The sequence below is a fragment of the Littorina saxatilis genome, linkage group LG16 (genome assembly GCF_037325665.1).
Source record: "Littorina saxatilis isolate snail1 linkage group LG16, US_GU_Lsax_2.0, whole genome shotgun sequence".
Taxonomy (NCBI): Eukaryota; Metazoa; Mollusca; class Gastropoda; order Littorinimorpha; family Littorinidae; genus Littorina; species Littorina saxatilis.
The window spans coordinates 45,420,299-45,487,188 of NC_090260.1; the positions used below are offsets into that span (position 1 = coordinate 45,420,299).

The 66,890-nt window shown below is 42.5% G+C and overlaps 1 protein-coding gene across 1 annotated transcript; it reads left to right on the plus strand.

Moving 5' to 3' along the window:
- The first annotated feature begins 52,189 nt into the window (after nucleotides 1-52,189).
- LOC138951120 (zinc finger protein 268-like) lies at nucleotides 52,190-57,595 on the plus strand. The gene has a single exon (XM_070322768.1). The coding sequence runs from the start codon at nucleotides 52,234-52,236 to the stop codon at nucleotides 54,106-54,108; it is 1,875 nt and encodes a 624-aa protein (XP_070178869.1). The 5' UTR covers nucleotides 52,190-52,233; the 3' UTR covers nucleotides 54,109-57,595.
- The last annotated feature ends 9,295 nt before the right edge of the window (nucleotides 57,596-66,890 follow it).

Consider the following 66,890-nt stretch of genomic DNA (forward strand, 5'->3'; position numbering starts at 1 on the left):
TTCACGAGCAACAAACAACAAACTTGTCCACATGTCATAAATCACTTAAACAAACAGTACAACCAAATACAATAAAAAAAAAGGTTCACAATCCGATTTAAAAAAGAGGCCCTGCACAGGCAGGCACACACACACTGACTGACTGACACACACACACACACACACGTACACCAGGGTGTGCACACATACACAAACACACAATTACAAACACACCACACAGGGCACTCACACACACACACGTATACAGTTCCACCTTGCACAGCCAAGTCAATGCAGAGGCTTCCATGCTCTTTATTCTCCGCATTCAAGCAACCCGGATGTTTCATCATCGTGTCTTATTACCATAACGTACAGATACTACAATCCCTCCTTTTTTTTCCAAACAAACAACTGCTAACTCGAAACAAATTTCAGAACACCAATCTGCTAACTCAAAACAAATTCCAGAACACCAATCCCTCCTTTTTTTCCAAACAAACAACTGCTAACTCGAAACAAATTCCAGAACAACATAAGAAACTCTTCAAACAAAATCCTGAACTTTTGTAAAACGTAACCTAAAAGTAATAACTAAAACTTGTAGAAACGTGTCCTTTTTCCAATCCTTCTAAATACTTGTAACAACATTAAAACAACAAATCCACAGGAAATTGACACACATACATTCTCACACTCCACAGCATCATGTTCTATTTCTAAGAATCACATTCACTCATTCACACCAGCGCAATCTGGCACGATTTGAAGATCCTTAAATTACACAATGAGTGCTGACGAAGGTGATGATCCATGAAATACACTATTTCTAATATGATGATCCTTGAAAACAGCACACACATCAATTTAATTTGCCTCAAACTTTGACAGGGCAATTAAAATAACACTGGCTTTCACTTCCACCCAATAACATAGGGTGACAGCCTAACACATAGATCCATGAATCTCAACGCCGACGATGATTCACGAATTTACTGCTGTGACGATCCTTGAAAACAGCACACACATCAATTTAATTTGCCTCAAACTTTGACAGGGCAATTAAACATAACATTAACACTGGCTTTCACTTCCACCCAATAACATAGGGTGACAGCCTAACACATATGAAGATCCATGAATCTCAACGCCGATGATGATTCACGAATTTACTGCTGTGACGATCCTTGAAACAGCACTAATGAAGTTTACACATGTTACCAATTTACGCTGTTGCAAGACACTTTAGTCGACAACGTAATCCTTCAGATAGTCCGGTGGACGTTGCTGTCTCCCCGAGCGCCTCACTTCCACGGATGGGTTTTCAGCATCCTCCACTGTAGGTGTCGCTGGCTCCTCGACGCTTGGTTCAGGACGGAGATATGGGCGTGTAAAGCTGATGTTCCTCCTCACTCTCCGGCCATCAGGTGATTGGACTACCACCTGGTTTCCATTCCTTTCTACCACGCGGTAGGGGGAGGACTCGAAAGTCGTCGAGAACTTGTTTTGATGTTTCTGCTTCAAGAGAACTTCATCGCCAACATCTGTGTCACATTCTGTCGCATGACGCTTGGCATCTCCATACAGTTTCTCTTTCATCTTCCTTGTTGCGTCCCGGTCTCGTGTGCCTTCTGCCTCTGGTCTAGACATTGCTTTCAGCTGCGGAAGTTTTGTTCTTATTTGTCTGTTGAACAGCAGTTCTGCGGGGGAAACACCTGTGGTGCTGTGTGGCGTGCTTCTATACGCCAGTAGAAACTTGGGGAGTTCTTCTCTCCAGTCTTGTCCTTTCGAGTGGGCAATTTGCATGTTTTTCAAGAGCGTTCGGTTCTGTCTCTCAACTTCCCCGTTGGCTTGTGGCCACAATGGAGTAGTTTTCCTGTGTTCAATACCCTGTTCACTAAGGTAGTTTTCAAACTCATCAGAGACAAATTGTGGTCCGTTGTCTGATCTCAGCGAGTGTGGAAGTCCATGCCTAGCAAAGATCTGTTCAAGCCCTTTGATGATTTGCTCAGATGTAACAGTCTTCACAATCATGACTTCAAAATATCGAGTGAAGTAGTCGACAATGACCACCAAGTTGTGTCCAGTGGGAAGAGGCCCAAGTATGTCTAAGGACAGGTCTTCCCATGGGCCATCTGGGAACTTTGTCCTTGTCATTGGTTCTGGGACACATGGTTGGCTCACAATCTGACAGTCATGGCAGGTTCGGCACTTCCTTTCTGTATCACTGTCAACTCCAGGCCACCAGACTTTTGAGCGCAGCCTCTGCTTTGTTTTGACAATACCTTGGTGTCCTTCGTGTGCCAGATCCACCACACGCTGACGCAGGCTCAGAGGGATAACGAGCCTTGTTCCTCGGATAACAAGTTTACCCAAACATGTTAACTCGCTTTTGATCGCTCTGTACGCCAGCGGACATGTTTCCCAGTTGTCACTCTCTATGCAGCTCCGAACTGCCTCAAGCTCAATGTCGTCTGCAGATGCCTTCTCCACCTCCTGAGGAGATAACGCAGCCGGTACGGCCTCTTTTGCGATGAACCGGATGTACTCTTCTGCGACGTTCTCACCATTCCCACATTCATGACTGTTCTTCGGTACAAGTCGTGACAAGGAATCAGCGATATTTTGTGAGCCGGGTTTGTACTGTACTTTGAAGTTGTACGTCTGCAGTCGCAAAACCCATCTCTCAATCCTTGCTGATGGTTTTGATCGTTTGGAGTAAATAAACTCAAGTGGGCGATGATCAGTTTCTAATATGAAGTCCACGCCGAACACGTATTGGTGAAATCGTTCACATGCCCATACCAGTGCGAGAGCTTCTTTCTCTGTTTGAGAGTATCTTCTCTCTGTTTCAGACAGACTCCGGCTCGCGTAGCAAATCACGCGGTCTTCTCCTTTCTGTTTTTGTGTCAGAACAGCACCCAGTGCACAAGGGCCTGCATCTGCAACGATGCGAGTCTCAGCTTTGGAGTCAAAGTATGCCAGAGTTGCCGCTTCAGCGAGGTCATTTTTCAGTGTGTTGAATGCTTCTTCTTGTGCTTTTTCCCACTTGAACGGAGCATTCTTTCTTGTGAGTTTCCGTAAAGGTTCTGCTTTTGACGCCAAGCACTTGATGAACTTTGCGTTGAAATTTACAAGCCCGAGAAAACTCCTCACCTCTGCCGCTGTTTCTGGTCTTCTTGCGTCTCTCACATCCTGCACTTTGGATAGCGACGGACTGACGCCCTTCTCATTCAGGATGAACCCAAGGAACTCCAGCTGTTTCATTCTGAAGACGCATTTTTCTCTGTTCAATGTGAGCCCACTGTCTTCAAGTTTCTTCAAAACCTTCTCCAGTCGCACGTCATGCTCTTCAATGTCTCGACCATGGATGATTATGTCGTCGGACATGTTCTTGGCCCCTTCACAGTCCTGGAGCACTTGTTGAATGGTGTGTTGGTACAGCTCTGGAGCTGAGCTGATTCCAAACATGAGTCTGCGATACCGATATAGGCCGTTATGCGTAGCAAATGTTGTAATGCTTCTGGATTCCTCATCCAACTCCAGCTGGTGAAATCCCCATTTGAGGTCCAACTTTGAAAACACAGTGCTTCCATTCATTTCCAATAGTGTTTCCTCAACTGTGGGAATGGGATAACGTTGCCTTTCCACCGCCTCATTTGCTCTTCTCATGTCGACACATACACGGATGTCACCATTTGGCTTTGGAACAACCACCACAGGGCTCACCCATGGCGTTGGACCATCCACTTTTTCTATTATGTCTGCCGCTTCCAGTTCAGCAATCTTCTCTTCAAGCTTTTCTCTCAGTCCGAATGGAATTCTTCGCGGCGGTTGAGCAACTGGTTTCACGTCTTCTTTCAGGTACAGATGAGCTTGGAAATTCTTTAGTTTTCCCAGGCCTTCAAATAAGGTGTCATGACCCTCTTTCACCGTGTGAACGTTTATCTGCAGAACACCTAGGTCTTGAGCTGTTTTCAGCCCTATGAGGGATTCACCCTCACCATCCAACACAATGAACTCAGTCATAATGTTCTTTGGTCCAAAGCTAACTTCAGTCTGGAATTTTCCTTTAAGTTTCAGTGGAACAGCGGATCCGTAAACAAACAGCTTTTTGTCTGTTTTTCCTTTGGCTGTGTACCTGATCTGCTTTTCTTTCAACTTCTTCCATGTTGATTTGCCAATGATGTTGCAGCTTGCCCCAGAATCAATCATCACTTTCAGGTCAACGCCACCGCATGTGATGGACGTCATATTTTGTTTTACTGCATTGTGAACAGCAAACGTAGACTCGTCCGAATCACTTGAAGTTGAATCAGAGTCTTCAGCATGTCCTGCAACTCTGCGAACAGATGAGTTCTTTGGTTTGTCTTTTCTCTTTGTTTTACAACAGCGCGAGAAATGTCCAACAAGGGAGCAAGAGCGACATTTCTTCCCTCGGGCAGGGCACTGTTCATCGCTGGCAAAGTGCGAATCCATTCCACACCGAAAACACAGTCTTTGTTTTTCTCTTCGTTCTTTTGAATTTCTGTGTTTCATTGCACCATCTTGTCGTCCTTGGTGTTGTTTTCCACCAACAGCACCAACAAGTCCATCTCCACTTTGTTTAGAATGGATGTCCATCGCCTGTACCTGAGACACAGCAGCTTCGTGTACCCGAGCAATGGCCAATAGCTGGGTGAGGGTTAAGTCGCCCTTCTCGAGAAGCTTAGCTTTCAGGCGCCTGTCCGTAGTTTTCTCAATCGCATGATCTCTGATCTGCTGTTCCACAAGATCACCGAAACCACAATGTTCTGCTTGCTGCCGTAGACGCGTAACGAACTGAAGAGTAGATTCTCCTTCTTCTTTGTTCATTTGACGGAACAGATGTCGTTCGAACACTGGATTTTGTTTGGGTGTGAAATAGTCTGAAAATGCCTTCAAGGTGTGCGCACACGTGGTCCCTGCTTGTGCTTGGGAAAACGTGTGGAAAATGTCCTGCACTTCAGCCCCAACACAATGTAATAGCAATGCTCGTTTTTGCACATCCGTCGTGTCCCCAAGAGCAGTCAAGTAAATCTCGAATCCCCGTTGCCATTTCTGCCATCTCGCAGCAACTTGGCTTGGTTCCCCTTTTGGATCAAAAGTTCCAACACTTGGAATGTTCATCGCCATGCCGGTCGATTTATGGCCGTTGACGTCACGCGTTCGAAGAAAATTGGTCTAACAATTCATACCTTCACGTGACGTGCGTCTGACTTTTTCTCCGGTAATCTTGAACTTTTCTCCTCGTCGCCAAATGTAGTGTTCGCGCTCCCACAGACTTGCACACGCAGGTATTCCACCTTGCACAGCCAAGTCAATGCAGAGGCTTCCATGCTCTTTATTCTCCGCATTCAAGCAACCCGGATGTTTCATCATCGTGTCTTATTACCATAACGTACAGATACTACAGTGATTGTAAAGAAATTCATTTGGTTACAGAGGTCGGAAAAATCTAAGTGAGCGTGACAACATTCGATGCGTACGTAAGGCTGTTTTCAACTTCATTTTGGGGGGTCTCAAACACAAAGAAAATAACAACAATTACACAGGAATGAACCTTTATCGTTTCACAAAGTGACTTTTCAACAAATCATGCATAATAAATTTATCGTGGCAATGGACCGTAGCTTCCAATATATGTACCGAGCCTGTTCCCATTTTTCTGACGCCTTTTTTGTTGATTTACTGACATTATTACACCATATTTAATATCAAAATACAAATATGTTCATTCATTTTGCTGTGGGTGCTTCTTCAAACATACTGTATCCACATAAACAGGGGGAAAGGTCTAACCACATTTGCTTCTGTAAAAATTTCGTTTTAAGAATTCACCAGCTTTGGAGAATGACTCAAATGCAAGAAAAGACACATCCCAAAGGGTAGATGTGTATTCGAAATGTAGAGAAAAAGGAACATACATTTAAAAAGTACTTGTAAGTTGTAACTGCTATATATATAAGTTAATCAGATACACACAAAGGAACAGTACATACATGCTGGACACAAAAAACCTTCATAAACATGTATAAATGTACACATTTTGTGAAGGGCAAAGCAGGCTGCCGAGCTAAGGACATTCATATACAGCCTGTTCCAAAAGAAACGCAACCAACCTGTTGGCAAAATCAAAGTGCAAAATTTATTTTGCAAATAATATTTCATGAAGTTACATACGTGACGACATAGGGACAACTCAAACACACGACACACACAGACACACAACAAAAGTGCAAAATTTATTTTGCAAATAATATTTCATGGAGTTACATACGTGACGACATAGGGACAACTCAAACACACGACACACAACAAAGTAGACAGCTGTCTGCCGAGCGTTTTTAATTGGTCACCAGTTACTGCCCTCTAATGTGGAGAGGGTGAAATTGACATCGCACTGAACAGTGCCCACGTGTTTGTGAATGGATCAAGTTTCAACTGAGCTGGCAATACAGTAGAAAATAGCAGTGACTTCTTCAGCTGGACTGACGGCAGAATGCCTCGTTTGTCTAAAAATGAAAAAGAGCGTGCTCTTGGCATGCTTGCCGCTGGCCAAACGGCCCAAGCAGTCAGTCAGGTCATGAATGTTCACAAATCCACCATTTCTCGTCTAGTCATTCGGTTGAGGGTGACAGGTAGCACAGATGATACTCGGCCCAGGTCAGGACGGTCTTCCGCCCTCACTGCTCGACAAGAACGCTTCATTGTGCGAAGTTACCGCCAAAATCCCTTCCAAAGTGCAACATGTTGTGATTTGGAAATGTACCAAAAATGAAATATGTAACTTCATAAAATATTATTTGCGAAATAAATTTTGCACTTTGATTTTTGAAACAGGTTGGTTGCGTTTCTTTTGGAACAGGCTGTATACTTGTGTGTTTCATTTCTCTATGTCTCTTTCTCTCACACACATGCACATACGCACGCACGTTGAGACATACACACGGCATATTATACACACACCCACACTGACACACACACCAGGGTGTACACACATACACACACACACTGTGCCTGCCCCTGATCTGGCTGTCACGTTGCGTGTTTTTTGTGTGATGAAATCCCCATTGTTTGGTTTAGGCATACTGGTAACGTTCACACTGACTCATTGTGGTTGGTCTTGTTGTTCTTTAATCCAGTAGAGAGAAAGGTGAAAACTGTGGGCAAAACAAAAAAAACACATATAAGCCCTTACAGAATTTCAACTATTAACTTAAACACATATTTCTTGCTTATAAACTGAAGAGTAAACAGGGTAGAGCGAATGAAAAAAGAAAAGAAGAGAGAGAAACATGAAAGAGACACAGAGAATGAGAAAGAAGGCGAGAAAGAGCAGAGACGGAGAGAAGTAGAAGTAAACAAGGAAACAAAGAAGGAAGAGAGATAGAGAGAGAGAGAAAGAGAGAGAGAGAGAGAGAGAGAGAGAGAGAGAGAGAGAAACCGACAGACGGAGAGAGAGACAGACAAACCAATAAAAGAAGACAATGTCAGACAGACAAACAGAATGAAAAGAAAGAACGAAAAATGGAAGAATCCGTGAGCATACACAACATCAATTAAAACAATATTTCTCATACACAAGAGAAAAAGATAAAAAATAAAAAAGTAAGCATATACAACATCATCAGGTAATACAAGATTTCTTATACACACAAAATAACTGTCCCTTGCCGTATTCCAGGTTCACACAACACCATCACAACACAACCATCTCAGTGGAAGGACATAGGACGACAAATCTCAACACTCAAAACTGACTAACATCAACACCTCCGAACTCACAAAACTGAATAATAGCTCACCATATAAAAGTAAGAAACTGCAAGCACACGCAAAAACACGTTCTCCATGAAACACTAAACAAACAAACAACTTCACGAGACTGCTTGATCAAGGCTGACCTCGCAAAGCTGAGACGCAAAACACACACACACACACACACACACACGAAAATAAGGGACGTTTCACGAGCAACAAACAACAAACTTGTCCACATGTCATAAATCACTTAAACAAACAGTACAACCAAATACAATAAAAAAAAGGTTCACAATCCGATTTAAAAAAGAGGCCCTGCACAGGCAGGCACACACACACTGACTGACTGACACACACACACACACACACGTACACCAGGGTGTGCACACATACACAAACACACAATTACAAACACACCACACAGGGCACTCACACACACACACGTATACAGTTACGTCTCAGTCTAACTCTGTTTATTTTTCTTGAGATATTAAATATTAACTTAGCGTCAAATTTATACATAATTATGTATACCAAATAACCTATCAAACCTTAAAGTTATAGTTATAACAAGCTTACAACAATTAACATTCGCATTTTTGTGTGATAATTAAGGGCCCGGAGTAATTTTGTCAAAATGAATCATGTTGTTATGTAACAATTAAGTTACGCATGAGTGTTGTCAACGTTACTTAAATTGTGAGGGTAAACTTCACTAGTTCCAGTTAAAATGGCAAACTGAAGCGCTCGTTTGTTCAGAACGACGTCAAAAAGATCTCAGCCGGCCCGAGGTCAGTGTTTATTTTTCCAAGGTTCGTAAGTAAGAAAAATAGCCGTTGGTATGATTTTGTCTAATGCATCTGTTTTATTACAACCAACTATTGATATTTTAAACATACGCTGATCATTGTAGTCCATCAATTATCATTTAATCATCGCATTCTAAGAAAGAGCAAAATTCTCACTCTGCGCGCGGTTCATTTCCAGAATCGCGTAGCGCGAAATTGGAATTCCAACAATGGCGGCCATAGTTGGAATTCCAACAAAGCGCAGGTCATTTCCGGAAAAGCGCCGCTGGCTAGATGGGACGCAACACTAATAAATAATTAGGCCAAAAAAAAAAATTGTCTGTTTAGGGTAACCCGACCGACCCTATCGATTTGGCGCCGACCCAAAAACTTTTTTTTGATTTCAAAAAAAAAAAAAAAAAAAAGAGGTAAAAATGCTAAAAAGAGACATTTGGCGTTTCTTTCTCTCCCTTTCTCTCTGTTTTATTTATACGTTAGTTTTGAAACATGTATTCATCAAATATAAGAAGTGAATGTTCAGCCAACATAGCATTTACACCAAAAAAAAAAAACCAAAAAAAAAAAACCTACCTACCTACCGACCCTACTTTTTTTGGTCATGTTACCCTAAACAGACAATTTTTTTTTTTTGGCCTTATAACAAACATTTGTACTCACCCTGTCTTTGAGTACAGCGCACCAAATTCGTTTTGTAATCTTCATTTGTTTTGTCGATATCGTAAAACCATTTTGCACGAAATATGAAGGTTATTGTTAAGACTTAAAAGTCTACTCATCGCGTAATCTCCGTTCATAAACAGTTGGGAAGCATACCCATACTGGTTTGGTATCCGTATCCGATTTTGAAAACGAAAGTCACATTGCATGAGGGGAAAAAGAGCTGGCTACAAATTCAAGATGTATTATTTCTTGTCTCGTGCACAGGTCTGCAGTCGCCTTGTGATTTACAGGGCAGGTTCAGCCAATTTCCACTGCAATAAATATCTGGTGTTTTTTGGGGGGTATCCTCAAACGGGTATTTTATTCGCAACGGACTTGGGACTATTTATGGAACTGTTTGTGAGACAGCCGATGGGTGAGCGGGTACAGCACATTATTAATTAGTACAGGGACATAAACATGCACACCTTTATATCCTGTTTCTAAACTGCAAAAATAAACGTTAAAATTGTATCGATCTATCCCGAAAAGTATAAAAAGTTATTCTCATACAGTTTGCGCTTCAACAAGGGAAGTAACTCTTGAAATCAATATCCGGTAAATATTCCAGCAGAGCGAGTGTGGATTACCATGCACATTTCAGCACAGAGCTGAAGCAACTACGTATAGAAGCCAATCCAAATTTTATCAAAGCTCATGGAAGAAACGTACCGGTAGGTATCGACTCCCGACTCCCTCTGCAGATCCTGAGATTTAACTGCAAAATATCTTTTCAGTACCACTTTCAGTTTCACAACCAGCATCTCCACAACTTGAACTTTAATTACTTGATGTGGGAAAATGAGATAATAACTAAATAAGGGGTGATCTGAATTTAATTGTTGTAAATTCAAAGCTCACTATCCAGTGGCAGTACGTGCCATTATTGTAATGTATTTATTATATTTAATAGTCTATAATGCGCCAGTCACACATGCACAACGCAAGGCACGTGCACTGAAAAATTCGCAATTTTGGCCAATGCATTGTCGTTTGCTAGGTGTGCATCAACATTTGTTACTCGTTCGTCGAGCGCACTAGACCAACGCTATGCATTTGTTGTCAATGTCATATGCTGTGTGCGTTGGGATTTTTTGTGCTTGCGCAGAGCTCAACGCATGATTGTACACGACAGAAGAACGCCTGACAAGCGCAGAGCGCGCTGGACCGACACCAGACACATGCGGAGCACACACTGTGTATTCGTTGTCAACTCGCTAGGTGTGCGTCAATATTAGTTACTGACGCCAGACACATGCGGAGCACACACTGTGTACATTCGTTGTCAACTCACTGGCATCTACAGTGGAACCCCCCTTTTACGATTTCAAAAAATCTGAGAAAACCAGGTCTTAAAAAGAAGGGTTTCTGTAGCAAGTTGTTTTTTGCGGCCCTATGCTCCACAGGGAGTCTACAGGAATAAGTCAAGTCAAGTCAAAAAGGAGGGAGTCTTAAGCTTGGGGTAAATCTGAGAAAACCAGGTCTTAAAAGGGAGGAAGTCTTAAATTGGGAGGTCTTTAAACGGGGGTTGCACTGTACCAAACTGCGACGAAAGTTCGGCGCACAACGACACACTGATCTTATTTTCCATTTTTAATTCATGTTTAATGTGCGGGCCGTGCGTCATGTACGTGTGACCAAACCGCGACAAAAGTTGGGCCCACAAAGATGCACTTGATCTTATTTTCCATTTTTAATTTATGTTCAATGCCCAAGCCGTGTGTCACGTACGTGTGACCAAACCGCGACAAAAGTTGGGCCCACAAAGAATAAAGATGCACTTGATCTTATTTTCCATTTTTAATTAATTTTTAATGTGTGGGTCACGTACGTGTGACCAAACCGGGACCATACCAAATTACCATATTTCAAATGCGGCCTAATTAACAATTTATACAATTTAAAAAAAGAATCTTTATCCAATTAATCAAAACTCTTTCTTATCATATACATGTATTGATATAAATCATTTTAACAGCCTTATTAAGGTTGTCGAATACTCCTGCGAGTAGCCTCCCTTTTCAATATAGAACGCTTTGTGTGTCGTCACAGGTAATCCACACGTTAGCCATATCCATATATATGCAAAATAATGAAATAAACATTAGGAAATGCCAGATGTTGTCAAATATCACTTTTCTATCAGTTCAATCAAAAACAATCGCCAGAACCTGCATTTATGGGATACAGTATCCCTCAAAATAGACTTTCCTAGTTTTCACCCAACAGTCAGCTTGCCTTCTTAGCTTAGTCGTTAGTGAAATGCGCTAGAGATCACGAGGTCGCCGGTTCTAGCCTTGCCTTCTTAGCTTAGTCGTTAGTGAAATGCGCTAGAGATCACGAGGTCGCCGGTTCCAGCCTTGCCTTCTTAGCTTAGTCGTTAGTGAAATGCGCTAGAGATCACGAGGTCGCCGGTTCCAGCCTTGCCTTCTTAGCTTAGTCGTTAGTGAAATGCGCTAGAGATCATGAGGTCGCCGGTTTGAGCCTTGCCTTCTTAGCTTAGTCGTTAGTGAAATGCGCTAGAGATCACGAGGTCGCCGGTTTGAGCCTTGCCTTCTTAGCTTTGTCGTTAGTGAAATGCGCTAGAGATCATGAGGTCGCCGGTTCGAGCCTTGCCTTCTTAGCTTAGTCGTTAGTGAAATGCGCTAGAGATCATGAGGTCGCCGGTTCGAGCCTTGCCTTCTTAGCTTAGTCGTTAGTGAAATGCGCTGGAGATCACTAGGTCGCCGGTTCGAGCCTTGCCTTCTTAACTTAGTCGTTAGTGAAATGCGCTAGAGATCACGAGGTTGCCGGTTCGAGGCTTGCCATTGTCGGTACATTTTTATTTTTCTTCAAAAATGGGTTTATACCCCCCGCGGGTTAGGGGTAAGAATTTACCCGATGCTCCACATCATGTCGTAAGAGGCGACTAACGGATTCCCTTTCTCTTTTTACCCTTGTTAAGTGTTTCTTGTATAGAATATAGTCGATTTTTGTAAAGATTTTAGTCTAGCAGTATGTAAGAAATGTTAAGTCCTTTGTACTGGAAACTTGCATTCTCCCAGTAAGGTAATACATTGTACTACGTTGCAAACCCCTGGAGCAAATTTTTGATTTGTGCTTTTGTGAACAAGAAACAATTGACAAGTGGGTCTATCCCATCTCCCCCCTTTCCCCGTCGCGATATAACCTTCGTGGTTGAAAACGACATTAAACACCAAATAAAGTAAAGAAAAATGGGTTTATAGGTGTTATTTCTGAATTCACAAGTAAAATCACTGTGTTTTATGTTCTATTTTGTTTCCTAATTCAAGTGGACAGATGGTCGTATTCCATGCAAAGACCTGCCAAATCTGAGATGGTGAGCCGAGCTGTTTTCATGAAAAGGTGTGTACTTTTAAATGACATTTCTTTCTGTCTTTCTCTTCTTTTCTTTCAGGAAGAGAATCTTTCTGTTTTGGGGAGTTGTGAATTTCTATCTTTCAGGAATGCTGTCTTTCATACCTTCAGAAAAGGTATGTAATACGAAGGTGTCCGCCAGTTATCTCTTTGAGGTTTTGGGTGCTTACGGAGTACTGTGCCCCTTGCGGGGGCATCAAACATCGAGGTCACAAGCAGGGTCAAGGGGAAGGTCAGGAGACTACAATAGGAAGGTTTCCGCCAGTTATCTCTCTTTGAGGTTTTGGGTGCACTGTGCTTAGCGAGTACGTAGCCCCTTGCGGGGGCATCAAACATCGAGGTCACAAGCAGGGTCAAGGGGAAGGTCGGCTGGGCGGACAGGAGACTATTGTAAACATTGTATCACAAGATTTACAAAAAATTTATGCATTTTCTGTTTCAGCACCTGCAGGTGAAGATTTCAAGGCAGTGAGAATCCAGATGGAGCGTACATCAGAAATACCAACATCGTCCAGTGCTTACAGTATGGTGATGGAGACACCTCCAAGCAGTGAGTGTGTAACGTGATGTTGTGTGTGTGAACAGTGATGAGTGAGGCCTAAAAAAAAAATAGGTGTGGTTACGGTAACTCGACCTACCCTATTTTTAGGGGCCGACCCTATAACTTTTTATTACATTTGTATAAAAAAAAAAGAAAAAAAAAACTAGTGCAGAAAACGCAATGAAAGCGAAAGCGCCCGAGTCGCACACTTATTTCCCTGTCAAGTAGGTTTAATTTGTACACGTTAGAAAAAAAAGTTTAAAAAAAAAAGTGATTGCCTACCTTCCTTCCCTATTTTTTTTGGCTATGTTACCGTAACCACACCTATGTTGGTTTTTTTTTGCCTGATCATGTACATTCAGTTATTGATTACTTGATACGGGTTTTAGATTTCAAGGTTATATTCACTGCAGTAGCTAGGTTTTCAGGAGAACGACTGTTATATGACTTTTGACACGTAAAATATTTTAGTATGTTAAAAAAGAAGGGCCAGAAAGTTTCTTTTCTACCCCTAAACGATGAGTTAAAAGGACAATGTTTCTGGCATTTTCTTGCACAGGGCTCGTCGGGCTTAAGGTCGTCTGTTAAAGGCACAGTAAGCCTCCCGTAAACCATCACAGATACGGTCAGGCTTTTACACACAGTAAAAACACCCTTTCATTTAAACACTCACCGATTGAAAACATCCTAGGTGCCCTCCGTAAAGAGCGAACAATTTTCAAAGAATTTATTTTTGCGTGGTTTATCTCACCCCTGAGCCATCGTGAACCCGTGTGGTCCAGTTTCCCTTTTTCACAATGTAGTCGTCAGTTAGTCATTTGAATGCGACTCGATGTGAGCTTATCTACAATAGCACGTTTTTTATGCACGAAACAAACGGCTGTGGTTCACAAGAACTCTAGCGATGGCTTTTGACTGTTGAGAGGAACGGCGATATGCATAAACCGTCGTCTGCTACGACCCTTGCGTGATCCTGCTTCCGGGCTTTTCTTTTTCCAAACTTTCAATACTTCGAATTGTACTGATCTCGTCTTGATGAAAAAAGAATTCTTTTATGATTAAAGAATGTTTGTGTAACATGCTGTCAATTTATTATTTAGATTTTAAAAGTTAGGTCTAGCGCAAAAACGCACCACGGTCCAAAAACATTCTGATAATCATCGATCCAAGGCTATCGCCAGTTTACATCGATAGAATGAGACCCGAAGGGAAGTAACTCATTTTGGACAATCTGAAAAATTAATTCTTTAAAAATTGCTCGCTCTTTACGTAGGGCACCTAGGATGTTCCCGTTTGGTGAGCGTTCAAATGGAAGGGTGTTTGTACTGTGTGTAAAAGCCTGACAGTATCTGTGATGGTTTACGGGAGGCTTACTGATTTCCGGTAAGTTGAATATTCATAACAGCCGTCCAGCACCAGAACGAGGCGCCATTGTTGTAGAGCACCAAGTCCACGAAAATAAATTCTTTGAAAATTTCTCACGCTCGACAGAAAGCAGCCAGGATGTTCCCGTTCGGTGAGCGTTCAAATGGAAGTATGCTTGTACTGTATGTAGACGCTCTAGAGCTCTGTGATGGTTTACGGGAGGCTTACTGTGCCTTTAATGTAGAAAATTATCAAGTTTTATTGACTTTTTTTTTGCAAGGAGTTGAACACTGCAATTTTGCGAAAAATTTCAGGCATGGGAATTGTCCGTCGAAAAGGCAAATTTCCGCCGAATTGTTTATTTGCTCCACCAAAAAAGCAAAAGTGTCCACCAAAAAATAAATGGGGGAGGCAAAAACAACTGAATTTAATGGCAAACTCGGAGCTCAGATGACACCAAATTGCACCGGTTGGGTTCTTTGGGGAGAACAAAATTTGGTCGGGGTGGGGGGGGGGTGTTGGTGGGGGGCGGGCTTGCCACAACTTTATGCTGTTGCTTCGCGCCGTCAAATTGACGCTTCGCGTCTTCGATTGCTATTACTTCAAAATCTTCAGCTATTTTTACTGTTTTCAATTCCCATGCCTGTGTATATCACTATATGTCTCTTGGTCTTAATTTCACTTTAAGGCAAAGTATCTCAGCTGCTTTAAATCAAGCAGAAATATGAAAGTTGCAAACCATCCAAATATAGGTGTTATATTCACCACAGATTGTCAAAAATCATCAGAAGCATAATACATTTCAGTTTGTGTTTTGTAATGAAAAGAACAATTACACATGAAAATGCAGAATTTAATGCTGACAAAACCTGCAATTGTTTTTTTTTATGTTGTAATCCTAATTACAGTAGACTTCCACTATGTTGTGGTCCAAAGAATGAGATAGCGATATGCGCGTTTCTAGATGTGTGGGGGCCGTGTTGAGGCTGCGGCATCAACAAAAACATAAAAATTCAAGTTTCGCTCCAGGTCACTTTTAAAGGAAGCAACTGCCTTTTCTTCCTCTTGAGTTAGAGATAAAACGTGATTATTCCCCTTTGCACACGATTCCCTAACAACAAAGCCTTTGTTCCTGTGGTCGCAGGGTGTGTGTATGTAACTTGAGTAAACTCATCTGAAGTACTTTTGACAAGACAGCCATGCCCACATACATCATAATGCATGGGAAGATGACTTAAAAGGCTCACTCCTTTCTGTGAACATGGTTTGGATCAGCATCTCAGATCAGGCCAGGCTTTACATGGGATAAGACCATCCCTTCACGTGGTAACATACTAACAATTCCTCACTGCCCCTGGTCAGTTCAAATTGCTGTACAGTTGAAACTCAATTTTATCAGAATTTTGAAGGGTCTTAAAGGCCGAGGGTCGGGTATAAAAGCAGAGCGGCGCGTGCCACTTCAGTCTAATGTCCAACCCTTTTCAGGAAACGAGCTCTCACTTGAAATATTATTTTCAAAAATACTCTGTCTATACCAAACTCAAAAGCACCATTTTTGTCAGGCAAACATTTCAAGGTGTACACCATACATGCACCCCAAAAAGTGTGTCTAATTAGCCCTGGATAACGTACTTTCAGAAAAAAAATTCACTCATCAAATTTGAATTTAAAATCAAACGGCTGTCAGTCGTGGTGGACTGGGCGGAGCTAAAGACACGAGAAAGATAATGTCCACGCACCGCTCATTCCTTTTCGGCAACACACACCTGCAACACAACGTTTACCAGATGTTGCCTGACCCCAAAGTTCCGGTCACTCCGCGCTATTGCAGCCGCCATGGATGCTACATGACACCACTGGCTAATCTGCCTGAGCACTTTCAGTGATCGTTCTGTGATTAATAAATTATTTCAAAGATATAGTCTGCACTTTTCGAATGTTAGTTCTTTTTTTTTCTTTTTTTTAAGTGAAACATATCCATTCGAAAAAAAACGTGTTCTTCTTGGACTGAAAAAGTAAGCTGAAGCAAAGAATGTATGTCTCTAGCTGAAGTTATTTATAATTTAGTGGATGAATACGATCGTGAGTTAGGTACCAATGTCTTGAATTTATGGCAGACTTTTCCAGAGAAAATAATATTGTACGTGTTGCTTGATGTTTCCAGTAGAACACCGCGTATCACAGTCACGCACGTTGGAACCAGGCACTTATGAAAGACACTTTCTTCACTTTTTCACACACTAAAACACCACTCTTCAGGCGACTATGCGGCAAATGTCATAATCCCTGTCTGTCACAGATATCATATTCATAAACATCCAGCAATAGTGATGCTCTGCTATCTAATTAAAAATATATTAATCACAAAGCTATTCTCATCCGTCCACGACGCGAGACCATGCCTTGACTGACTAAATGAAAGTTTTCCCACCAAATTTCTCCTCTTCCCGCAAATTTTGGTGACCTAGTTAGTCTCAGACAAAACCAAACATGTGGGCTGGGGGAGCGAAATGCACGCTCACAGTGCCGTTATGTATCTGGACTTACTGGTCAACCTGAAACCAACGGTCACATTCGTAATTAACAACCGCAAACGATATCTTTTGTTCAAAATAAGGGTGTCTAACAAGTCAGTTTCAACTTGTTAGATTCACAGATTTTACATTTGGTTTATTATGGCAAAGACAATGGTCAATATATTTTCTCTAGAGAATGCAGTCAGTTTGTGTAACCAGGGTTCCACTGTTCCAAAAGCCGGCTAGACTGACAGACTCGTCTTGAAAACGGTAAAGGCCTTGATTCCTTGGGAACTGTAAAACCAAGACACAGAGCTACATAGTGGCGCCAGTATATTGGATAAAACATTAGAAAGCAGTGACAAATTGAACTCTGTAGGTGGTTCCTCAAGTTCTTGACATCCGATTGTTGGTGCGAGTTTCCACTCTGGTTCTGCACCAAGAGAGAGGGTATTTCTACTCTTCAGTCTACAACACGAAGTCAGGTTGACCGGTTGCGTCAGTGTATGGCACTGCATAACTTTGACCATGTGCTCAGTTGTATTACACAGTGTACAAATGCGCGCGCGCATACGACGGTGTGTGCGCGTGTGTATGTGAGTGTGCGTGTAATCTGCACTCAGCGGATTTATTGCTAGTGTCAATAAATCATTGCCACAAATAATGGTTCCAAACAACCGTCAGAAAAAAAGGTGAATATCACACACAAAACAACACACACACACACACACACACACACACACACACACACACACACACACACACACACACACACACACACATAACGGGAATTTACAGAGGTTCACAAGAAAGGCACACAGCAAGAAGAGGTATGCAGTCAGCTGTTGGCTTGTTTAATCAAGCGGAATGCCTTGGCCACTGCACCCACCAGACTAGGTAACCTGAGACCTGTCGGTCACTGAAAATAGGCTCCGCCAAGACCCATGGGTATTTTGGCCTGTTGGACCTCGGCCTTTAAAAGGAGGGGTTCCACTGAATAAAATGATTTCTTGAGAAGCCAGTGGTTGCATTTACAACATTTAATTTAATTCATCAGCTAATGTCCACTATGCACAGGGATCACCCACGCTGTTCATTTCTGGTATGTGACCAAGTGGACAGATGGTCGTATTCCATGCAAAGACCTGCCAAATCTGAGATGGTAAGCCGAACTGTTTTCCTGAGAAGTTGTGTGCCTTTAAGTGACATCTTTTTCTGTCTTTCCTTAACGTCTCGTCTTTTCTTTCAGGAAGAGAATCTTTCTGTCTTTGCGAGTTGTGAATTTCTATCTTTCAGGAATGCTGTCTTACATACCTTCAGTAAAGGTATGTAAACATTTTCATCACGAGACTTACAAAAGATTTTTGCATTTTCTGTTACAGCACCAGCAGGTAAAGATTTCAAGACGGACAAAACAGTCAACTTGCAGATGGAGCGTACATCAGAAATACCAACATCGTCCAGTGCTGACAGCAACGTTGTTTGGCTAAAACAAGAGGCAGCTGAAAAAACATCATCCAGTGCTGACAGCAACATTGTTTGGCTGAAACAAGAGGCAGCTGAAATACCAACATCATCCAGTGCTTACAGGGACGTTGTTTGGCTGAAACAAGAGGCAGCTGAAATACCAACATCATCCAGTGCTTACAGGGACGTTGTTTGGCTGAAACAAGAGGCAGCTGAAATACCAACATTGTCCAGTGATCACAGCAACATTGTTAGACTGAAACAAGAGGCAGCTGAAATACCAACATCGTCCAGTGCTTACAGTGAAGTTGCTAGGCAGAAACAAGGGGCAGCAAAAATCCCAATTGATTTTGGAACCATTGCAGACACAGCTTCATTTTCAGAACAAGATTGGGGTACATGTTCTAATGATATCAAGCGTGAAAAAGACGGTGTGGGGGAGGGTGGAGCAAGGCCAGTGATGGAGGTCTCAGACAAGTGCAAAGAGGAGTGTACATGCAATGCGGGGCAGGACTTCAAGACTGAGGCATTACCAGCTGTGACCGAGACCAGCAGTTCTGCAGCTGAAGACATCCCTGCAACAAGTGTGTATGCGCATGGTGAGAGTTTTGTTTGTGGTGGTGTGGAAGTTGAAGAGGACAGGAAACCAGACATTGCACGTGACTGTGTAACACAAGCAGCATGTTGTCCTCTGTCTGCAGGCTGTTACTGTCAAGTGAAAGTGAAACAAGAGCCAGTAGAACCCACACAACACGTTGAGAGTGTGGAACACAGTGACTTGAAATCCTCTGACACCTTCACCTGTGAGACTGCAAGAGTTAAGGCTGTTGTGGTGGAGAAATGTTCAGCTACAGAATCTGTGGTCACTGCAAGTAAGACAAAGACATCACTGGACAAAGGGACAAGTCATAGGACAAAGGAAAAAAGAACAAAAATCAGAACACCTATCTTTAGCAGAACGTTAGAACGTTAGTGAAAGAAAAATATATTGTTTTAGATGGATCTTCGAGTGGTAAAGATGAATCTCATTGTTTGAAGAACAATTTGACAAGATGTGCACTCCCATACAGTAAAAAACGACAATATGTCTGTTCCACGTGTGCAGTTACACATGATTCAAAGCATCAAGTAAACAATCACATGTTGACAAGAGAAAGACCACATGCCTGCCTTAAGTGTACAACAATATTTGGTCAAAAGGGGGGGGTGTACAAACAAATGTTAGCACATACAACTGAAAAGCCACATGCCTGTCCTTATTGCAAAGTGAAATTTGCTCTGAAAGAGCATTTGAATCAATCAATCAATCAATCAATCAATGAGTCTTATATCGCGCATATTCCGTGGGTACAGTTCTAGGCGCTCTGCAGTGATGCCGTGTGAGATGAAATTTTATACGGCCAGTAGATTGCAGCCATTTCGGCGCATATTTACCTTTCACGGCCTATTATTCCAAGTCACACGGGTATGGGTAGACAATTATTAACTGTGCCTAAGCAATTTTGCCAGGAAAGACCCTTTTGTCAATCGTGGGATCTTTAACGTGCACACCCAATGTAGTGTACACGGGGGGAGGGTTCGGACACCGAAGAGAGTCTGCACACAAAGTTGACTCTGAAATAAATTTCCGCCGAACCTGGGATCGAACTCACGCTGACAGCGGCCAACTGAATACAAATCCAGCGCGCTACCAACTGAGCTATATCCCCCGCAAAGGGGAATAACCTCGTTTTATCTTGAAGACCCACATGTTAGCACATACAACTGAAAAGCCACATGCCTGTCCTTATTGCAAAGTGAAATTTGCTCTGAAAGGGCATTTAAAGACCCACATGTTTACACATACAGGAGAAGGGCATTTAAAGACCCACATGTTTACACATACAGGAGAAAAGTCACATGCCTGTCCTTATTGCAAAGTGAAATTTGCTCTGAAAAGGCATTTAAAGACCCACATGTTGACACATACAGGAGAAAAGCCACATGCCTGCCTTAATTGCACAGAAAAAATTTTCTCACAAAAACAGTTTGAAAATCCACATGTTAACATGCGATATACGCGTAAAGTGTGTGGGGGTCGTGTTGAGGCTGCGGCAACAACAAAAACTTAAAAATTCAAGTTTTGCTCAAAGTCACTTTTAAGGAAAGCAACTGCCTTTTCTTCCTCTTGAGTTAGAGATAAAACGAGGTTATTCCCCTTTGCACACGATTCCTTAACCACCAAGCCTATGTTCCTGTGATTGCAGGGTGTGTGTATGTAACTTGAGTAAACTCATCTGAAGTACTTTTGACAAGACAGGCAAGCCCACATACAGCATTAAGCATGGGAAGATGATTTTAAAGGCTCACTCCTTTCTGTGAACATGGTTTGGATCAGCATCTCAGATCAGGCCAGACTTGACATGGGATAAGACCAACCTTCACTTGGTAACATACTAACAGTTCCTCACTGCCCCTGGTGAGTTGAAATTGCTGTACAGTGAAAACCTGATTTTCTTAGATTTTTGAAGGGTCTTAAAAGGGGGGGGGGGGGAGGTTCCACTGAATAAAATGATTTCTTGAGAAGCCAGTGGTTGCATTTACAACATTTAATTTAATTCATCAGCTAATGTCTACTATGCACAGGGATCACCCACGCTGTTCATTTCTGGTATGTGACCAAGTGGACAGATGGTCGTATTCCATGCAAAGACCTGCCAAATCTGAGATGGTAAGCCGAACTGTTTTCCTGAGAAGTGACATCTTTTTCTGTCTTTCCTTAACGTCTCGTCTTTTCTTTCAGGAAGAGAATCGTTCTGTCTTTGGGAATTGTGAATTTCTATCTTTCAGGAATGCTGTCTTGCTTACCTTCAGAAAAGGTATGTAAACATTTTCATCATGAGACTTACAAAAGATTTTTGCATTTTCTGTTACAGCACCAGCAGGTGAAGATTTCAAGAGAGACAAAACAGTTTACGTGCAGATGGAGCGTACATCAGAAATAACATCGTCCAGTGCTGACAGCAACGTTGTTTGGCTGAAACAAGAGGCACCTGAAATACCAACATTGTCCAGTGCTCTTGTAAAGAATCACATTTTAACACATACAACTGAACAGCCACATGCCTGTCCTCATTGCGAAAAGAAATTTGCTCTGAAAGGGCATTTGAAGACCCACATGTTGACACATACAGGAGAAAAGCCACATGCCTGTCCTCATTGTTCAAAGAAATTTGCTCGGAAAGACGTTTTGAAGACCCACATGTTGACACATACAGGAGAAAAGCCACATGCCTGTCCTCATTGTTCAAAGAAATTTGCTCTGAAAGGGCATTTAAAGCCCCACATGTCGACACATACAGGAGAAAAGCCACATGCCTGTCCTCATTGTTCAAAGAAATTTGCTCGGAAAGATGTTTTGAAGATCCACATGTTGACACATACAGGAGAAAAGCCACATGCCTGTCCTCATTGTTCAAAGAAATTTACTAGGAAAAATGTTTTGAAGATCCACATGTTGACACATACAGGAGAAAAGCCACATGCCTGTCCTCATTGTACAATGAAATTTGCTCAGAAAGGGGTTTTGAAGACCCACATATTGACACATACAGGAGAAAAGCCACATGCCTGTCCTCATTGTTCAAAGAAATTTGCTCTGAAAAAGTTTTTGAAGACCCACATGTTGACACATACAGGAGAAAAGCCACATGCCTGTCCTCGTTGTTCAAAGAAATTTGCTCGGAAAGATGTTTTGAATATCCACATGTTGACACATACAGGAGAAAAGCCTCATACCTGTCCTCATTGCAAAGTGAAATTTGCTGAGAAAAGGACTTTGAAGACCCACATGTTGACACATACAGGAGGAAAGCCACATGCCTGTCCTCATTGTACAATGACATTTGCTCGGAAAGTGGGTTTGAAGACCCACATGTTGACACATACAGGAGAAAAGCCACATGCCTGTCCTCATTGTTCAAAGAAATTTACTCGGAAATGGTATTTGAAGTCCCACATGTTGACACATACAGGAGAAAAGCCACATGCCTGCCTTATTTGCACAGCAAAATATTCTCACGAAAATAGTTTGAAAATCCACATGTTAACACATACTTGAGAAAAGCCACCTGTCCTCACTGCATTGTACAGGGAAATCTAAGCGGCGATCACGTGATTTGTGTAAAGGAAATTAGTTATCCGAGAAGTCATCCAAGAGAAGGTTGGAATAAAATGACACGGGAATTACCACTTTAATTTGGGTGCAAACTTAATCGCAATAATATTTTTGCCAAGTTTAGTATATATTATTTATCGTTAGATTTGACTGTGATATCAACATTTATCAACCCCCCGCGGGTTAGGGGGAGTCCCATATTGGTTGGGACGAGAAAGAATTTACCCGATGCTACCCAGCATGTCCTAAGAGGCGACTAACGGTTCTGTTTCTCTTTTTACCCTTAAGTGTTTCTTGTGTAGAATATAGTCAATATTTGTAAAGATTTTAGTCAAGCAGTATGTAAGAAATGTTAGTCCTTTGTACTGGAAACAAATTAACAAGTGGCTCTATCCCATCTCCCCCCTTTCCCCTATCCCATCCCCCTCTTTCCCCGTCGCAATATAACCTTGAATGGTTGAAAACGACGTTAAACACCAAATAAAGAAAGAAAGAACCCCGGCCGGGTCATACCTAAGACTTTAAAATTGGCAATCTAGTGGCTGCTCCGCCTGGCGTCTGGCATTATGGGGTTAATGCTAGGACACTAGTGTTGGTCCGGTGTCAGAATAATGTGACTGGGTGAGACATGAAGCCTGCTGCGACTTCGGTCTTGTGTGTGGCGCACGTTATATGTCAAAGCAGCACCGCCCTGATATGGCCCTTCGTGGTCGGCTGGGCGTTAAGCAAACAAACAAACAAACGCTAGTTTACAAGTAGTGCTTCTGCTGAGCATCAAGATGTGATTAATGTATTTTTGCTGTCTGTCTTATGGATTCTTGTGCAAAAACAGAGGCATTTTATGGTTTTTAAGTTGTGCTGTACAGTTTGACGCCAGTTTTCAAGTAGTGCTTTTGCTGTGTGATTATTTTTATGTGATTAATTTATTTGTGCCGTCACCCCCCGCGGGTTAGGGGAACCCCCTGCGGGTTAAGGGGAGTCCCATATTGGTTGGGACGAGAAAGAATTTACCCGATGCTACCCAGCATGTCGTAAGATGCGACTAACGGTTCTGTTTCTCCTTTTACCCTTGTTAAGTGTTTCTTGTATAGAATATAGTCAATGTTTGTAAAGATTTTAGTCAAGCAGTATGTAAGAAATGTTAAGTCCTTTGTACTGGAAACTTGCATTCTCCCAGTAAGGTCATATATTGTACTACGTTGCAAGCCCCTGGAGCAATTTTTTGATTAGTGCTTTTGTGAACAAGAAACAATTAACAAGTGGCTCTATCCCATCTCCCCGCTTTCCCCTATCCCATCTCCCCGCTTTCCCCTATCCCATCTCCCCCCTTTTCCCGTCGCGTTATAACCTTGAATGGTTGAAAACGACGTTAACCTTTGCCGGATGCCGCTTTTGACTACACACGCCCGACGATGCGGGTTTGTCTGAACCCATACATTTGAAAGAGGGTTTTTACCGTTTATTTCTTCCCGAAATTAAAGGCCCCTCCTGTTTTTGGAACCGCAGGAGCTTTCTAGTTTGCTGTTAGGTAGATTTTTGGTTCCTCTTTCCTGTCATGCTCTCTTTTTCTTCATGAATTCTTTTCTTTTTTCTGCCTTCTTGCTCATTCACCTGTATTTTTTCCAAAAATCTCTTCTCTTGCCGCTTGTCTCGCGATTCATGTATAGTTTAATCTGTTAGTGTTCTGATGTAAGTCCAGCAGTAGATAGGTATCCTTGGCGGATGATGACTTTATTCAGTTATTCTGCAGAAAAACAGAAATGCTGGAGAAAAACCGTTCTTTTCTGCAGCATTTCTGAATAATGTCATCTTTCGCGAGAGCAACGTTTTTTTCTGCAGTAAAACAGTTTTACTGCAGTAAAATTGAAATCAAGAATGCTGCAGTAAAACGGAGATGTTGTTTTACTGGAGAAAAACTGTTTACACTTTTTCTTCAGCATTTTGGCATTATTCAGTTATTCTGCAGAAAAACAGAAATGCTGGAGAAAAACTGTCTTTTCTGCAGCATTTCTGAATAATGTCATCTTTCGCCGAAGCAACGGGTTTTTCTGGAGCAAAACATTTTACTGCAGTAAAGTTGAAATCAAGAATGCTGCAGTAAAACGGTGCTGTTGTTTTACTGCAGAAAACCTGTTTACACTTTTTCTGCAGCATTTTGTACTGGCTCTTGGCGGATTATGACATTATTCAGTTATTCTGCAGAAAAACCGAAATGCTGGAGAAAAACTGTCTTTTCTGCAGCATTTCTGCATAATGTCATCTTTCGCGAGAGCAACGTTTTTTTCTGCAGTAAAACAGTTTTACTGCAGTAAAATTGAAATCAAGAATGCTGCAGTAAAACGGTGATGTTGTTTTACTGCAGAATAGTCTGTCACAGTTTTTCTGGAGAAAAACGAACGACCTTGTAAAGTAGCGTTTGTATTCGTCGCCCCCTGGGATAGTATAATAGTTTGTTCCGCAGTGTACCAATCAGAAGGCGTGTAGCACAAATATTGGTAATTCTGGATGAGTCCATCTCTCGACAGAGGGGGGCTCGCGTGCTCCAACATTATAATGAGCCAGTACAACATTCTGCAGAAAAAGTGTAAACAGGTTTTCTGCAGTAAAACAACAGCACCGTTTTACTGCAGCATTCTTGATTTCAATTTTACTGCAGTAAAATGTTTTGCTCCAGAAAAACCCGTTGCTTCGGCGAAAGATGACATTATGCAGAAATGCTGCAGAAAAGACAGTTTTTCTCCAGCATTTTGGTTTTTCTGCAGAATAACTGAATAATGTCATAATCCGCTAAGGATAGATAGGTTAAGCCTATTTTTAACATACTGGAAACTGATAATCTTCCAGTAGGTATTAATTTAGTTTTACTAAAGCCTGCTGGGACACAAGTAATGGGTTAGTGCATTTGTAAACAGGAATCGCTTGACAAGTGGCCCCCTTCATCCCCCCCTTCCTCGTCCTGATATGGCTCTGCGTAGTCGGCTGGACGTTAAGCAACAAATAAACAAACAAACAAACAAACCGTTTATTTCTCTAACGACGATGCGGGTTTGTCTGAGCCCATACATTTGAAAGAGGGTTTTTACCGTTTATTTCTCTAACGACGGGGTGGGTTCAGGGAAACCCACAGCGCTACTTCAGTGGGTACATCGAGTTTCTCCCTTCACCGACTTCTTTCAGGGGAGGGAGAGGGGGAGGGAGAGACTGAGAGAGACTGAGAGAGACTGAGAGACTAGGAAAGAGAGAGAGAGACTAAGAAAGAGAGAGAGAGAGACTAAGAAAGAGAGAGAGAGACTAAGAAAGAGAGAGAGAGAAAGAGAGAGAGACTAAGAAAGAGAGAGAGAGAGAGAGACTAAGAAAGAGAGAGAGAGACTAAGAAAGAGAGAGAGAGAGACTAAGAAAGAGAGAGAGAGACTTAGAAAGAGAGAGAGAGACTTAGAAAGAGAGAGAGAGACTAAGAAAGAGAGAGAGAGACTAAGAAAGAGAGAGAGAGAGAGACTAAGAAAGAGAGAGAGAGACTAAGAAAGAGAGAGAGACTAAGAAAGAGAGAGAGACTAAGAAATAGAGAGAGAGAGACTAAGAAAGAGAGAGAGAGAGACTAAGAAAGAGAGAGAGAGAGACTAAGAAAGAGAGACTAAGAAAGAAAGAGAGAGAGAGAGACTAAGAGAGAGAGAGAGACTAAGAAAGAGAGAGAGAGAGACTAAGAGAGAGAGACTAAGAAAGAGAGAGAGACTAAGAAAGAAAGAGAGAGAGACTAAGAAAGAGAGAGAGACTAAGAAAGAGAGAGAGACTAAGAAAGAGACACAGAGAGAGACTAAGAGAGAGAGACAGAGAGAGAGAGCCTAAGAGACAGAGACAGACAGTCAGATAGACGGAAAGACAGATAGACAGACAGAGCAACTGACAACAGACTTAGAGATACGGACAGACAGACAGTCTCTTGGAGACAAACAGGCAGACAGACACTGTTCCGCCGCTTTGGTAATTATGGGTGTAGCAGAACCCGCGCCGTCGGCAGAGGGATAGTTACAATCACTACTACTCTTTAAAAGTATGGGTTTGTGTGAACCCGCGCCATCGGTAGTGTTTATGTAAATTATCATAATCAATTAATTTTAATGTTTTGTCATGTACACACTAAAAATTTGCAGACAGAGAGCAAATTAGGTGTGTGAGAGATACTTAAAATTTCAAAACTATACCTTTAATGGTTCCAGAGTTACAATGATTTTAGTGTGTCTCTGGGTACAGGTGAACCCAGGAAGCACGGCAAAGGTTAAACACCAAATAAAGAAAGAAAGAAATAAAAAAAATATATAAAAAAATATTCAAATACTTTTTTTTATAATAAAAAATTAATTAAATTTTTTTTTTCTTCAAATATACCTTGGCACGTACATACAATACACATGTAAACACATTTATATTGGTGACATAAAAGGTTTGTGGACAGAAAACCTTGTACAAAAATAGAGAGAGAGAGAGAGAGAGAGAGAGAGAGAGAGAGAGAGAGAGAGAGAGAGAGAGAGAGAGAGAGAGAGAGGAGAGAGAGGAGAGAGAGATCCTGCGTAAATGTGAAAACATATCACCTTGAATTTGACGAGGTGTTGAATACGTATTTGACAATCACACATATAATTAAAAAACACACCAGAAAATGTATAATTATATCAATTTTATTGTGATCAACAATATTCAGATCATGCAAAAACAAACACCATACTTTGAAAAATCCGAAAGAACAACTGACAACATAATGTGCCGGATATACAACAATAAAGCTTGAAGCAAAAGGCAACTAATACTGCAAGTGCTGTCCATATGTGTTTTATCTACCACTCATGGAAACAAAGTGCACCTCACCAGGCTTTCTGTCCAATACCTGCAATATAAAGTTTATAGTATCAATCTTTGGATTGTATTATTACTGTCCAAATATATAAACAAATTAACTTGCAATTCTATATGTGTTTTATTTGCATGCTATGCATGACCGCTTTACACTCGTCGCAATATAACCTTGAATGGTTGAAAACGACGTTAAACACCAAATAAAGAAAGGAACCGCTTTACACTTCTCTTGCTATCATGATTATAATTATTTCTGCAATGAACGCTTTAAGTTTTGTATTCACCATTCCTTTAAGAACGTTTGATGCACACACACATACACACACACGCACGCACACACAGAAAAACACAGAAACACACACACACGCACGCACACTTAAACACACACACACACACACAGGTTTGGGTTTGTGCGTCACTGAATAATGCAGGTCTCCAAACGGTGCTTGAACCGCGTCCTGTACGCATACGTGCGCACGTACGCACGCACGCACACAATACACATTTCGAAAACACACGCATGCACGCGGCGTTAACATTTTACGCACGCACGTGCAAACAGACACACAGGGACAAAAAGACACAAACACGCACGCACGTACTCACAGACGCGCACGCACTTACACACACTCACACACACATAGAAAAAGACACACAGAAACAAACACAGACGCACACACACATACACTCACACGCACGCACGCATATACACACACACACACACACATAAACACAAACACAAACACACACACACACACGATGCTGGGGAGGATGGGGTATTCGGGGGGCAGTTGTCAGAAAGGGGGGGGGGGCAACTGTCCGCCCATGGTTTGGGGCATTTGTCTGGGGCAATTGTTCAGAGGGCAGATGTACACGGGGGATAATTAAATTAGCCTTCTACCGGAGACATCATTCACAACACGTCTAATTGTTGTCACTGGTGCGCACAAAACTTGGTCACTGGATAAAGCATCAAATTCATAATATTCGCTTTTGAGAATGCAATACAATGTCATAAGTGAGCAATCTTTGTTTTAACCTTCGCAGCCGGTCGCTAAAAACATTCTTTGCAGCACGTCGTGAGTACCAAAGTAACCATACTTTTCAAAGAAGGAAAAACATGCACCGGTAAACAAAACAAGAACAAGAAAAACAAGTCGCGTAAGGCGAAAATACAACATTTAGTCAAGTAGCTGTCGAACTCACAGAATGAAACTGAACGCAATGCAACGCAGCAAGACAGTATACTCGTAGCATCGTCAGTCCACCGCGCACGGCAAAGGCAGTGAAATTGACAAGAAGAGCGGGGTAGTACTTGCGCTGAGAAGGATAGCACGCTTTTCTGTACCTCTCTTCGTTTTAACTTTCTGAGCGTGTTTTTAATCGAAACATATATCTAATGTTTTTGGAATCAGGAACCGACAAGGAATAAGATGAAGGTGTTTTTAAATTGATTTGGACAACTTAATTTTGATAATAATTTTTATATTTTTAATTTTCAGAGCTTATTTTTAATCCAAATATAACATATTTATATGTTTTTGGAATCAGAAAATGATAAAGAATAAGATGTACGTAAATTTGGATCGTTTTATAAAAAAAAATTTTTTTTTACAATTTTCAGATTTTTAATGACCAAACTCACTCATTAGTTTTTAAGCCACCAAGCTGAAATGCAATACCAAACCCCGGCCTTCGTCGAACATTACTTGACCAAATTTCAACCAATTTGGTTGAAAAATGAGAGCCGGCGTGACAGTGCCGCCTCAACTTTCACGAAAAGCCGGATATGACGTCATCAAAGATATTTATTGAAAAAATGAAAAAAACGTATGGGGATTTCATACCCAGGAACTCTCATGTCAAATTTCATAAAGATCGGTCCAGTAGTTTAGTCTGAATCGCTCTACACACACACACAGACACACACTGACACGCACACACACACACACACACACACACACACACACACGCGCGCGCACATACACCACGACCCTCGTCTCGATTCCCCCCCTCTACGTTAAAACATTTTGTCAAAACTTGACTAAATGTAAACAAGTCGCGTCAGGCGAAAATACAACATTTAGTCAAGTAGTTGTCGAACTCACAGAATGAAACTGAACGCAATGCAACGCAGCAAGACAGCATACTCGTAGCATCGTCTGAGTCACCCGCTCACGGCAAAGACAGTGAAATTGACAAGAAGAGCGGGGTAGCAGTTGCGCTCAGAAGTATAGCACGCTTTTCTGTACCTCTCTTTGTTTTAACTTTCTGAGCGTGTTTTTAATCCAAACATATCATATCTGAAAAAATATATAGATATGTTTTTGGAATCAGGAACCGACAAGGAATAAGATGAAAGTGTTTTTAAATTGATTTAGACAATTTAATTTTCATATTAATTTTTATATATTTAATTTTCAGAGCGTGTTTTTAATCCAAATATTACATATTTATATGTTTTTGGAATCAGCAAATTATGGAGAATAAGATGAATGTAAATTTGGATCGTTTTTAAAAATTTTTTTTTTACAATTTTCAGATTTTTAATGACCAAAGTCATTAACTAATTTTTAAGCCACCAAGCTGAAATGCAATACCGAAGTCCGGGCTTCGTCGAACATTACTTGACAAAAATTTCAACCAATTTGGTTGAAAAATGAGGGCGTGACAGTGCCGCCTCAACTTTCACGAAAAGCCGGATATGACGTCATCAAAGACATTTATCAAAAAAATGAAAAAAACGTATGGGGATATCATACCCAGGAGCTCTCATGTCAAATTTCATAAAGATCGGTCCAGTAGTTTAGTCTGAATCGCTCTACACACACACAGAGACACACACACACACACACACGCACATACACCACGACCCTCGTCTCGATTCCCCCCTCTATGTTAAAACATTTAGTCAAAACTTGACTAAATGTAAAAAGAAACAAGTCGCGTAAGGCGAAAATACAACATTTGGTCAAGTAGCTGTCGAACTCACAGAATGAAACTGAACGCAATGCAACGCAGCAAGACCGTATACTCGTAGCATCGTCAGTCCACCGCGCACGGCAAAGGCAGTGAAATTGACAAGAAGAGCGGGGTAGTACTTGCGCTGAGAAGGATAGCACGCTTTTCTGTACCTCTCTTCGGTTTAACTTTCTGAGCGTGTTTTTAATCCCAACATATCATATCTATATGTTTTTGGAACCAGGAACCGACAAGGAATAAGATGAAAGTGTTTTTAAATTGATTTCGACAATTTAATTTTGATAATAATTTTTTTGATATTTAATTTTCAGAGCTTGTTTTTAATCCAAATATAACATACACTCGACTCCACTTAGCTCGACCCCGCTTAGCTCGTCCGCCGTTTAGCTCGTCGCCATATTTTGTCCCCGGGCTGACGTCCTTCTTTGTATCTGTAAAATTAAGCTGGTTAGCTCGTCCGCCGGTTAGCTCGTCCGCCGCTTTGCTCGACCAAACTTTCCAGTCCCAAGGCATGGTGTGACGTCATTTACGCCGGATAGCTCGTCATAACGACATGGTGTCGTCAGCGATGACGTCTTCTGACAGGATGACAGTAACAAAAGAACGTTCCATAAACTGCCAGACTTTTCGAATTGAATGTCAAAGAAGAAAACATGCGCTGTTTATCTGATTTTGCTACTTTGTTTCAATTTTCTCCCACTTATTAGTAGGTACAATGTACACACAAAACTTTCTTTGTATGACTAATTAGAATAATGTTTGGACAATGACACCTGTCAATCATTTCTGGCATCCATCTGTCACTCAGTCCTAGACAAATGCCAATCGTTGGGTAGTCTCACAACGCAGAAAAGATGCAAACGAAACGAAAGGTGCAGGGTCTTTCCCTGAAAAGGAAAATGGAAGTTATTCAAATAATGGAGGACAATCCAAGCAAACTCCTAAAGACCATAGCAGACGATCTTGATATCCCACGAACGACGTTGTCCTCGATCAAGAAAGATAAAGTTAAGATCAAACAGCAGTATACTAGATTGATAGTTATCTCAGAACCTGATACACCCGTTTACAAGTGTTTATGTGCTTTTGATATTGGTCTGGACGAATTCGCCGGATAGCTCGTCGCAGCATATCCCCCAGGGAAATTGGACTCCGTTTACCTCGTCCGCTGGTTAGCTCGTCGGCCGGTTAGCTCGTCGCGAATTTTTCGGTCCCGAAAGGGACGAGCTAAGCGGAGACGACTGTACTTATATGTTTTCGCAATCAGCAAATGATGGAGAATAAGATGAACGTAAATTTGAATCGTTTTATACAATTTTAAGATTTTTAATGACCAAAGTCATTAATTAATTTTTAAGCCACCAAGCTGAAATGCAATACCGAAGTCCGGGCTTCGTCGAAGATTACTTGACCAAAATTTCAACCAATTTGGTTGAAAAATGAGAGCGTGACAGTGCCGCCTCAACTTTCACGAAAAGCCGGATATGACGTCATCAAAGACATTTATCAAAAAAAAGAAAAAAACGTTCCGGGATATCAATCCCAGGAACTCTCATGTCAAATTTCATAAAGATCGGTCCAGTAGTTTGGTCTGAATCGCTCTACACACACGCACACATACACCACACCCTCGTCTCGATTCCCCCCTCTACGTTAAAACATTTAGTCAAAACTTGACTAAATGTAAAAAATACAGAAATCAGGCTTTTCATTGAATTAGATTATCAAACTAAATATATTTCCGATTTTGTACTTACATTTATCTTTTACGTGTTGTATAATTACGCACCAAGTTAATTCTTACCTGAAATAAACAGGAACCATAACTCAGCTTTTATTTTGACATCGAACCCACAATTATCTCCCTTACAATCGCGATTTTGTCTGAAAACTTCCAGAAACTCCTTTTTAAGACCCTATGGTTTAAGACTCGCTCTCTTTTAAGACCCTATGATTTAAGACTCCCTCCTTTTAAGACCCTATGGTTTAAGACTTGCTCCCTTTTAAGACCCTATGATTTAAGACTCGCTCCTTTTAAGACCCTATGATTTAAGACTCCCTCCTTTTAAGACCCTATGGTTTAAGACTCGCTCCCTTTTAAGACCCTATGATTTAAGACTCGCTCCTTTTAAGACCCTATGATTTAAGACTCGCTCCTTTTTAAGACCCTATGATTTAAGACTCGCTCCTTTTAAGACCCTATGATTTAAGACTCGCTCCTTTTTAAGACCCTATGATTTAAGACTCGCTCCCTTTTAAGACCTTATAATTTAAGACTCGCTCCTTTTAAGACCCTATGATTTAAGACTCGCTCCCTTTAAAGACCCTATGATTTAAGACTCGCTCCCTTTTAAGACCCTATGATTTAAGACACTCCTTTTTAAGACCCTATGATTTAAGACTCGCTCCCTTTTAAGACCCTATGATTTAAGACACTCCTTTTTAAGACCCTATGATTTAAGACTCGCTCCCTTTTAAGACCCTATGATTTAAGACTCGCTCCTTTTAAGACCCTATGATTTAAGACTCGCTCCTTTTTAAGACCCTATGATTTAAAGCCATAAGTACTCGATGACTATACACGCTAATTGCTTTACCAACAGCTGGAGACATGCTAAATTAAGTTCCCTGCAAAATATTGTGGTCTAGGACCCCTTCAATGTTGAGATATGTTCATTTTCATTTTGATCTGGATCGTCCTATTTATAGATTTGGCAACACATGCGCTGTTGACGCAAGGGAGAGAACTACATGTCGTTGTTGACATCCTCACTTTTTCAGAGGCTAGAACAAGCTGAAATGCACGTATATGGTCCGCGCATGACGACATATCGTCATTATATGGTCTTATGGTGCGTTTGACATCGATTGTGGGCAAACTATACTTTGTAAACACGGGAGTAAGTTAGTAAGCCTTTAAGACTCGCTCCCTTTTAACTATGATTTAAGACTCGCTCCCTTTTAACTATGATTTAAGACTCCCTCCCTTTTAAGACCCTATGATTTAAGACTCGCTCCCTTTTAAGACCCTATGATTTAAGACTCGCTCCCTTTTAAGACCCTATGATTTAGGACTCGCTCCCTTTTAAGACCCTATGATTTAAGACTCTTCCCTTTAAGACCCTGTTTTCTCAGACTTTCTGTTCATAACCTCTGTGTACAAAAAGAATAGGATGTAGAAGAAAAACTTACCCGCGGTTCTCAAACTCCCGCTCGAGTTCGCTGCTTGTTCCTTGAGCCATCTTGAAATAGATCAGAACTCTTCTCAGAAAGAGAACCAGAAAGTCACATTACACTGTTAGAAGTATGGTTACTTAGTGTCTCACGACGTGTTGCGAAGATAATCGATGTTTGACCTTTGTTTATTTCATTACCTGTCAATCAATTTTAATGCGGGTTTAGGAGATAATAGATTTTTAGGTGTTTGAGGCATTTCCAAAAGCTCTTTACAGAATTCCACCTAGTTTTCGAGATATTCGCAATTAAAGTCCGGACTGTGACAAAAGTACTCACGACCGGCTGCGAAGGTTAAGAAAAGGTTTTATTTTAAATCGCAAGATTCCGAATATGCCGTTACGCTCACTTCATGAGATTACAGGACTGACAAGCGAAACCTGGTGGGGCTGAAGAACTTCATGTAGTTCACACTTGCGTGATTTTAATTTTAATTTTTTTTTACAAACATGCTTATAAATGAATGAGCGACAAAATAATACCAACCTTGTCATGTGAGATTACCAGGAGTTCAAGCAATCGGGGTCTGCACCTCGCCGGTACCAGAGGACGTTACGAACGTAGCCGTCCAAAATGTCAACTACACCTTCTTTTTTCATGAATTACGTCATTATACACGACAAATTGTGAAAAAAAACGTCACGCATCGGTATGGCTGGGTGATTAACAAAGGTGCAAACATGAAAATGTATGCTTTCATGCAGTTGAATTGATGCTAGCTTATAATGAAAACCGGGCCGTTACGACGGCCATCACGTGTGACACAAAACACTCTCTGAGACATCAAATTCGTCCAAAGTGTGTCCTCGGTTGAATGAATGCATTTTCTGCATCTTCAAGGTGCACTTGTTGACTTGATCGTAAAAAATTAGTGATTATAAAGAAATTCATTTGGTTACAGAGGTCGAAAAAATCTAAGTGAGCGTGACAACATTCGATGCGTACGTAAGGCTGTTTTCAACTTCATTTTTGGGGGTCTCAAACACAAAGAAAATAACAACAATAAAGGAATGAACCTTTATCGTTTCACAAAGTGACTTTTCAACAAATCATGCATAATAAATTTATCGTGGCAATGGACCGTAGCTTCCAATATATGTACCGAGCCTGTTCCCATTTTTCTGACGCCTTTTTTGTTGATTTACTGACATTATTACACTATATTTAATATCAAAATACAAATATGTTCATTCATTTTGCTGTGGGTGCTTCTTCAAACATACTGTATCCACATAAACAGGGGGAAAGGTCTAACCACATTTGCTTCTGTAAAAATTTCGTTTTAAGTGACCGACCTAAGAATTCACCAGCTTTGGAGAATGACTCAAATGCAAGAAAAGACACATCCCAAAGGGTAGATGTGTATTCGAAACTGTAGAGAAAAAGGAACATACATTTAAAAAGTACTTGTAAGTTGTAACTGCTATAAGTTAATCAGATACACACAAAGGAACAGTACATACATGCTGGACACAAAAAACCTTCATAAACATGTGTAAATGTACAAATTTTGTGAAGGGCAAAGCAGGCTGCCGAGCTAAGGACATTCATATATACTTGTGTGTTTCATTTCTCTATATCTCTTTCTTTCACACACATGCACATACGCACGCACACTGACACATACACACGGCATATTATACACACACCCACATTGACACACACACCAGGGTGTACACACATACACACTGACACACACACACCCACACTGACACACACACCAGGGTGTACACACATACACACACCCACACTCTGACACACACACCAGGGTGTACACACATACACACACACACACTGACAAACGCACACACACCCACACTGACACACACACCAGGGTGTACACACACTGACACACACACACACACACACACACGTACACCAGGGTGTGCACACATACACAAACACACAATTTCAAACACACCACCACACACACTCACACACACACGTATACAGTTACGTCTCAGTCAGTCTAACTCTGTTTATTTTTCTTGAGATATTAAATATTAACTTAACGTCAAATTTGTACATAATTATGTATACCAAATAACCTATCAAACCTTAAAGTCAAGTTATAGTTATAACAAGCTTACAACAATTAACATTCGCATTTTTTTGTGATAATTAAGGGCCCGGAGTAATTTTGTCAAAATGAATCATGTTAACGTTGTTATGTAACAATTAAGTTACGCATGAGTGTTGTCAACGTTACTTAAATTGTGAGGGTAAACTTCACTAGCACCAGTTAAAATGGCAAACTGAAGCGCTCATTTGTTCAGAACGACGTCAAAAAGATCTCAGCCGGCCCGAGGTCAGTGTTTATTTTTCCAAGGTTCGTAAGTAAGAAAAATAGCCGTTGGTATGATTTTGTCTAATGCATCTGTTTTATTACAACCAACTATTGATATTTTAAACATACGCTGATCATTCAGTGTAGTCCATCAATTATCATTTAATCATCGCATTCTAAGAAAGAGCAAAATTCTCACTCTGCGCGCGGTTCATTTCCAGAATCGCGTATCGCGAAATTGGAATTCCAACAATGGCGGCCATAGTTGGAATTCCAACAAAGCGCAGGTCATTTCCGGAAAAGCGCCGCTGGCTAGATGGGACGCAACACTAATAAATAATTATAACAAACATTTGTACTCACCCTGTCTTTGAGTACAGCGCACCAAATTCGTTTTGTATTCTTCAATTTTTTTGGTCGATATCGTAAAACCATTTTGCACGAAATATGAAGGTTATTATCGGTATTCTCCGTTCATAAACAGTTGGGAAGCATACCCATACTGGTTTGGTATCCGTATCCGTTTTGAAAACGAAAGTCACATTGCATGAGGGGAAAAAGAGCTGGCTACAAATTCAAGATGTATTTTTTCTTGTCTCGTGCACAGGTTGCACAGGTCTGCAGTCGCCTTGTGATTTACAGGGCAGGTTCAGCCAATTTCCACTGCAATAAATATCTGGTGTTTTTGGGGGGGTATCCTCAAACGGGTATTTTATTCGCAACGGACTTGGGACTATTTATGGAACTGTTTGTGAGACAGCCGATGGGTGAGCGGGTACAGCACATTATTAATTAGTACAGGGACATAAACATGCACACCTTTATATCCTGTTTCTAAACTGCAAAAATAAACGTTAAAATTGTATCGATCTATCCCGAAAAATATAAAAAGTTATTCTCATACAGTTTGCGCTTCAACAAGGGAAGTAACTCTTGAAATCAATATCCGGTAAATATTCCAGCAGAGCGAGTGTGGATTACCATGCACATTTCAGCACAGAGCTGAAGCAACTACGTATAGAAGCCAATCCAAATTTTATCAAAGCTCATGGAAGAAACGTACCGGTAGGTATCGACTCCCGACTCCCTCTGTAGATCCTGAGATTTAACCGCAAAATATCTTTTCAGTACCACTTTCAGTTTCACAACCAGCATCTCCACAACTTGAACTTTAATTACTTGATGTGGGAAAATGAGATAATAACTAAATAAGGGGTGATCTGAATTTAATTGTTGTAAATTCAAAGCTCACTATCCAGTGGCAGTACGTGCCATTATTGTAATGTATTTATTATATTTAATAGTCTATAATGCGCCAGTCACACATGCACGACGCAAGGCACGTGCACTGAAAAATTCGCAATTTTGGCCAATGCATTGTCGTTTGCTAGGTGTGCATCAACATTTGTTACTCGTTCGTCGAGCGCACTAGACCAACGCTATGCATTTGTTGTCAATGTCATATGCTGTGTGCGTTGGGATTTTTTGTGCTTGCGCAGAGCTCAACGCATGATTGTACACGACAGAAGAACGCCTGACAAGCGCAGAGCGCGCTGGACCGACACCAGACACATGCGGAGCACACACTGTGTATTCGTTGTCAACTCGCTAGGTGTGCGTCAATATTAGTTACTGACGCCAGACACATGCGGAGCACACACTGTGTATTCGTTGTCAACTCACTGGCATCTACAGTGGAACCCCCCTTTTACGATTTCAAAAAATCTGAGAAAACCAGGTCTTAAAAAGAAGGGTTTCTGTAGCAAGTTGTTTTTTGCGGCCCTATGCTCCACAGGGAGTCTACAGGAATAAGTCAAGTCAAGTCAAAAAGGAGGGAGTCTTAAGCTTGGGGTAAATCTGAGAAAACCAGGTCTTAAAAGGGAGGAAGTCTTAAATTGGGAGGTCTTTAAACGGGGGTTGCACTGTACCAAACTGCGACGAAAGTTCGGCGCACAACGACACACTGATCTTATTTTCCATTTTTAATTGATGTTTAATGTGCGGGCCGTGCGTCATGTACGTGTGACCAAACCGCGACAAAAGTTGGGCCCACAAAGATGCACTTGATCTTATTTTCCATTTTTAATTTATGTTCAATGCCCAAGCCGTGTGTCACGTACGTGTGACCAAACCGCGACAAAAGTTGGGCCCACAAAGAATAAAGATGCACTTGATCTTATTTTCCATTTTTAATTAATTTTTAATGTGTGGGTCACGTACGTGTGACCAAACCGGGACCATACCAAATTACCATATTTCAAATGCGGCCTAATTAACAATTTATACAATTTAAAAAAAGAATCTTTATCCAATTAATCAAAACTCTTTCTTATCATATACATGTATTGATATAAATCATTTTAACAGCCTTATTAAGGTTGTCGAATACTCCTGCGAGTAGCCTCCCTTTTCAATATAGAACGCTTTGTGTGTCGTCACAGGTAATCCACACGTTAGCCATATCCATATATATGCAAAATAATGAAATAAACATTAGGAAATGCCAGATGTTGTCAAATATCACTTTTCTATCAGTTCAATCAAAAACAATCGCCAGAACCTGCATTTATGGGATACAGTATCCCTCAAAATAGACTTTCCTAGTTTTCACCCAACAGTCAGCTTGCCTTCTTAGCTTAGTCGTTAGTGAAATGCGCTAGAGATCACGAGGTCGCCGGTTCTAGCCTTGCCTTCTTAGCTTAGTCGTTAGTGAAATGCGCTAGAGATCACGAGGTCGCCGGTTCCAGCCTTGCCTTCTTAGCTTAGTCGTTAGTGAAATGCGCTAGAGATCACGAGGTCGCCGGTTCCAGCCTTGCCTTCTTAGCTTAGTCGTTAGTGAAATGCGCTAGAGATCATGAGGTCGCCGGTTTGAGCCTTGCCTTCTTAGCTTAGTCGTTAGTGAAATGCGCTAGAGATCACGAGGTCGCCGGTTTGAGCCTTGCCTTCTTAGCTTTGTCGTTAGTGAAATGCGCTAGAGATCATGAGGTCGCCGGTTCGAGCCTTGCCTTCTTAGCTTAGTCGTTAGTGAAATGCGCTAGAGATCATGAGGTCGCCGGTTCGAGCCTTGCCTTCTTAGCTTAGTCGTTAGTGAAATGCGCTGGAGATCACGAGGTCGCCGGTTCGAGCCTTGCCTTCTTAACTTAGTCGTTAGTGAAATGCGCTAGAGATCACGAGGTTGCCGGTTCGAGGCTTGCCATTGTCGGTACATTTTTATTTTTCTTCAAAAATGGGTTTATACCCCCCGCGGGTTAGGGGTAAGAATTTACCCGATGCTCCACATCATGTCGTAAGAGGCGACTAACGGATTCCCTTTCTCTTTTTACCCTTGTTAAGTGTTTCTTGTATAGAATATAGTCGATTTTTGTAAAGATTTTAGTCTAGCAGTATGTAAGAAATGTTAAGTCCTTTGTACTGGAAACTTGCATTCTCCCAGTAAGGTAATACATTGTACTACGTTGCAAACCCCTGGAGCAAATTTTTGATTTGTGCTTTTGTGAACAAGAAACAATTGACAAGTGGCTCTATCCCATCTCCCCCCTTTCCCCGTCGCGATATAACCTTCGTGGTTGAAAACGACATTAAACACCAAATAAAGTAAAGAAAAATGGGTTTATAGGTGTTATTTCTGAATTCACAAGTAAAATCACTGTGTTTTATGTTCTATTTTGTTTCCTAATTCAAGTGGACAGATGGTCGTATTCCATGCAAAGACCTGCCAAATCTGAGATGGTGAGCCGAGCTGTTTTCATGAAAAGGTGTGTACTTTTAAATGACATTTCTTTCTGTCTTTCTCTTCTTTTCTTTCAGGAAGAGAATCTTTCTGTTTTGGGGAGTTGTGAATTTCTATCTTTCAGGAATGCTGTCTTTCATACCTTCAGAAAAGGTATGTAATACGAAGGTGTCCGCCAGTTATCTCTTTGAGGTTTTGGGTGCTTACGGAGTACTGTGCGCCTTGCGGGGGCATCAAACATCGAGGTCACAAGCAGGGTCAAGGGGAAGGTCAGGAGACTACAATAGGAAGGTTTCCGCCAGTTATCTCTCTTTGAGGTTTTGGGTGCACTGTGCTTAGCGAGTACGTAGCCCCTTGCGGGGGCATCAAACATCGAGGTCACAAGCAGGGTCAAGGGGAAGGTCGGCTGGGCGGACAGGAGACTATTGTAAACATTGTATCACAAGATTTACAAAAAATGTATGCATTTTCTGTTTCAGCACCTGCAGGTGAAGATTTCAAGGCAGTGAGAATCCAGATGGAGCGTACATCAGAAATACCAACATCGTCCAGTGCTTACAGTATGGTGATGGAGACACCTCCAAGCAGTGAGTGTGTAACGTGATGTTGTGTGTGTGAACAGTGATGAGTGAGGCCTAAAAAAAAAATAGGTGTGGTTACGGTAACTCGACCTACCCTATTTTTAGGGGCCGACCCTATAACTTTTTATTACATTATTTTGTAAAAGAAAAAAAGAAAACGAGTGCAGAAAACGCAATGAAAGCGAAAGCGCCCGAGTCGCACACTTATTTCCCTGTCAAGTAGGTTTAATTTGTACACGTTAGAAAAAAAAGTTTAAAAAAAAAAGTGATTGCCTACCTTCCTACCCTATTTTTTTGGGCTATGTTACCGTAACCACACCTATTTTTTTTGTTTTTTGTGCCTGATCATGTACATTTAGTTATTGATTACTTGATACGGGTTTTAGATTTCAAGGTTATATTCACTGCAGTAGCTAGGTTTTCAGGAGAACGACTGTTATATGACTTTTGACACGTAAAATATTTTAGTATGTTAAAAAAGAAGGGCCAGAAAGTTTCTTTTCTACCCCTAAACGATGAGTTAAAAGGACAATGTTTCTGGCATTTTCTTGCACAGGGCTCGTCGGGCTTAAGGTCGTCTGTTAAAGGCACAGTAAGCCTCCCGTAAACCATCACAGATACGGTCAGGCTTTTACACACAGTAAAAACACCCTTTCATTTAAACACTCACCGATTGAAAACATCCTAGGTGCCCTCCGTAAAGAGCGAACAATTTTCAAAGAATTTATTTTTGCGTGGTTTATCTCACCCCTGAGCCATCGTGAACCCGTGTGGTCCAGTTTCCCTTTTTCACAATGTAGTCGTCAGTTAGTCATTTGAATGCGACTCGATGTGAGCTTATCTACAATAGCACGTTTTTTATGCACGAAACAAACGGCTGTGGTTCACAAGAACTCTAGCGATGGCTTTTGACTGTTGAGAGGAACGGCGATATGCATAAACCGTCGTCTGCTACGACCCTTGCGTGATCCTGCTTCCGGGCTTTTCTTTTTCCAAACTTTCAATACTTCGAATTGTACTGATCTCGTCTTGATGAAAAAAGAATTCTTTTATGATTAAAGAATGTTTGTGTAACATGCTGTCAATTTATTATTTAGATTTTAAAAGTTAGGTCCAGCGCAAAAACGCACCACGGTCCAAAAACATTCTGATAATCATCGATCCAAGGCTATCGCCAGTTTACATCGATAGAATGAGACCCGAAGGGAAGTAACTCATTTTGGACAATCTGAAAAATTAATTCTTTAAAAATTGCTCGCTCTTTACGTAGGGCACCTAGGATGTTCCCGTTTGGTGAGCGTTCAAATGGAAGGGTGTTTGTACTGTGTGTAAAAGCCTGACAGTATCTGTGATGGTTTACGGGAGGCTTACTGATTTCCGGTAAGTTGAATATTCATAACAGCCGTCCAGCACCAGAACGAGGCGCCATTGTTGTAGAGCACCAAGTCCACGAAAATAAATTCTTTGAAAATTTCTCACGCTCGACAGAAAGCAGCCAGGATGTTCCCGTTCGGTGAGCGTTCAAATGGAAGTATGCTTGTACTGTATGTAGACGCTCTAGAGCTCTGTGATGGTTTACGGGAGGCTTACTGTGCCTTTAATGTAGAAAATTATCAAGTTTTATTGACTTTTTTTTTGCAAGGAGTTGAACACTGCAATTTTGCGAAAAATTTCAGGCATGGGAATTGTCCGTCGAAAAGGCAAATTTCCGCCGAATTGTTTATTTGCTCCACCGAAAAAGCAAAAGTGTCCACCAAAAAATAAATGGGGGAGGCAAAAACAACTGAATTAAATGGCAAACTCGGAGCTCAGATGACACCAAATTGCACCAGTTGGGTTCTTTGGAGAGAACAAAATTTGGTCGGGCACTGCTGTGCAGCACAGGCAAAATCCTCCCCTTTAGCTGCTCGCCAGCTGCTACCAGATACCCCCTGCTGCCAGACATTCCACTCCCACAGGGAAGGCGTCAGTCAGTGGCAGCTGTTGGCACCAGCAGGCTGGCCCTTCTTTGGCCCCTATTAAAAACCCTGGATGTTTACAATTTTCAGTGATCTATTGCAAGTGCTTGGACCTTTTTGGTTTCCCAGGATTAACTGTGTTAGTGAATTGAAACTTTAGAGTATGCACCAGAGCAAAAATGTTTTTAGTTACCAGTATTCTAAATGGAGTTTTTATTGTTGAAAGAGAGCAGGGTTCTGAGTTTTATTCACAGTGGTAGATGTGTTGTTGACAGTTTTGATGCTGTTACATGGGTTCTAACATACTATTCCTACTGTGTTTTGTGGTACCTGATTGTAGGTCTGTATTTTGAACTGTCATGAGCAGTGATGTGTAGGACTTAACTTTGGAAAAAAATAGTTTCTTTAAGGACAAACTGTGATTTGTGCATGTGTGTGTTCATTTTCTGACTGGCAAAGGGACTTGAAAAATGGGTGTGGATTTTTTAGTTGTTTAAGTTCAGCACACTTCGTGATGGAAACTCTTCATACAAAAGAAGCACACTTGGAGAGACTACATTCTCTTTGTCGTGTATGTGGAGAAAGATCAAAAAAGAAATATGACACTCTAGTGAAATTGTGTAGGTATGCCACCGTAGAACTTGACAGCTATCATGGAATAAACATCATGCTTGACAACAGTGACATTCATTCTCAAACATTGTGCAACAAATGTTTTTGCAGGGTGATGAAATTAAAAGGTTCACATGTTCCCTCGAAAATTTCGCTTGATAATGCCTATCAGGAAACACATTCCTTTGTTAACACTCTCAAGGGCCGAGTTCTGGGAATAACCAATGATGAAGACAAGATCAGAGTGCTCATGAAGGAACAGCTAACCATTGTCTCTCCCCTCCTTAGAACAGCAGTGTCAAGTCCAAAGTAATGCAAATTAACCTATATAAACTGGCCTAAATTACCGTGTCTCTTCATGGTTGTGATTTTGTAGAAGTGTGTATGTTCCTTCAAAGACAACAGAAAGGTGTTTTATTTCCTTCTTTGAGAAGTGTCTTTTTTTGTGAAACAAGTCTGAATACTATGTACTGAAAAAGATCTCAGCCTGCTTCTGTGATACAGTTTTAAAGAATTCACTGTCAGCAACTGACTCAGTGACTGACTAATAGAATAACCAGAGTTCTTTTGACACAAACAGTAAATGTGAGAACCCTCTCTCTCTAAGTGTTTACACAAGCAACAGGAGTACCGTTAGCTGCTATCTTGCCTGGCGCGCGCCCCCCCCACACAGTGGAGTAATTAACCCCTTCCTGCCAGCGAATAGGACCTGGTAACAAGACTGGTGGTGAGTGATTCTGCATGCTGGCATGCTGTACTTCACACTGCATTCCTAACATTGCTTGTGGGAAATGGACAGCTTGAGTAATTGGGGTGTGAATGGAGTGGAGATTGGAAGAGATTGTGCTGGGACAGGAATGTGTCTGTTTGTATTCTGTCTCTTTGATACACCACACACTCTTTGCATGTACTCTCGACCTTGTCATGCTTGGTATCATTTTAAAGCTGAATGTATCCCCTTTTTTGCCATGGGTTGCCCGAGTCTATTTGATCGTGTCAGTTGTGTGTGCTTAGTCAAAATACACACTACCCTACTTTCTGGCTGTAGCAGCCAGCACTAGCAGACAGCAGTGGAGCAAGTGTTTTATTTATAGCGGGCCTACTGCCAGGCAATCTCACGCTGCCAGGCCAGCCCAGCTAAAGAGTGAGCTCTGCACAGCAGTGCGGGGGGGGGGGGGGGATGTGTGTTTGGGGGGGGGGTAGAGGGGGGGGCATGCCACAACTTTACGCTGTCGCTTCGCGCCGTCAAATTGACGCTTCGCGTCTTCGATTGCTATTACTTCAAAATCTTCAGCTATTTTTACTGTTTTCAATTCCCATGCCTGTGTATATCACTATATGTCTCTTGGTCTTAATTTCACTTTAAGGCAAAGTATCTCAGCTGCTTTAAATCAAGCAGAAATATGAAAGTTGCAAACCATCCAAATATAGGTGTTATATTCACCACAGATTGTCAAAAATCATCAGAAGCATAATACATTTCAGTTTGTGTTTTGTAATGAAAAGAACAATTACACATGAAAATGCAGAATTTAATGCTGACAAAACCTGCAATTGTTTTTTTTTATGTTGTAATCCTAATTACAGTAGACTTCCACTATGTTGTGGTCCAAAGAATGAGATAGCGATATGCGCGTTTCTAGATGTGTGGGGGCCGTGTTGAGGCTGCGGCATCAACAAAAACATAAAAATTCAAGTTTCGCTCCAGGTCACTTTTAAAGGAAGCAACTGCCTTTTCTTCCTCTTGAGTTAGAGATAAAACGTGATTATTCCCCTTTGCACACGATTCCCTAACAACAAAGCCTTTGTTCCTGTGGTCGCAGGGTGTGTGTATGTAACTTGAGTAAACTCATCTGAAGTACTTTTGACAAGACAGCCATGCCCACATACATCATAATGCATGGGAAGATGACTTAAAAGGCTCACTCCTTTCTGTGAACATGGTTTGGATCAGCATCTCAGATCAGGCCAGGCTTTACATGGGATAAGACCATCCCTTCACGTGGTAACATACTAACAATTCCTCACTGCCCCTGGTCAGTTCAAATTGCTGTACAGTTGAAACTCAATTTTATCAGAATTTTGAAGGGTCTTAAAGGCCGAGGGTCGGGTATAAAAGCAGAGCGGCGCGTGCCACTTCAGTCTAATGTCCAACCCTTTTCAGGAAACGAGCTCTCACTTGAAATATTATTTTCAAAAATACTCTGTCTATACCAAACTCAAAAGCACCATTTTTGTCAGGCAAACATTTCAAGGTGTACACCATACATGCACCCCAAAAAGTGTGTCTAATTAGCCCTGGATAACGTACTTTCAGAAAAAAAATTCACTCATCAAATTTGAATTTAAAATCAAACGGCTGTCAGTCGTGGTGGACTGGGCGGAGCTAAAGACACGAGAAAGATAATGTCCACGCACCGCTCATTCCTTTTCGGCAACACACACCTGCAACACAACGTTTACCAGATGTTGCCTGACCCCAAAGATCCGGTCACTCCGCGCTATTGCAGCCGCCATGGATGCTACATGACACCACTGGCTAATCTGCCTGAGCACTTTCAGTGATCGTTCTGTGATTAATAAATTATTTCAAAGATATAGTCTGCACTTTTCGAATGTTAGTTCTTTTTTTTTCTTTTTTTTAAGTGAAACATATCCATTCGAAAAAAAACGTGTTCTTCTTGGACTGAAAAAGTAAGCTGAAGCAAAGAATGTATGTCTCTAGCTGAAGTTATTTATAATTTAGTGGATGAATACGATCGTGAGTTAGGTACCAATGTCTTGAATTTATGGCAGACTTTTCCAGAGAAAATAATATTGTACGTGTTGCTTGATGTTTCCAGTAGAACACCGCGTATCACAGTCACGCACGTTGGAACCAGGCACTTATGAAAGACACTTTCTTCACTTTTTCACACACTAAAACACCACTCTTCAGGCGACTATGCGGCAAATGTCATAATCCCTGTCTGTCACAGATATCATATTCATAAACATCCAGCAATAGTGATGCTCTGCTATCTAATTAAAAATATATTAATCACAAAGCTATTCTCATCCGTCCACGACGCGAGACCATGCCTTGACTGACTAAATGAAAGTTTTCCCACCAAATTTCTCCTCTTCCCGCAAATTTTGGTGACCTAGTTAGTCTCAGACAAAACCAAACATGTGGGCTGGGGGAGCGAAATGCACGCTCACAGTGCCGTTATGTATCTGGACTTACTGGTCAACCTGAAACCAACGGTCACATTCGTAATTAACAACCGCAAACGATATCTTTTGTTCAAAATAAGGGTGTCTAACAAGTCAGTTTCAACTTGTTAGATTCACAGATTTTACATTTGGTTTATTATGGCAAAGACAATGGTCAATATATTTTCTCTAGAGAATGCAGTCAGTTTGTGTAACCAGGGTTCCACTGTTCCAAAAGCCGGCTAGACTGACAGACTCGTCTTGAAAACGGTAAAGGCCTTGATTCCTTGGGAACTGTAAAACCAAGACACAGAGCTACATAGTGGCGCCAGTATATTGGATAAAACATTAGAAAGCAGTGACACATTGAACTCTGTAGGTGGTTCCTCAAGTTCTTGACATCCGATTGTTGGTGCGAGTTTCCACTCTGGTTCTGCACCAAGAGAGAAGGTATTTCTACTCTCCAGTCTACAACACGAAGTCAGGTTGACCGGTTGCGTCAGTGTATGGCACTGCTTAACTTTGACCATGTGCTCAGTTGTATTACACAGTGTACAAATGCGCGCGCGCATACGACGGTGTGTGCGCGTGTGTATGTGAGTGTGCGTGTAATCTGCACTCAGCGGATTTATTGCTAGTGTCAATAAATCATTGCCACAAATAATGGTTCCAAACAACCGTCAGAAAAAAAGGTGAATATCACACACAAAACAACACACACACACACACACACACACACACACACACACACACACACACACACACACACACACACACACACACACACACACATAACGGGAATTTACAGAGGTTCACAAGAAAGGCACACAGCAAGAAGAGGTATGCAGTCAGCTGTTGGCTTGTTTAATCAAGCGGAATGCCTTGGCCACTGCACCCACCAGACTAGGTAACCTGAGACCTGTCGGTCACTGAAAATAGGCTCCGCCAAGACCCATGGGTATTTTGGCCTGTTGGACCTCGGCCTTTAAAAGGAGGGGTTCCACTGAATAAAATGATTTCTTGAGAAGCCAGTGGTTGCATTTACAACATTTAATTTAATTCATCAGCTAATGTCCACTATGCACAGGGATCACCCACGCTGTTCATTTCTGGTATGTGACCAAGTGGACAGATGGTCGTATTCCATGCAAAGACCTGCCAAATCTGAGATGGTAAGCCGAACTGTTTTCCTGAGAAGTTGTGTGCCTTTAAGTGACATCTTTTTCTGTCTTTCCTTAACGTCTCGTCTTTTCTTTCAGGAAGAGAATCTTTCTGTCTTTGCGAGTTGTGAATTTCTATCTTTCAGGAATGCTGTCTTACATACCTTCAGTAAAGGTATGTAAACATTTTCATCACGAGACTTACAAAAGATTTTTGCATTTTCTGTTACAGCACCAGCAGGTAAAAATTTCAAGACGGACAAAACAGTCAACTTGCAGATGGAGCGTACATCAGAAATACCAACATCGTCCAGTGCTGACAGCAACGTTGTTTGGCTAAAACAAGAGGCAGCTGAAAAAACATCATCCAGTGCTGACAGCAACATTGTTTGGCTGAAACAAGAGGCAGCTGAAATAACAACATCGTCCAGTGCTGACATCGACGTTGTTAGACTGAAACAAGAGGCAGCTGAAATACCAACATCATCCAGTGCTTACAGGGACGTTGTTTGGCTGAAACAAGAGGCAGCTGAAATACCAACATCATCCAGTGCTTACAGGGACGTTGTTTGGCTGAAACAAGAGGCAGCTGAAATACCAACATCATCCAGTGCTGACAGCAACGTTGTTTGGCTGAAACAAGAGGCACCTGAAATACCAACATCATCCAGTGCTTACACGGATGTTGTTAGACTGAAACAAGAGGCAGCTGAAATACCAACATTGTCCAGTGATCACAGCAACATTGTTAGACTGAAACAAGAGGCAGCTGAAATACCAACATCGTCCAGTGCTTACAGTGAAGTTGCTAGGCAGAAACAAGGGGCAGCAAAAATCCCAATTGATTTTGGAACCATTGCAGACACAGCTTCATTTTCAGAACAAGATTGGGGTACATGTTCTAATGATATCAAGCGTGAAAAAGACGGTGTGGGGGAGGGTGGAGCAAGGCCAGTGATGGAGGTCTCAGACAAGTGCAAAGAGGAGTGTACATGCAATGCGGGGCAGGACTTCAAGACTGAGGCATTACCAGCTGTGACCGAGACCAGCAGTTCTGCAGCTGAAGACATCCCTGCAACAAGTGTGTATGCGCATGGTGAGAGTTTTGTTTGTGGTGGTGTGGAAGTTGAAGAGGACAGGAAACCAGACATTGCACGTGACTGTGTAACACAAGCAGCATGTTGTCCTCTGTCTGCAGGCTGTTACTGTCAAGTGAAAGTGAAACAAGAGCCAGTAGAACCCACACAACACGTTGAGAGTGTGGAACACAGTGACTTGAAATCCTCTGACACCTTCACCTGTGAGACTGCAAGAGTTAAGGCTGTTGTGGTGGAGAAATGTTCAGCTACAGAATCTGTGGTCACTGCAAGTAAGACAAAGACATCACTGGACAAAGGGACAAGTCATAGGACAAAGGAAAAAAGAACAAAAATCAGAACACCTATCTTTAGCAGAACGTTAGTGAAAGAAAAATATATTGTTTTAGATGGATCTTCGAGTGGTAAAGATGAATCTCATTGTTTGAAGAACAATTTGACAAGATGTGCACTCCCATACAGTAAAAAACGACAATATGTCTGTTCCACGAGTGCAGTTACACATGATTCAAAGCATCAAGTAAACAATCACATGTTGACAAGAGAAAGACCACATGCCTGCCTTAAGTGTACAACAATATTTGGTCAAAAGGGGGGGGTGTACAAACAAATGTTAGCACATACAACTGAAAAGCCACATGCCTGTCCTTATTGCAAAGTGAAATTTGCTCTGAAAGAGCATTTGAATCAATCAATCAATCAATCAATCAATGAGTCTTATATCGCGCATATTCCGTGGGTACAGTTCTAGGCGCTCTGCAGTGATGCCGTGTGAGATGAAATTTTATACGGCCAGTAGATTGCAGCCATTTCGGCGCATATTTACCTTTCACGGCCTATTATTCCAAGTCACACGGGTATGGGTAGACAATTATTAACTGTGCCTAAGCAATTTTGCCAGGAAAGACCCTTTTGTCAATCGTGGGATCTTTAACGTGCACACCCAATGTAGTGTACACGGGGGGAGGGTTCGGACACCGAAGAGAGTCTGCACACAAAGTTGACTCTGAAATAAATTTCCGCCGAACCTGGGATCGAACTCACGCTGACAGCGGCCAACTGAATACAAATCCAGCGCGCTACCAACTGAGCTATATCCCCCGCAAAGGGGAATAACCTCGTTTTATCTTGAAGACCCACATGTTAGCACATACAACTGAAAAGCCACATGCCTGTCCTTATTGCAAAGTGAAATTTGCTCTGAAAGGGCATTTAAAGACCCACATGTTTACACATACAGGAGAAGGGCATTTAAAGACCCACATGTTTACACATACAGGAGAAAAGTCACATGCCTGTCCTTATTGCAAAGTGAAATTTGCTCTGAAAAGGCATTTAAAGACCCACATGTTGACACATACAGGAGAAAAGCCACATGCCTGCCTTAATTGCACAGAAAAAATTTTCTCACAAAAACAGTTTGAAAATCCACATGTTAACATGCGATATACGCGTAAAGTGTGTGGGGGTCGTGTTGAGGCTGCGGCAACAACAAAAACTTAAAAATTCAAGTTTTGCTCAAAGTCACTTTTAAGGAAAGCAACTGCCTTTTCTTCCTCTTGAGTTAGAGATAAAACGAGGTTATTCCCCTTTGCACACGATTCCTTAACCACCAAGCCTATGTTCCTGTGATTGCAGGGTGTGTGTATGTAACTTGAGTAAACTCATCTGAAGTACTTTTGACAAGACAGGCAAGCCCACATACAGCATTAAGCATGGGAAGATGATTTTAAAGGCTCACTCCTTTCTGTGAACATGGTTTGGATCAGCATCTCAGATCAGGCCAGACTTGACATGGGATAAGACCAACCTTCACTTGGTAACATACTAACAGTTCCTCACTGCCCCTGGTGAGTTGAAATTGCTGTACAGTGAAAACCTGATTTTCTCCGATTTTTGAAGGATCTTATTCCACTGAATAAAATGATTTCTTGAGAAGCCAGTGGTTGCATTTACAACATTTAATTTAATTCATCAGCTAATGTCCACTATGCACAGGGATCACCCACACTGTTCATTTCTGGTATGTGACCAAGTGGACAGATGGTCGTATTCCATGCAAAGTCAAGCCAAATCTGAGATGGTAAGCCGAACTGTTTTCCTGAGAAGTTGTGTGCCTTTAAGTGACATCTTTTTCTGTCTTTCCTTAACGTCTCTTCTTTTCTTTCAGGAAGAGAATCTTTCTGTCTTTGGGAGTTGTGAATTTCTATCTTTCAGGAATGCTGTCTTACATACCTTCAGAAAAGGTATACTGTTCAAAAAAAGAAACGCATAGTTGCTACTTGCCAAATTTGTTTTATTTTTCGAAAGAATTAACTGAAAATCCAATATTTAGATTATTTGTTTGAAATTTGGTATGGACACAGTTGAATATTCATTTGCATCTTCAAATCAATCAGTCAATCAATACGATTGGGTGCCGAGGCTGTCAAGTCAGTAGGGGGTGTGACTGCCTTGAGCAGCAACAACTGCCCGGCACCTTCTGGGCATGGACTGGATCAGATGCCGGATATCTTGCTGTGGGATGGTGTCCCACAATCTCCTGAAGTGCCTGCAATAGATCGCGGTGATTTGCCGGCGCTTCTTCTCGCCTGCGCACACGTCTGTCCAATTCATCCCAGAGGTGTTCTATCGGGTTCATGTCTGGCGACATGAATGGCCAGGGAAGCACCTGGACATGGTGGTCGGTGAGGAACTGGGTGGTGAGTCGTGCTGTGTGCCGGCGAGCGTTGTCCTGCTGGAATATGGCATCCTGGTCAGCCAGAAGAGGAAGGGCGTGTGGGCGCAGAATTTCCTCCACGTATCGCTGGGCAGTTATGCGCCCTTGGACATGCACCAGGGTGCTCCTTCCAGCGGTATTGATCGCCCCCCACACCATGACGCCTCCACCACCATGAACGGGTGCCTCATCCACACAGTTGGGCGCGTAACGTTCGTTTACTCTTCGGTAGACCCTCCTCCGACCATCATGTCGCTGGAGCAGGAAGTAGGACTCGTCGCTGAACCACACGTGTCTCCAGTGATTCCGGACGGTCCAGCGAAGGTGCTGGTTGCCCCACTGCACTCGGTTCTGGCGATGGCGGCGGGTGAGGACAGCTCCTCTGTGAGGTCTGCGAGCTCTCAAACCAGCTTCATGCAGGCGGTTTCGCACGGTCTGGTCCGATAATCGGTGTGGCCCGGGGAGAGCCTGGACAGAAGATGAGGCCGACAGGAAACGATTCCGGAGATGGCGGAGCCGTATGAAGCGGTCGTGAGCAGCAGTTGTCGCCCTTGGTCTTCTCGCTCGTGGCAAGTCAGCAACGGAGCCAGTGGCTTGAAACCTGACCCACAGTCTACTGATGGTGCTCTGGGACACGTGGAAGTGCCTGGCGATTGCACTTTGACTTTGGCCTGCTTGTAAACAACCCAATGCAATTTGGCGGTCTTCTCTGCTCAATCGGGCCATCTTTCGTCGCTGAATTGTCGTCTGATTTCTTTGTGGCGAACATTCCGCTTTTATGGGTTTTGGAAGACATGGTGAGAGCTCAATATTCCCCGATTTCACGAGATTACACTGAAGCAAGACGAGTGGTCGTGCCAAATGAGCAATTTTGACATTGTAGCCACTGATAACGCATGCGTGACGTGCTCACTTGTGGCAATGGACGAAAGGTCGACGACCAGATAAAAATTTTCTGCAGTTTCGTGGATATCCTTGTAGCCATATAACTAAATTAACCAAATATTACAAGCTATGCGTTTCTTTTTTTGAACAGTATATGTAAACATTTTCATCATGAGACTTACAAAAGATTTTTGCATTTTCTGTTACAGCACCAGCAGGTGAAGATTTCAAGACGGACAAAACAGTTAACGTGCAGATGGAGCGTACATCAGAAATAACAACATCGTCCAGTGCTGACAGCAACGTTGTTTGGCTGAAACAAGAGGCACCTGAAATACCAACATTGTCCAGTGCTCAAGTAAAAAATCACATGTTGACAAGAGAAAGACCACATGCCTGCCTTAAATGTACAACAATATTTGGTCAAAACAAACACATGTTAACACATACAACTGAACAGCCACATGCCTGTCCTCATTGCGAAGAGAAATTTGCTCTGAAAAGGTATTTAAAGACCCACATGTTGACACATACAGGAGAAAAGCCACATGCCTGTCCTCATTGTTCAAAGAAATTTGCTCGGAAAGGGCATTTGAAGACCCACATGTTGACACATACAGGAGAAAAGCCACATGCCTGTCCTCATTGTTCAAAGAAATTTGCTCGGAAAGGGCATTTAAAGACCCACATGTTGACACATACAAGAGAAAAGCCACATGCCTGTCCTCATTGCGAAGAGAAATTTGCTCTGAAAGGGTATTTAAACACCCACATGTTGACACATACAGGAGAAAAGCCACATGCCTGTCCTCATTGTTCAAAGAAATTTGCTCGGAAAGGGCATTTGAAGACCCACATGTTGACACATACAGGAGAAAAGCCACATGCCTGTCCTCATTGTTCAAAGAAATTTGCTCGGAAACGGAATTTGAAGCCCCACATGTTGACACATACAGGAGAAAAGCCACATGCCTGTCCTCGTTGTTCAAAGAAATTTGCTCGGAAAGGGGAGTGGAAGATCCACATGTTGACACATACAGGAGAAAAGCCACATGCCTGTCCTCGTTGTTCAAAGAAATTTGCTCAGAAAGGGGCTTTGAAGACCCACATGTTGACACATACAGGAGAAAAGCCACATGCCTGTCCTCATTGTTCAAAGAAATTTGCTCGGAAAGAGTTTATAAAAACCCACGTGTTGACTCATACAGGAGAAAAGCCACATGCCTGTCCTCATTGCAAAGTAAAATTTGCTCACAAAGGGCAATTAAAGCCCCACATGTTGACACATACAGGAGAAAAGCCACATGCCTGTCCTCATTGTTCAAAGAAATTTGCTCGGAAAGGGGATTTGAAGATCCACATGTTGACACATACAGGAGAAAAGCCACATGCCTGTCCTCATTGTTCAAAGAAATTTGCTCGGAAAGAGGTTTTGAAGATCCACATGTTGATACATACAGGAGAAAAGCCACATGCCTGTCATTGCAAAGTAAAATTTGCTCGCAAAGGGCAATTAAAGACCCACATGTTGACACATACAGGAGAAGAGCCACATGCCTGTCCTCGTTGTTCAAAGAAATTTGCTCGGAAAGGGCATTTGAAGACCCACATGTTGACACATACAGGAGAAAAGCCACATGCCTGTCCTCGTTGTTCAAAGAAATTTGCTTGGAAAGAGGATTTGAAGATCCACATGTTGACACATACAGGAGAAAAGCCACATACCTGTCCTCATTGTTCAAAGAAATTTGCTCTTAAAGGGGTTTTGAAGACCCACATGTTGATACATACAGGAGAAAAGCCACATGCCTGTCCTCATTGCAAAGTAAAATTTGCTCGCAAAGGGCAATTAAAGACCCACATGTTGACACATACAGGAGAAGAGCCACATGCCTGTCCTCGTTGTTCAAAGAAATTTGCTCGGAAAGATGTTTTGAAGATCCACATGTTGACACATACAGGAGAAAAGCCTCATACCTGTCCTCATTGCAAAGTGAAATTTGCTGAGAAAGGGCATTTAAAGACCCACATGTTGACACATACAGGAGAAAAGCCACATGCCTGCCCTATTTGCACAGCAAAATATTCTCGCAAAAATAGTTTGAAAATCCACATGTTAACACATACTTGAGAAAAGCCACCTGTCCTCACTGCATTGTACAGGGAAATCTAAGCGGCGATCACGTGATCTGTGTAAAGGAAATTAGTTATCCGAGAAGTCATCCAAGAGAAGGTTGGAATAAAATGACACGGGAATTACCACTTTAATTTGGGTGCAAACTTATTCGCAATAATATTTTTGCCAAGTTTAGTATATATTATTTATCGTTAGATTTGACTGTGATATCAACATTTATCAACCCCCCGCGAGTTAGGGGGAGTCCCATATTGGTTGAGACGAGAAAGAATTTACCCGATGCTACTCAGCATGTCCTAAAAGGCGACTAACGGTTCTGTTTCTCTTTTTACCCTTGTTAAGTGTTTCTTGTGTAGAATATAGTCAATAGTTAGCTGTTGCTTTTCGGGTCCAGCGGACCATAATAGGCCAAATCAGGACCCCAATATAGTCAATGTTTGTGAAGATTTTAGTCAAGCAGTATGTAAGAAATGTTAGTCCTTTGTACTGGAAACAAATTAACAAGTGGCTCTATCCCATCTCTCCCCTTCCCCTATCCCATCTCCCCCCTTTCCCCTATCCCATCCCCCCCTTTCCCCGTCGCAATATAACCTTGAATGGTTGAAAACGACGTTAAACACCAAATAAAGAAAGAAAGAACCCGGCCGGGTCATACCTAAGACTTTAAAATTGGCAATCTAGTGGCTGCTCCGCCTGGCGTCTGGCATTATGGGGTTAATGCTAGGACACTAGTGTTGGTCCGGTGTCAGAATAATGTGACTGGGTGAGACATGATGCCTGTGCTGCGACTTCGGTCTTGTGTGTGGCGCACGTTATATGTCAAAGCAGCACCGCCCTGATATGGCCCTTCGTGGTCGGCTGGGCGTTAAGCAAACAAACAAACAAACGCTAGTTTACAAGTAGTGCTTCTGCTGAACATCAAGATGTGATTAACCTTCGCCGGCACTCGTTATCGACTACACACGGACGCATTCGTGGGGCCGTGCAGACCCATGCTTCTCAAAGAAGGAAAAATGTGCATATCCTTCCGTGGCACTCGTGGGGCCGTGCAGACCCATGCTTCTCAAAGAAAGAAAAATATGCATATCTTTCCGTGCGGACCCAGAAGGGTGTTTGATTGCAAATATCTCTTAAACGAGTTGGAATTTTTTAATGAGCTTTTAGAAATGCCTCAGACACCTAAAAAGCTATCATCTCCTAAAAGCTCATTAAATGTCAGTGATAATTAATTAATTAATTAATGGTCAAATTTAGACTACACACGGTATTTGGTAACATATTATGGGTCTGCATGGCCCCACGAGTGCCACATCCCGCAGTGGGGCACTGCGGTTATGAAATTAAAGGCCCCTCCTGTTTTTGGAACCGCAGGAGCTTTCTAGTTTGCTGTTAGGTAGATTTTTGGTTCCTCTTTCCTGTCATGCTCTCTTTTTCTTCATGAATTCTTTTCTTTTTTCTGCCTTCTTGCTCATTCACCCGTATTTTTTCCAAAAATCTCTTCTCTTGCCGCTTGTCTCGCGATTCATGTATAGTTTAATCTGTTAGTGTTCTGATGTAAGTCCAGCAGTAGATAGGTTAAGCCTATTTTAACATACTGGAAACTGGTAATCTTCCAGTAGGTATTAATTTAGTTTTACTAAAGCCTGCTGGGACACAAGTAATGGGTTAGTGCATTTGTAAACAGGAATCGCTTGACAAGTGGCCCCCTTCATCCCCCACCCTTCCTCGTCCTGATATGGCTCTGCGTAGTCGGCTGGACGTTAAGCAACAAATAAACAAACAAACAAACAATAAACAAACGAGTGCCACGGAAGGGTTTGCACAATTGTCCTTCTTTGAGAAGTATGGGTCCGCATGGACCCACGAGTGCCTCGGAAGGGTATACATGCTTTTCCTTCTTTGAGAAGTATGGGTCCGCACCTCCCCACGAATGCTTCCGTGTGTAGTCTAAATTTGACCATTAATTAATTAATTAATTATCACTGAAATTTAATGAGCTTTTAGGAGATGATATCTTTTTAGGTGTCTGAGGCATTTCTAAAAGCTCATTAAAAAATTCCAACTCGTTTAAGAGATATTTGCAATCAAACACCCTTCTGGGTCCGCACGGACCCACGAGTGCCGGCGAAGGTTAATGTATTTTTGCTGTCTGTCTTATGGATTCTTGTGCAAAGTTTAAACAGAGGCATTTTATGGTTTTTAAGTTGTGCTGTACAGTTTGACGCCAGTTTTCAAGTAGTGCTTTTGCTGTGTGATTATTTTGATGTGATTAATTTATTTGTGCCGCGGGTTAGGGGGAGTCCCATATTGGTTGGGACGAGAAAGAATTTACCCGATGCTGACCAGCATGTCGTAAGAGGCGACTCACAGGTTCTGTTTCTCCTTTTACCCTTGTTAAGTGTTTCTTGTATAGAATATAGTCAATGTTTGTAAAGATTTTAGTCAAGCAGTATGTAAGAAATGTTACGTCCTTTGTACTGGAAACTTGCATTGTACTACGTTGCAAGCCCCTGGAGCAATTTTTTGATTAGTGCTTTTGTGAACAAGAAACAATTAACAATCAATCAATCAATCAATCAATCAATGAGGCTTATATCGCGCATATTCCGTGGGTACAGTTCTAGGCGCTCTGCAGTGATGCCGTGTGAGATGAAATTTTATAACAAGTGGCTCTATCCCATCTCCCCCCTTTCCCCTATCCCATCTCCCCCCTTCCCCCGTCGCGATATAACCTTGAATGGTTGAAAACGACGTTAAACACCAAATAAAGAAAGAAAGAAATAAAAAAAATATATAAAAAAATAATAATTTTCAAATAATTTTTTTTATTATAATTTTTTAATTTAACTTTTTTTTTTCAAATATACCTTGGCACGTACATACAATATACATGTAAACACATTTATATTGGTGACATAAAAGGTTTGTGGACAGAAAACCTTGTAAAAAAAATAGAGAGAGAGAGAGAGAGATATCCTGCGTAAATGTGAAAACATATCACCTTGAATTTGACGAGGTGTTGAATACGTATTTGACAATCACACATATAATTAAAAAACACACCAGAAAATGTATAATTATATCAATTTTATTGTGATCAACAATATTCAGATCATGCAAAAACAAACACCATACTTTGAAAAGTCCGAAAGAACAACTGACAACATAATGTGCCGGATATACAACAATAAAGCTTAAAGCAAAAGGCAACTAATACTGCAAGTGCTGTCCATATGTGTTTTATCTACCACTCATGGAAACAAAGTGCACCTCGCCAGGCTTTCTGTCCAATACCTGCAATATAAAGTTTATAGTATCAATCTTTGGATTGTATTATTACTGTCCAAATATATAAACAAATTAACTTGCAATTCTATATGTGTTTTATTTGAATGCTATGCATGACCGCTTTACACTCGTCGCAATATAACCTTGAATGGTTGAAAACGACGTTAAACACCAAATAAAGAAAGGAACCGCTTTACACTTCTCTTGCTATCCTGATTATAATTATTTCTACAATGAACGCTTTAAGTTTTATATTCACCATTCCTTTAAGAACGTTTGATGCACACACACACACACACACACACACACACACACACACACACACACACATACACACACACGCACGCACACAGAAAAACACAGAAACACACACACACACACACACGCACGCACACTTAAACACACACACACACACACACACACACACACACACACAGGTTTGGGTTTGTGCGTCACTGAAAAATGCAGGTCTCTCCAAACGGTGCTTGAACCGCGTCCTGTACGCATACGTGCGCACGTACGCACGCACGCACACAATACACATTTCGAAAACACACGCATGCACGCGGCGTTAACATTTTACGCACGCACGTGCAAACAGACACACAGGGACAAAAAGACACATACACACACACAAACAAACACGCACGCACGTACTCACAGACGCGCACGCACTTACACACACTCACACACACATAGAAAAAGACACACAGAAAAAAACACACAGAAACAAACACAGACGCACACACATACACTCACAATCACGCACGCATATACACACACACACATGAACACAAACACACACACACACGATGCTGGGGAGGATGGGGTATTCGGGGGGCAGTTGTCGGAAGGGGTGGGGGGCAACTGTCCGCCCATGGTTTGGGGCATTTGTCTGGGGCAATTGTTCAGAGGGCAGGTGTACACGGGGGAATTGTCCGGGGGATAATTAGCCTTCTACCGGAGACATCATTCACAACACGTCTAATTGTTGTCACTGGTGCGCACAAAACTTGGTCACTGGATAAATCATCAAATTCATAATAATTATTCGCTTTTGAGAATGCAATACAATGTCATAGGTGAGCATACACCTTTGTTTTAACCTTCGCAGCCGGTCGCTAAAAACATTCTTTGCAGCACGTCGTGAGTACCAAAGTAACCATACTTTTCAAAGAAGGAAAAACATGCACGGGTAAACAAAACAAGAACAAGAAAAACAAGTCGCGAAAGGCGAAAATACAACATTTAGTCAAGTAGCTGTCGAACTCACAGAATGAAACTGAACGCAATGCAACGCAGCAAGACCGTATACTCGTAGCATCGTCAGTCCACCGCGCACGGCAAAGGCAGTGAAATTGACAAGAAGAGCGGGGTAGTACTTGCGCTGAGAAGGATAGCACGCTTTTCTGTACCTCTCTTCGTTTTAACTTTCTGAGCGTGTTTTTAATCGAAACATATCATATCTATATGTTTTTGGAATCAGGAACCGACAAGGAATAAGATGAAGGTGTTTTTAAATTGATTTGGACAATTTAATTTTGATAATAATTTTTATATTTTTAATTTTCAGAGCTTGTTTTTAATCCAAATATAACATATTTATATGTTTTTGGAATCAGCAAATGATGGAGAATAAGATAAACGTAAATTTGGATCGTTTTATAAATTTTTATTTTTTGTTGCAATTTTCAGATTTTTAATGACCAAAGTCATTATTAATTTTTAAGCCACCAAGCTGAAATGCAATACCTTCTTCTTCTTCTTCTGCGTTCGATGTTGGTGGCCGTGCTAGATCCTCAGACCAGTGGCTGCCAGGAAGTCCGCAGTCTTGCGCAGTTCGTCGGGAGGACCCCAGAGTTTGGCTCCAACACTGGTCTCTTCTTGCCAGAACTTCTGGCGTATTGTCTCTAGATGGGGGCAGTTCTGGAGAATGTGCTCCGGAGTTTGCTCTTCCGAGCCACATTCACAGTGTGCGTCATCCGCAAGGCCCAGTCTCTTGAGGTGTTTCTTCAGTCCACAGTGCCCTGTCCTTAGACGGAAAATGGTGGTTTGGCTTCTCCGGTCTAGTTTGTTGATGGGGTCTTCCTGTGGGTTGTAGTCTCCGTTTCTCTTTTTCCAGTTTTCTTTCTTCTTCCGTTGTAGAAGAGTCTTGGCTTCTTTGTACGAGGTGGAGTTGTGTGGTTGGGGAAGTCTCGCACCTCCTTTTGCCAGCCTGTCCGCTTCTTCATTGCCGGTAATGCCGACATGAGCCGGTATCCACTGGAGCACCACCTTGTTGTATTGAGACAGGGTGCTGAGGCAGTTGTCGAGTTGCCTGGTGGGGAGGTCAGTGGGGCCAGACAGAAGGGACTGGAGGGCGGACAGGGAGTCAGTGAGGAGGACGATGTTTTGCCGACTGCGGTCTTCCCCTGCTGCGTGCTCTGCTGCAGTGATGAGGGCGTGGAGCTCGGCCCTGTAGTTCGAGCTCAGGTCACCAGCTGGGACGGAGAGGGAGGTGGTGGTCCCGTTTGGGCGACGGATGTAGACGCCACTGCCTCCATTCCTTACGGCGTTCTCTGAGGAGCCGTCTGTGTAGACGTGAGTCCAGGTGCAATGTGGGTAGCGGTCCTGAATCATCTCCATGGCGAGGGCCTTCTGGACATGTGGTGACTGTTCGCCCTTTGCTGTCAGTCCTGGTACATCTGTTCTGACTTCATGGAAGCTCTTGCGTGGGGCCCAGACGTCTGAGACGAGTGTCTCACAGCAGTTGGGGTCAGCTTCCAGAGCTTCAGCATACTCCGTTTGGAGGTCCTTGACCTGATGTTTGAGGCTCTTTCGTTTCAGCCTGTTCTTGGTGCCCTTGTTGAGGTTTTGGTGAAGTGGGTGAGTGGTCAGTCTCTTCATCTTCTCTCCCTGGAGGACAGCTTTGTACTCTCGTCTGTCCTCGAGTGGTTCCAGGTCTGCTGTTTTCTCCATTTCTTGGATGGGTGTACTTTTCATGGCACCGAGGATGATCCTTAGCCCCATGTTCTGGACTTTGTCCAGCTTTCCTTTGTTGGTTTTGGAGGCAGTGGTCCATGTTGAGGAGGCGTATTCCATGACCGGTCTGACAGCGCCTGTGTAGACCTGTTTCAGAATGCCAGAGTTTGCGCCCCACTGGGTTCCTGCCAATTTCTTCATGAGCGAGAGCTTCTTCATCGCTCTTCCTTCTGTCGCTTCAATCTGCGGCTTCCACGTCAGACGTGTGTCCAGGGTGACTCCCAGAAACGTTGGCGTGTCGACCTGTGGGACTGCATGCTTGGTCTTTCAGTTTCAGCAGGACCTTTTCCTTGGAGGTGGAGAGTGAGAAGAGAGTGCTGACCGTCTTGGTAGTGTTCAGCTGTAATGCCCAGTGTTCTGACCAGCTGGACACGCTATTGATGGTGTTCTGGATACGGTGTGTTGCTGTGGAGGTGTGTTCTTCTGCACACCAGACTGCAAAGTCATCCGCATGCAGGGTGTTCGAGACATGTTTTGGCACCGTTGTTGTGATGTCATTTATGTAGACGAGGAAGAGGGTAGGGGAGATCACTCCGCCTTGTGGGACACCCTCTCTCAGCTTCACGAGGTTGCTGGTCGTCCCGTCTACCATCACTCTTGCTGTTCTGTTGAAGAGGAAATCACTCAGCCACTTGAACATCTTGCCATGGACGCCCGCATGCAAAAGCTTCAGTAGCAGCCCTTCCTTCCAGACTGTGTCGAAGGCCCGGGACAGATCAAAGAACACTGCCAGGACCTTCTTTTTCTCTTGGAAGGCATCTTCAATCTCCTGCGTCAAGAGGGCAAGCTGGTCTTCGGTGCTGCGATGTTGCCGGTAGCCTGTTTGGGTGGGTGCAAGGAAAGATCTGGACTCAAGAAGCGACAACAGTCTCTTGTTCACGATCCTTTCCAGAAGCTTTCCAACGCAACTGAGTAGGCTGATGGGTCGATAGCTGGATGGGTCACGCTTATCCTTTCCTTTCTTCGGGATGGGTCTTATAAGGGCGACTTTCCAACTCGTAGGCACAGTGCCTGTCGACCAGCTCTGGTTGTAGATGGACAGAAGGAATCGCTTTGCACCAGGGCCGAGGTGCTTCAACATGTCGTTGGAAATGCCATCAGGGCCTGGGGCCTTCTTCTGCTTCAGCTTTCTCAGTGCTTCTTCCAGCTCACGGAGGATCAGACGTTCGGTCATGCATGGGTCCAAATCAGTACTTGCTGTGTTGTGAAGTGCAGCTCGAGTCTGGCTTCTGACATCCTTCAGTCTGTCAGCAGGGACCGTCACTGTACTATCTGCCTCAAAAGCTTTGGCGAAGACATTTGCGGCAGTTTTGCCTGTGACATCTCCGGTGTTAGTGTGGAGGGTGACCTTCCTCCTCCCAGAGTTGTCCTCGTTCAGTGTCTTGGTCAGCTGCCATAGCTTTTGAGTGTCTTTCTCCATGTTTAAGGAGGCCGTTTTCTCTCTCCAGCTGTTCTGGGTTTGGCGCTGCTTTTCTTTGTCAAAGTCTGTCCTTATCTGCGAGTGTCGCGCCACATTTTCAGGTGTGGGGTCCTTCTCCATGTTTTCTCTCGCTTCGCTCAGCTTCTTGTGCAACTCTTCCAGGGCGTTGTTCCAGTACGGTTTGTAGTCACGCCGCCTGCCTCTTGGAATGGACTTTTTCGCTGCCTGGAGTATGGCGGAGTTGAACATGGAGGCGTTCCTGTCGACACTGTGCCTATCGAAGGTGATGGACTTTGTGTAGAGGTCAGTGAGTTGGCTGAAGAGCATCCAGTTGGCTTTCTTGTAGTTCCAACTGGGCGGCAGTTTCCCTGTGCTGGGGATGACCTGCTTGGCAATGGTCAGGATTGTGGGTCTGTGGTCGCTGCCTCCAAGTTGCTCGCTGACCTCTCTCTTCGTGATCTTGTGCACGTTGTCAGTGGCTATGGCAAGATCAGGGGTGCGTTGCATAGGCAGAGCGCCACAGAACGTTTGCGAATGTTTTCTATGCAACGCATAGTTTTGTTGTGGCGCTCGCGAGCGTTAGCAAGCGCTCGGTACTATAGCGTAACAATTGCGAACGCTCGCCGAGAATGGTCTAGGAAACGGGGGTTTGCGGGGAGCATTCTGGAGCATTCTGTAACGTACCTGAGAGGTGGCACGCCAAAAACTATTGCACTGTACTGAGCTTTCCGGTTGACTCTCTCTCTCTCTCTTTCTTCCTTTCTTTCTCTCCCTTTCTTTCTCTCTCTCTCTCACTCACACACACACACACACACACACACACACACACACACACACACACACACAAACATACACACCCACACATTCGCGCGCGCGCAAACACACATACATACATGTGTGTATTTGCGTGTGTGTGCGTGTGTGTGTGTGTGTGTGTGTGTGTTAGTGTGTGTTTTATGTGTGTGGGTGTGTGTGTGTGTGTGAGTGTGTATAAGGTTGTGCGTGTGTGTATGTGTGTGTGCGTCTGGATGTGTCAGTGTGTGTGTATGTGTCTGGGTGTATGTAAGTGCATGTTTGTGTGTGTGTGCGCGCGCGCGTGTGTGTTTGTCCGTGTGTGCGTTGGTATGTATGTGTGTGTGTGTGTGTGTTTTGAGGGTTGTGTGTGTGTGTGTGTATGTGTTTGTGGTTGGGCATGTGTGTGTGTATATATATATGTGTGTGCATACATGTGTGTGTGTGTGTCTGTGTGTGTGTCTGTGTGTATTTGTATGCGCGCGCACGCACGTGTGATTGTGCGAGTATGTATGTGTGTGCGTGTGTGTAGTAAGTGTGTGTGTTCGTGTGCGTGTATGTGTGCGTGTGTGTTTGTGTGTGTGTGTGCGTGTGTGTTGTGTGTGTATGTGTGCATGTGTGTGTGTGCGCGTTAGTGTATGTGTGAGTGTCTGTGTGTTTGTGCTTGTTTATGTGTGTTTGTGTATATGTGTGTGTGTGCACGTGTGTGTGTGTGCGTGTATGCTAATGTGTGTGAGTGAGGGCGTGCGTGTGCATGTGTGGGTGTGTGTGTATACATGTGTGTGTGTGTGTTTGTGTGTGTGCACGTGTGCATGGTGCTTTTAGTTATGCGCTATAGAAATCTCCTTAATAAATAAATGCATGTGTGTGTGTGCGTGTGTGTGTGTGTGCGTGTGTGTGTGTGTGTGTGTGCGTTAGTGTATATGAGTGTCTGTTAAGGGTGGTGTGTGTGTGTGTGAAAGTATTATGTTCGTGTGTGTGGATGTGTGTGTGTCGGGGGGGGGGGTTGAGGTTGTGTGTGTGTGTGTGTGTGTGTGTGTGTGTGTGTGTTCCTGGGTGAATATATGTGCATGTGTATGTGAGGGTGTGTGTGTGTGTGTGTGTGTTGCTTGTTTCACGAGATCGAACTTATGATTGAAAAGGCTGCCGACCCTAAACATTCAGAGAGAGAAGAATGCGTGCAGAAAGTGACCCTTGTGGCTTATTGTGATAAGGCATAAGAGAGAATAAGGCATAAGAGAGAAAGAACTCTCTCTGTCTCTTGTCTCTCTTGGCTCTCTCTCTCTCTCTCTCTCTCTCTCTCTCTGTCTCTGTCTCTCTCTGCTCTGTCTCTGTCTGTCTGTCTGTCTGTCTCTCTCTCTCTCGCTCTGTCTCTATCTGCTCTGTCTCTCTCTCTTGTCTCTCTCTCTCTCTCTCTCCTCTCTCTCTCTCTCTCTGTCTCTCTCTGCTCTGTCTGTCTGTCTCTCTCTCTCTCTGTCTGTCTCTGTCTCTCTCTGCTCTGTCTCTGTCTGTCTCTTGTCTCGCTCGGCTCTCTCTCTCTCCCTCTCTCTCTCTTTCCCCTCCCCACCACCTTCCTATGACTCCTATTTCCGTGTAATGAATTGTGTGGGTGTATTATTTTGCTTGTGTGTGTTTTGGTAGTAAAATACGCTACTGCATGTGTCATTTTGTATTTGCTGCAAGATCGCATTGTCTGCTTTTTTCACGAGATCGGACAGAGTCAAGTTTTAAAGCTGTGGTGTATTTATGACTTTCCGGGGCTAGGAGGTTGAAAAATTGGGACAAAATCATGTACAGATTTCTGTACAGCAAACGCTACCCGAAACCCCACCTATACGGCGTGTATGACCTTGAGAGCTTCAGTCAACGCTTGAATTTTGCAGTGGTAACATCCGGTTTGCTCTCGCAGAGCTGAGCATATTCGTCAAGAAGGATCGAGCAGAAAAAAATAAACGACTTGGCAGGGATTCGAACTCAAGGACTCGGGGCCTCGAAATGTCGGGTCCGATGTTTGAACCGCTAGGCCACTTCACCAGTGTTGTCAAAGATAAAAAATTGATAATTTTATATAATTCTACGCTTCAATTACCATTCATGCGTTGCAAAAACGTAAAAAATTGACATTAATATTTGCCTTTATTTGCAAACATGTTTTACGGAATCGCAGTACATGTTTACACCGTCATGCTACACGACATTCGCGCCATGCAAATAGCTGCGATATGTCTATTTACAACATGCAAGAAAATGACAAGAACAGTAATTCGGAATCTCTCCAAAGCTCTGTGCAGTTGAAACCAGACAGCTAAGAAATAGTTATACATGTATTCACTTCTGGGCCCGTATGCATGAACTAGAGGTAAGAAACACTGGAAGTAGAGGCCTCTTTTCGAAGTGGGAACTCCCGAAGTCAACTTTCTAACTGTTCACAATGCATGAACTGACTTGAACGCCAAAGTAGTGACAGCGAGAGTATTAAGGTCAAGGTCGGGGAAATTGGGGGAATCCCTACTAATACGCATGCGCACGTTTCTATCAACATGGCAGTCAACAAAAATGGCAAGGCACGTGTGCCGCTCAAAAAGAAAGTAGACACAGAGGGGCGTTCTGCGCCTTTTTCAGATGGTGAAATTGCTGTACTCTTGACAGAAGTGTTTTACGAAAGAACGGTTATTCTGTCCAAATTTCAGAACAGTCTAACTGTTAAACATAAAGACGCTGTCTGGTCCAAAATTGCCAAAGAAGTGTCGCTCTCTCTCTCTCTCTCTCTCTCTCTCTCTCTCTCTCTCTCTCTCTCTCTCTCTCTCTCTCTCTCTCTCTCTCTCTCTCTCTCTCTCTTACGACACACGCACACACAGACAAACGTACACTCATGCACATACTGACACTATGACACAAGTGACACTGACAGCACACATAAACACACACACACACCACACACTGCACACACACACACACACGCGCGCACACATATACACACACACACACGCACCCATACACGCACGCACACAGTCACAAACAAATAACCACACACTCACTCAGTCTCTCTCACTTTCTCTCAATCTACACTCATACACACACTGAAACTATGATGACACAAGTGACACGTCACACACACACACACACACACACACACACACACACACACACCCACATACACACACACACACACACACACACACACACACACACACACACATACCGTAGTGACACACATATATACACACGCGCGTACAGTTGAAAGTCAAGACATGATATGATTTTTTCAAAGCATAGGAAGGTTTCTTTTACAAATGAATAAAATTAACACAGAGGCAAAACCCGGTTTTTGCAGCCGGAATGCAATTGCGGAGGCTTAAAAAGGAAAAGATTAATAAAAAATATATATATAGCTCCCGGCGGAACTTGAACCCGGAGCAAATGAACGAGAGTCCGGAACCGTTACCACTGCACTATGTTACTCGTGTAGAATAGAGGCATAATAAAAAAAAAGGCATTCTGAGTTATTCAGTCGTGCTGGTTTGAAAGCTCGTCACCTTCGCCGAATGACTCGAGCACGTTTTTTTCGGTCAGTAGGGGAGAGTTACCGGTTGCGTACCAGTTATCCTATTCGTACCACCCCTTTTCTGACTAATGCGTGTATGCAGGGGGCACAATCCATGCTTAGAGTGATGCTTTGATACACTCTGAGTACTTCCCCTTGAAAAAATGGCGGAAAAGGCGTGCGCATCATCAAGGTGAGAAAAAAACCCATTTTCAGACGATTTCACCAAGTAAAATTTGGATCTCTTTTAGTGAGCTGCACATCTGTAGAGGATCAAAGGAATAAAACTGAATAAGTTGTATTCTAATCACTGCAGTGTTAACCGCATTTCTGAGTTAGATCTAAATGCAACATGTTCCTATGGTGGAATCTACAAGCATTTTCCCCATTCAACTATGAGTTACGTGTATGGTACTTCACCTAGTTACACAAATAGTACCAGTGGTACGATACACGTAACACCTGGTACTATTTCCATGACTACCAACTGTCAGTTTTAAGTTGTTTATTTATTTGTTTGTTTGATCATAAATTCATTCATGCCAAAGTATTTATTAATTGTTTAGTTTGACCCAGCCAGTTATTGAACCTCGAATCTCCCATACTCGAACCCGGACACCTTACATAGATATACATTGTAAATAGTTATACTACTGCTACTACTCCCCCTACTACTACTACTACTACAACTACTACTACTACTCCTGGCCT

Coding starts and splice junctions, on each gene's coding strand:
- LOC138951120 (XM_070322768.1), top strand. CDS start 52,234: ATGGAGCGTACATCAGAAATAACAACATCGTCCAGTGCTGACAGCAAC.